Genomic DNA, 71213 nt, shown 5'->3' on the forward strand with positions numbered 1-71213 from the left:
CAAAATTTCAGCGGAAATAAAAAAAGACAAAGCCATCCTATAAAACCACTCGAGGGTTATTTGACCGGTTTTGAAAGTTCAGGGGGTAGAATATCTGATTTTATAGTTTGGGAGATAAAGTATTCCATTCTAGATAGTTTGGGGGTTATGTAGACATTTTATTTTAACTAAATGCGCTATATGCATATTGTATTCATGAAGACTACACGGGTTCGATGCCTAGTGGATCTTAAGATTGCACCCTAAATCCATATTGATAGCAGTGTGGAAGAATTTTTGTTATCTTTGTAGAAATTGCTAAAGGTCTTCAATATTATTTACTATCTCTTGGATGTCCTTATTGTCATGCTCAAGGACCTTTGCAAAATTCTGTACTTAAAAAATGCTTTCCACTTACAATTTGGTAGGTTGCACTTTCGATATAGTAATCCTGAACTTTGAGGTCGTATTACGTTTTTAAAATGAAATCTAATCCAACCTATACATTCTGCAGAGGAGTCATGGATACACCTATCTATTAGCCGGTTAATTTAAACAAATGCGATCACATAATATATCATATCTTCAGTTACTGCTTCGCGTATCAATGTCTAAACAAGTGGTTAAGTAACCCTATCAATTCATAGTACAAGTACGCGAGTATATAAGGATTAAATAAAATACTATTCAAAACAACACAAATGATGAAAGAGCACCAGTTTCTCGTTCTGATGACCCATGAGTCCATGACCTCGATTGGATAAAAATTAAAAATGTTTTCACAACACAAAAGGAGTAAAAATTACAGAATGACTATTTCACAAAAATAAGAAGATAACTATAGAAGACATAATTGAAATGCAAATTACATTTTATGAACTAACCAAAAAAAGAAAACACCGAAGGGTGAAATAAGCATGCTTCTTTATGACAACACTGATACTTAAATCTTTAATAGTTCAAAATGGTGCTACTGAATTCAGTTAAGAAATCGACACGGCATCTTAGCCTATTCGTTTAGTAGAGCTCTAGCTCATCGGAGCTATTTGTAGTTGTAGGAAATTTTAGATCTCGAGTTGAAGATATATTCATAGCATTTAGGATTATTTTTGTTTACAGTTTGGACAACATGTTAGATATTTAGGGAATTTTAGATATAAAATAAAATAAAAGCAATAAATTTGTGACAATAGATATGTGCTCCTATATATGTTCTACTCGCTGATACAGATATGATGACTAACATAGAACATGTATATTATACTGGATATAATATAAAAAATCAGTGAAGATAGAGGTATGCTATCTTGAGGCAGGACCTCTGATGGGAGCACGGTGGCGGGTCTACTACCTTGTTGCAATGGGAACACTCGGTAGCAGCCGGATCTAGTGACTTTTTATGAGCTTAATGGATCCTTTTTAACAACGTATATTCCTTGCTCATTATCAGACAATCACTTATTCTCAAACTTCTTATTGGGGTTGTCGTTTTCATTTACCACTTTAGGTTCCATTTAGTTCAATTGGATATTTTAGTGATAGATTCTATAGGAATTGGACAGTCTTTGGTCAAATAACTAACTTTTTCTTTTTCCATTTTGGTTTCTGGTTTAGGTTAGGGGGCTTCACACGCAAAAGTTTGGAACGAGAACACTCGATAGTAGCTATAGCAGGGTGCGTTTGTTTTCTGTTGTATATGCGCTTTACCATCTTATGCAAACACTTTTCGTTCCATTTAGTTCAATTGGGTATTTTAATGACAGATTCTATAGAAAATGGACGGTCCTATTTAGTCAAATAACTATTTTATTTTCTCTTTCGTTTTCATTAAGGTTAGGGGGCTTCACACGCAAAAGTTGAAAATTTTACGGCTTTGTGGAATCGAATCCGTGATCTTGTGCTAGACTATATCTCTATACCACTACACCACACATTGATTTGGGCTATACATAGGATTCTATTTATTTACTAACTTTTTTAATGTTCTATTGAGTATTTTTGCTACTAAATGAACTACAATAAAGAAGTTTCAACTACAAACTTTTAAATCTTGTCAAGTACTACTAACTTTGGTATAAAACGTGTGTCCATCGGAGATTGTTTGAAAAAATAAAATAAATAAATATCAAAATATGTGAATTTAAAATTAATATTTAAAATAATAAAAAATTTCAAATCATAATGTTATCAACTTAAAATGTAGATAAGATCGGTCACTACAACTTTGGTATCAATTACATGAACATTCAAGGTTCATTATAAATTCTAAATTTTAAACTTCAAATTCTATGAAAGTAGACATATTTAGGACTCTAGATAAATTCAAATAAAAAACTTTTTAGCTATAAAGTTGCAGATTGTATTGACTACCACAAATTTTATAGATCATATCAACATCCAAGATTGTTTGAAAATTTTAAAATCCGTGAACTTAAAATAATATATGTTGATATTTTGGGACTCTAAACAGTTTCATATAAAATTTTTCACCAATAAAGTTATAGATTGTGTCAATAGCTACAGTTTTGATATAAAATTTATCTTCATCCGAGTTTCATATGAAAAAGTTTCAAATTATTTTAAGTTGAAACTATTTTCAAAGACGGACATCTTTGGATGCCTGCCTCTAAAATCAATTTAGAGGCGGGCACTTAGACTGGTTGCCTTTGTTAACAACAATTGAAGAGACGTGCGCCTTAAGATGTCATCTTTTAAAAATAGATTTAGACAACCTTCAACGGTCTTCAAAACCTACTCTCAATCTAGATTCTTTGGCAAGATTGAAAAAACAGCTCTCCAACAACTCCCACACTTTTTGATCTATTGGATCAAAGACGGAAGTATTTTGTAACTTTTCCAAGGCTAGTACTGGATCTCTCCTTTACGTCAAGTTTCCTCAGCGATCGGTACATATGCACAAGAAATGCATCTTTATTTTTCCCAAATGGATTGTCAACCGGCCTAGATGGTCCTGATGCATGATTAATCAATTGAGAAGTACATACATAGGACAGAGTTGCAAGTTGCCCCGTGCTGTGCTCGAACATGGAGTGGACTAGAGCATTAGCGTGTGTGGAAGTGCGAGACAAACTCGACCAGAGATTATGGGTGACCGCCAACCTACGGTGTTGACCTAACACACAACATCAACTGGTCGAGGCCCTTCCTTTCCCCTAAATCATGAGTTCATGACAGACAAATCCTAGCATCATTTCCCACTACTCTCAATAATCCGGCCACCCTTTTGCTGTCGATGCATTATCCAACCATTCCACACAGTTTGTGACACCAAAAGCTGGATAGCCAGTCAGCATGATTTGCTCAGTTTGAGCACCGGAAGGCGGAAGTTGCCTAGACCAGCACTTGCACTGCACTGTTGCACATCTGCCACTACTACCTCGGCCTGCCTCCTCTAGTCTTTTAAAAATCCCTTTTTTAGCTTCAGAGTTGAAGGCAGCACTAGAGTTCAATCAGCAAGGCCATATCTTTTGGCTTTAGGAGCTGGCTTTGATATGAAAATGAAAAAGCCAGGAGTATACAGGACTAAACACACTAGTATACCGTTGAATAAACAAACAAGACCATATCTTTGTTTATACTTGTTTATACGTCAAATCTTCCGGAAGCAAAGCACTCCATCCCGGTTAGTGCGTGGGAATTGCTGGTGCGGTGGTGCTCATCCATGACCATGATCCAATAGGAATCTGAACAAGATAGAAAGCTGAATCAACTCTAGTTCCAGAAGCATGGCCCTGAAATTTTGCCACTTTTGCCTCCCTTCCAACATGGCATGTCGTCCTTTCACTTTTGTGTACTCGTAATCAGCAGTGGAAACTACTCCAGAAAGTGCAGCGGCTTGGCCTGGCCTGGAGAGCCTCTCTGCCTCCTGCAGTTTCATGTGAACTTGCACTAGGAAAACCGGACGTCGCGCCAATACCAGTCCAGTTTCCTTTGAGTTCCCCAACTGACCTCGCGGCAGTACTACTGCTGATGCTCCAAGGTTCCATCCAAAGGTTAGGTAAAGTCGTCGTGGAACAACAACGCTTTGCACGAACACGGTAGCAAGCAGCTCTCTGTCTGGCCGTGGTTGCCGGGGAATCACGCGGCGGCCGTGCCTTTAGCCATGTCACTGTCTCGGTCTGGTTCGCTTAAGTTTATTAGCCGAATATGTCAGCTATTCAGCAGTGTTTTTCTCTCATAATAAATCAGCCAATTGTTGTGGATCAGGACTAGGAGGAAGCTGAGATGAGATGCCGCCCGAGGCTGCACACACGTCTAGCAGCGCTTTGTTCCCGTGTGTGTGATGATGCTCGAGGAACTGGCCCCGGATCGCTTCTTTTTCTAGGTCCCCGCCTTTTTTTTTTCCTTTCTAGCCATATATTACTCGGCGGGGAACGTACTGCTTTGTTCATATTCTTTCTCTGCAGCATACGTGTTGATTTTTCTGCTACTTAGACAGGGACGGCAATGGCGAAAGGTATAGTGTATTTATTTACTCCATAGCCATATCCATGTAGAAAGGAAAAGTGAGAATCGAAATAAATGTGTTGTTCACCTTTTCCATTTATTTCTGAAAAAGCAGGTATACAGACAGACGTCGGAATCCTTTCAGGGACAGTTTTCTCTCATCTCATCGGTTCGTTCGTTCACGGGTGCTGCCTGTTTACATACGCCGTCTGAATACAACGCGAATCTGATCACGGCGATTTAGCGACAGTGAGACTTCACTTTGCAATCTTCTTTTCTAAAACTGAAAACTTATCTTGAAGAGAGCTATATACGAAATGCATCGACACCTACGCATCTGACACGCTGCATATCTTCAGTATATACAGGTGGTAGCTGTAAATAAAGCAGCGATGTTTCCTCAGCAGCTGCTATCAACGTCACGGTCAACAAGCTATCACTAGAGTAATTCATGGCACTAACCACAACCATCAATCTGGCTACAGTCTAGACTACTAGTACAGGTGTAGCACGCGCCAAGACTATGAATGAGTTGAGTCTTAGCGTGGCAGCATCAGCTATTCATCAGCTTGCATCGCCATCGCCCATCGGCCTGACATGAACTGAGCAGACTCCGGACGCTGCAGCCCAGCTCGCGTCCAGTTTCTTCTTCATCTTCAGAGAAAAAACAAGTATCCGTCGCAAAGCAAAGCGACCCATCGCGAAAATCAGGGTGGGGAAAAGAACCCAAAGCCAAATTTAGTTTGGTCTCTAGAGAAACCAAAATTAATTTGACAGGAGCTGGTAAACCAACCCTTCCTACTCCAATTCCCCTCCACACCCACCGTGCTCCTCCCTCCATCGATCTGTCCGTGTGTTTATCCTTTAGCAAGCAACTAAGCTAGTGCGTTGGCGTTGCTCCGTCACACTTAACACGCCCCTGCAACAAAGGGTTTATTTAGCAGCATCGTGTAGTATCTGTTTATTCATTACAGTATATTATAATTATTATTATTACATGCTCTATCTAATAAGAAAGAGAAAACAAAGTCCCTGTCATGCGCTCGCATCGTACGGCGAAACGATGCTCGGATTCAGACAAACACAAGTTGCGACGAAAAGCTGGAGCGGAGGAATCATCATCGTCGGCAAGGCGAACAAAGCTCCGAAACCTCCCTGTAGCCTGTAGGACACGGCCGGGGCGTGGGGAGGAATGTCGCGGGCACCAAAATCACATGACACTGTGACAGGGACACCGCAGATCATGCATGGCGCGGCAACTGCACTGCTACCTTGGATTGGAACAAGACGCCTTTGCCTCGTCGGCGTCCCCATCTTTCGCCTGTGCGTGCGTGTTGTGTTTTACTACATGGATCATGTATTTGCAGGCATCCATCTGCGTCGACGGATTTGATATTGTTCCCTAGTACTACTAGCATTGTGGCACGAGAAAGGCAGGCGTCATGGATACAATAATGCCACTACTTCGTGTCACTACGGTACTACTCCCTGTCTGTAGAATTGTACACTACTACTAGCAGTAAGGGCCTCCATCAGAGTCACGGACCGGCTGGGCACCCCACACACACACAAACAAACACACGTGTCGCCCTCTTGTCGAAACCAAAGATCTTTTTTTTTTTGGAGAAGATGGCCCGCTTTGTTCTTCACACACAGCGGCCCAATGGGTATCATTGATTATGGCTTTGCTAAAACGTCTATAATGGGCCTTATTCTTACTAATCAGGTGGGCTCCAAACCGTATGCGAGCGGCCTGGCCCAGATCCAGAGCACCTCCCCAGCGCTGTCGCCGGCGTGTATGTATGTGGTCGGCACCGGCATGAGCGGCAACCAATGATCAACGTCGGTGGCATGTTTAATCCCCTTTCCCCGGCAAGTGTACGATCAATGCGACGGGATCGCCGCCGCACGTGGACGGCTGGGTTGGCCATTATCCTGTCAAACTGGCCTGGTGCCGACCGCCGCACGCATCGGCACAACAGATCTCGGTGCGCACGGTCAGCGTCATTCGCGCCGGAACCGGAAGCCAATTGTGGCGGACAGCCTCGCGTGGGCGAGCACGACACGCGACGGAGACCCTTGTCGCGCGCGCTGCGCTGCGCCGGGGCCGCGACGATCGGGTTGGGCCGACAGAGGCTAGCGGGCGCCGGGGCAGCAGCGGCGCTCGGCCCGGCCGGCACCACCGGCAGGCACGAGCGAGCCAACAGCTTGCCCCGCATGTCAGAGCGGCAGGCTGGCTGAGGGGTCTCAGCCAGCCTGCCGAGCCGTGCGCCGCTGCATGCATACCTGCCACTTGTGAGTGAGGCCGGGTCTTGCAATTAATTCCGGGGTTTGCCGACATACGGCCACGCCCTGTCGGCCCTTAAATACGCCCCTAACCGTTTCCCTAATAGTAGGATATATGCCACCGACGACGCCTTCTTCACACTCGTACTCCAAGACCCGTGTACAGTGTACGAATACACCGATTCTTCGATCGATACCATGGTGCCCGTACGAAAGAGATTAAAATAAACACTTGCAGCCATTGAGTAGTACGTCCTCACATGCGGAGATTATACAGCACCAGCCAGCCTAGTACGTCGCACACATATATCATTCCGCGCCGACCTGGTTATGAGAGCCGGTGTGCGTCGACGTGCGAGTTGTTACGAGCGGTTCACGATGTCGGCGTGCGATCGGCGCGGGCGCGGGCGCACGCGATCCCCCACGCCCACCTTCCCCCAGTCGCCGGCGTTTCCACGTGATGGCACGCAGGAGGTGGCTGGGATCCAGACTGCCGCCCGCCCGCGCGGCCCCATGTTCCATGCTCTCCGCCCGTGGCTACGTGCACGCGCCGTGAGCTACCGAACGTCGTACTACTAGCATCACAAGCTTGTGCCTGCCCTGCGGAAACGTGGCACGCCGTGAGCTGTGCCCGCGGGCGAGCAAGATAACCACACACACTCTCACGACGGTCGTTCCTTGCAATTCGCAAAGGGTGGCGGTCACTAGTCGGCAGCTACAAACATCGTGTATAGAGTACTGGTGGCAAAATCATCCGACCGTAAAACTTGGCGCAGCAACAGGCCAACAGCGATGCGTGAGCGTGACAATGAGTTTTGGTTTTGGCCGTCGCATCCGTCCACACCAGTTTCCGTCACGATCCACGGACTCGCCCAGTCGGCCAGCAGCAGCCTAGGTGCGCTGCACATGAGATGAACACACGAGAAGAGAACTACAGAGGTCGCCGCACGGCGGCTGCGGCCTCTGGAGTCTGGATGCAATGCAAGTGCAACAGGCCACTTGCGTCGCCGCGCCGCGCTCCGTCCAGGCCACACCCTGGCACGAACCCGAGACCCCACCCGCCCCACTACTCCTACAAAAGGGCCGCGCGCCCAAACCCCTCGGAGCTCCACTCCCACCACGACACTCACTGTCTCACACACTCGCAGACTCACTCCACCTCGCCCGCGGCAGAGCACCCCGAAGGCCGAAGCAGAGGGCCGCGCGCCAGAGCCAGCCAGCCAGCCAGCCATGAAGCGAACGAGGGCGCAGCAGCCCAAGGTCGAGGAGCCACAGGACCTCACCACCGCCGCCACCACCCCCGCCAACCCGAAGCCGCAGCGCCGGGCGAAACAACCGAGGCAGCCCAAGGCGGCGGTCGCGGGCGGCGCCAAGACGAAGCCGGGCGCCGCGGGTGCGCGCGTCGTCCCTGCGGCGTCCGTCGCCGCCGTAGCAGCAGCAGCAGCAGCAAATGCCGCCTCGTCAGCCGCGTCTTCGCCCGGCGGGGCGGAGATGATGGCGCCGACCGTGCCGGACGTGGGCGCCGGCGGGGAAAGAGGAGACGCGGACGACGCGCCCGCCGTGGACTGGGACCTCGACGACGACGCCGGGCTGGACGCGGCGGCGGCGTGGTGGACGTGGGGCGTCGACGAGGAGAAGCTCCTCGGCTGGTTCCCCTTCGTCGAGGAGGACTTCCGGTGCGGCGGCGCCCGCGCCGGCGACGCCGAGGTTGCTGCCTTCGACCACGACATTTGGAGCATCTGGTGAACCGAAAGGGAGAGAGAGGGGAAGCGAGTTGCCGTGCCGGTGGCGATGCTTCTTTTGCTGATCCTGCTCTGCGGCTGTGCCCAGGGTAGTGTTGTTCTGGCACAGGAACGGGGAATGCGGCGGAGAATGTGTGTAGGCGTGGTAGCTAGACGACTCGTAGATGAAATGTTAATGTGCATGTCAGCAATGGTGCAATTCCAAACGCGCTCTTCGTTGCGCCATTTGATCGTGCACCGTGGCTAACGTCCAGACGTGCTTGATTCGATGCATGCGCGGCTTCTTGGGTTTGTGTACAGCAGTGCTCAACAGCGCAATGAATCCAGGCTGCAATTGGAATCCAGGCACATCAGCGCCGAGAACTCGTGCTTACTGTATGCGATTGGGAGTATGTGCATGCTGCAATTAGATTCTGTGCAGGCAATTGGCGCAACGGGATTCCAATCTGCTGATCAAGTCCTCGTTTGTGTGTTGTGTGTGTCCATGTTTGTTTCTTCACGGGTTCCTCGGTGGAATATGCAAGTGCCCAGATAATGGGAGTGCCCTCCGAGGCTTTGTGCACAGTGCACTGCTGGAATTCTGTTTCGATATTTTACTAGGCGTTCCACCCAAAAGCCAATTTTTTAAGATTTCTTGTAGATCTTGGAAAATAATTAATTATACAGTTTATATATAAATTTTTAAGTCTATTTAATTTATAGTTAAATAATAATGACCAAATATAGACAAAAGTAATACAATAACATTTTTTTTACTTCCTCAGCCAAACAAGGCCTTAGTATTTCCTCGGTTCTAAAAGATTCTGGATATCATTCTAGGTCTTGTTTAGATGTGAAAAAATTTTGAATTTCGCTACGGTAGCACTTTTATTTTTTTTAATAAATATTGTCCAATTATAGATTAACTATGGTCAAAAAATTCGTCTCGCGATTTATAGTTAAACCGTGTACTTAGTTTTTGTTTTCGTTTATATTTAATGCTTCATGCATTTGCCGTAAGATTCGATGTGACAGAGAATCTTTAAAACTTTTTAATTTTCGGGGTAAACTAAACAAGGCCTTAAAGGAGTTAGTTTTTTTTGCTTCACCTAAATAAATATATGTAAATATATTAATATTAATGCTCGTACCCCGTAAAAGAATACAAGATTGTAGAAACAATATATTTTTATAATAAATTTATTTAAAGCGATAAATTTGTGCATATATTAATAATACAAGCACAATTTCATCCAAATATATGTTTCACTCGAAAACAAACATTATATAATCGTAGGCGGTCAACAAATTCAGGTTGTCCGCACCCCCAATGAAAAAAGAGCAAATTTGGATTCTTTGTCGTCGAGCACCAAATCAGTTATTTTTTCTTTGAACGCCCAAGTTTTGGCAACTAATTGTCCCTTAGATGATGGGCCTAAAAGAATGGCCTCCCCTCCTTTACGTGTCCTGTCGTTTTTTGTCGTTTATAGCAAAAATATCGTCAAGTTTTCTGTAATATATAGGCAGAGTTTGTTTTGTGATACTAGGCATACCGAACAAGGCAGCGTTTGGATCCATACGGATTTAAAAAATCTGGATAGAAAAAATCATAAAAATCTAAGAATCTTATCAAACACCCTTGAATTTTACCGGATTCTAACATTTTTACACAAACATCTAAGTATCATCCGCGATTATTTTTATCCAGATTCTAGATACTCATCCAGAATTGCCCGCGCTCTGTCTATGGTTTTAGTGCTCCGCTGCTCACTCTCATCTAATTGGCCGTCTCTAATCCCCATCATCACCGGTAGTACTCAGGCCCTGTTTAGTTCCCCCCTCCACCCCCACAAAAATTTTTGTCCGTCACATCGAATCTTTGGACACATAAATGAAACATTAAATGTTGATAAAAAATAAAATAATTACACAGTTTGGTTGAAAATCGCGAGATAAATCTTTTAAGCCTAATTAGTCTATAATTAGCCTTAAGTGTTACAGTAACCCACATATACTAATGACAAATTAATTATGCTTAATAGATTTGTCTTGGAGTTTCTAGACTAGCTATGTAATTTGTTTTTTTATTAGTCTCTAAAAACTTATTCAGACGTATCCGATGTGACACTTAAAAAAATTTTCATCTCCAATCTAAACGTGACCTCACTATGGTTTCAGGACCAGAGCACGCACCGGCGGTATGGGCCGAAGGAGGCGCTGTGCTCGCGTCTTGCCGCAGTGCCGATCACCGGTACGTTCCGTGGTTGCAGAAAAGACGGTGCACGGTCGGATCGACGGGCGGCACGTAGCCATGGCGCAACGCTGTTGCAGCACGCGTGCATGTACGACTGCCGAAGCTTAGCGTGCTTTTCGACGGAGCACGTACGAGGGAACAGAGGCGGATTTCCTCGGATTCTCTTCTGGAGTGACGTGACGAGGAGTAGGAGTACTCCTATGAGCTACTACTAGCTGCCTGTTGCGACGCGCCCGCCCCGGCCCGGACGCCCGATCAATCACGGTCGGGTGCTGTAGCGTTCGTGGCAACGCACGCTGCCGCCGTGACGTGACACGAGCTCGTACTGCCAGCGGTTACTGTAGCTGTACCACGCGCACGCGGTCTTGTCGCCTTTGCAAACTCATGATCCCAAGCTCCACGGTAAGCCACTGCCTGTTCACCACGACGCAACGCTCCGTGTGTGTTTCCCTCGTAGCATTTCCAACAACTTAGTATTTCATTCAACCAAATTTGTTAAAAGCATAAAAATCCTCCTCCAACAACTCTTTATCTCAACTTGCTAAATTTTCCAAGTTGCTATCCAGAGGTTTCTACTGTCGAGATTTATCAAGTTGCTATCCCAAGTTGTTATCTCGAGCACAACTTGTTGGAGACACATATTCTTTTACCAAGTGAGCGGGTCACATCTGTGATCCTCTATTTTTACCAAGTGAGAATAGCAACTTATTGAAGACACATCTTTTTTTCTTTTGCTAAACAATTTAGCAACTTGCTGTAACTAAAGATTTGACAAGTGAACTTTAACAAGTTGTTGGAGATGCTCGGCCGTATTTAGTTAGAAAAATTTCGCGACACTATAGCATTTTCGTTTATTTGTGTTAATTATTATCTAACTATAGATTAATTAAATTAAAAGATTCGTCTCGTAAATTTTAATTAAACTTTGCAATTATTTTTTATTTTCATCTATATTTAATACTTTATGCATGCGTCTTAAAATTTGATATGATGAAGAATCTTGAAAAATTTTGGATTCTAAAATGAAAGTAAGCAAGGCCTTACACCTTAGTGTCGGAGCCAAGCAGTGTAAGCGGCTGCCATACAGGGCTGGGGAGAACACGGTGCGGCGAACGGCACTGGGAAAGGACGCCGCTACGCTACTGCACTTGATCTGCCCGAAGCCACGCACGCCGCACAGCATTATGGATGTCTCGGTTCCTAGCTCGTTCGCCGTCGCATGCTGGCTCGTTTATGGGCAGAGCCGCAGAGGCCGTAGGCGGCCGCACTCGCATGCGCAATCCATGAGACCATCGCGTGCCCCCCGCTTTCGCTTTTACGGACCCGCTAGGGCTGGCTCATGATCGTTTGACTTGCAATTCACTGAGGCCTTGTTTAGTTCCAAAAAAATTTTGTAAATTTTTTTTAAATTCTCCGTCACATCGAATCTTTAGACGCATGTATGGAGTATTATATATAGACGAAAATAAAAACTAATTATATAGTTTGGTCGGAATTGATGAGATAAATCTTTTGAGCCTAGTTAGTCCATGATTGGACAATATTTGTCACAAACAAACAAAAGTGCTACCGTACGTGTTTTGCAAAAATTTTAGGAACTAAACAAGACCTAAACAAAACGTACTCTACCACCAGATTGGCAGCTGGAGCTATGGTGGCCCGGTGGGGTGGGGTGAGGGGAGAGAGATGGAACGGTCGGTCGTTCGGTCGGTCACTGATGATTCGGTCGTTTGTTCGGTTCTTGTCCGAAGAGCTGTTGTTGCCAATCATTAGCAGCTGGAGATTGCGCAGCCTTTTTCCAGCTACTCCTAATTTCCATGCTTATATTCAGCAGCGAAAATAGGACCATAATACCATACCTACTGCCGGGGGCTGTAAGAAATCATGCTCGGGGGCAAAAAAAAGCCTGAAACAAACAACTAGCATATCAGAACAGCATGTCGATTTACTGGTATCACATCGGCTTCTCTTTCAAGGACCGATCCTTCTGATAAGAAAATTCAGCAAACGATAAAAATCCTAGGGCGGCACCGGAAACTGATCTTTCGAAGGTGTACGCATGACACGGTCGACATCCATCCATCCATCCTTGTCCATATCCCACTGCATCATATCCGCGAGACGCCGGGCACGCCCACTGCCGTGAGCCCAAAGATCGACTGCGGCTCCACGACGAATCCGCAGTGTCGGCAGGCTGGTAGTACGATACGGACGCCCGTTCGGCGCGCCGTGCCAGCGCAAGCCACCATAAACGGCGCTGTCCAGCTGCCTGCCACGGCCGTCCGGCTTCGAAAAGGAAATCCCCGGCACGTACCGCGCGCCCCACTGTCAGTCAGGTAGTACCTACTACTACTAGTGAGTGGTGACTGGTGAGCGCGCGCGCGCGCGGTCCATGCGATCCGCGACTGCCGGCCGCCGTGGGTGGGGTGGGGTGGGGTGGGGCTGGACTGTTGGTGGGCACGGACAGCCGGCGGGGCGGCCGGGCAGGCAGGCAGCCCACGGGCGCTCCAGCGCGGCGACGGACGACAGCCGCGGCCGGTTGGCGCGGTCGGGCGTGCGTGCACGCTAAAGTTTTCTCGGCTGGCACGGTGGACCATGGATCAGGGTCACGTGACGGGTGCGGGCGGATTGGATTGGATTGGATTGCGTCCTACGAGAAGCCAGCGTGCGCGCGGCCGCGGCAGTCGGCAAGGGCAGGGGACGTGGGCGGTGGGGAGCCATGCGATCGGTTGGGTTTGGCGCCATGCTTCTCGTGCGCCGGCCGCCGCCGGTACCCTCGGCGACACTGACCGCCACGGGACCACGGCCAGGCGACAACAGCCAGGGATTCTGAGATTTGAGATGGCGACGGGACGACCCGCCGGCACACACGCCACGATGCACGAGATTGCACGGACGGACAGGCCGACCGCCTCACCACATGTGAAGCCGGCTCTGCCAGGATCGAAAAGACGGATCACCATCGTTTACGCCCGGACATCGTCAGAAGGAAGAAAACTGCAGGCCCTAGTAATACGTCCACCGTCCAGTCTTTTGTTTTGCATGGGGTTGATTGACGAGGGATTTACTGTAGCCGTAAATCTTCTTGTTGCCCGTTCTCCCCGCGGTAAAAACAGGACGCCTCCTGCTGCGACAAATAAACAAGTACCGTACGTGCCACACCACGCCAATGCAACAGGCTGTAAAGATCGGTTTCCGCAGGCAGTTGCACCGCTTTTGAAGCAATGCGTTGATGGGTCTGGTCGTCGGCCTCGGATCTCGATCGCGGAGACGAAGGCTGTGCTGCTCTGTTGCTGGGTCAGGTGCGGCACGCGGACGCGGTGACGGCCAGCTCGCCGGAAGCAGCAGGCGGGCCCGCCTGACTCCGCTCGATTTCATGGCGGTACGGCGCCGTCCTTTCTTGTCAGAAGGGCCCTCGACGCGCGGGGCTCCCGTCGCCGCGCACTGCAGTCACCTCGTGTAGGGTCCCGGCCCACCTCACGCGACGTGACCGTGGGAAAGGAGGACGTTTCGCCGCAGAGGGAACGGCAGAGAACTGCACGGATTCTGCGCGTGATGATGGCTTTTCGGCGCGCTTCCCGCCGGCCGGCCCTGCGCTGCGCCGTAGCGGGGTGCACGCTCGCGCCCAGGGGGCAATCGTGGCCCTGGTAATCGTGTTCTGGCAACGAGCACGAAGAGCCCGGAGCGCGGGACGCCCGTAGCGGGAAGCGAAACGGGGCTGCCCACGTCGCGACGGGATGTGGCCAAGGCCGTGCCCGTGCTGCGTCGGCAAATGCCCGGGCCGTGCGCCTCGTGGGCGGAGTCGGCGCCTCGAGCGCCACGAAAAGGTTCGGACACACCGGGGTGGCCGCGATCTGGCCTGTCCCCGTCGCGTGGCGCTCGACGACTCTGACCCGCCCAGACCTCGGGGACCGTGCCCTTGCACCGCGAGGCTGAGCGCGACGTGACATGACGGAGCGGCGTTCTCGTTCGGCGCCGAACACCACGTCGTTTTCGGGCAGAGGCGGCAGTGAAGAGATGGAGCAGTTGGCTATGCAAGCAATCAGCATCCTCTCGTTGTCGTTGAACCTATCACCGGGAGATAAAGACAAAAATTTTAGTTTGTTGGACTAATAAGTCATGATTAAAAATAATGCTAGTTGATATTTTTAGAAGAAAAAAAAACACTACCAAAAGCAAGGTCAATTAAAGCTAAGTTCTAGACTATAAGGCAAGTGATTAAAGCCAAGTTATACATGAACTTATTAGAGGGTTTAAACATGAACTCATTATGGTCTAAGATAATTTTTTTTCCTATTTCTATTTACAACACTTGCATTTAAATCCACCACTAACTATGTATTTGTGCCTAGCTTTATGCTTGCATGAGAGCTAAGCTATCATGTCTCTTGTTTTCTCTTCTTAATATCCGCATTAGCTTAGCTAAAAGTCTATTATAGTACCGGCTTTAAATGGTGAATTAGAGCTACGCACAAGCCTTTGGTGAATTTTACGTTTGGGCACTAACCGACTTCTAGATCCACAGCCCATTGTATTCATGAATGGGCCCTGTGTTTGGCATGGGCCCTAAAATCGCATGAACCTTTTATTTATAGAAAAAATACGTATAAGGTTTGTATCTCCAAATAAATTTATTAAAAATATAAATTTAAAGATCTTTTCAAGAATATGTATCATACATATTAATTTTTTTAAATATATATTTAGTCAAATTTGGTTCTCTGGAATTGGGAACGATAATTATTTTTGGAGAAAGAAATGGCAGACTGAAAAGACTTGAGGAACGACAATGTGACAATAGGTAAACTTAAATGTCAAAAACATTTGTCGCGACAATGATCACTCCAGCTCAAGATTGTTCCATCTCATTTCGTACCGTGTTCATTCGTCATAAGGGCCTCCTTAGAAGTTTAGCCCGTCATTGAATAGTAGGCTAAATTTGTACTATTTTTTTTTAATAATATGTTCTATACTTATCAATTATTAGCATCTACTCCCTACATCCCAAATTGTAAGTCATTCCAAGATTTTTAGAGAGTCAAAGCATTTTCATGTTTGACCAAATTTATATAGAAAAATACTAAGATTTGTAACGTAAAGTGAATATATTATGAAAATATAATTAAGGAAGAATCTAATGATACTTAGTTGATATCATAATAATAATTATTATTTTATCCTATAAATTTGGTCAAACTTAGAAAAGTTTGACTTTCCAAGATTCTTAGAATGACTTACAATTTGGGATGGAGGGAGTATTAGTTTCTATTAGACCATAATGAGTTCATGTTTAAACCCTCTAATTGGCATCCAAAACATGAACTAAATTTTAGTTTAGTCCACCTAAAAAGGCCCAACTCCAACGCTAAAGACTCAATCTTTTATTGCAACAATGCTTAGGAAGATTCTCTGTGTACTCTGCTCCTTGCACAGAGCACTCCCGGATGACACAAATAGAACACGTCTTAAGCGAATTCATGGAGATGGAAGCACATCACCACTTGACCTATGCTTCGATCCGCATGTTCCAGGTCATGGTGAAGCTCTTCCCCAGCGGCAATGCCAGCCCGCCGACCTCCACCATGACGCTCTTGTTGCTATCCTCGACGCCTTCTTCCCCATGCAGCTTCGCGTTGCCACCTGCCGCGAAGTAAGGGCTCGACGTCGCGACGGCGGTGGTGGCGTCCGTGCCGTCCACCTGGATGGCGAGGTCCTTGCCGGTGCCCTCCAGACCCAGCACCGACAGCTTCTCGATGACCAGCCCCTTGTGCAGGCTGTAGCTTCCCATCAGCACCTCCGACCGCACCGTCACGGCCTTGCCGCGCACGCTCGCGTGGAAGCGCGCGTACGTCGCCTGCCCTTCCGCGAGCACCATCTCCGGCCGCTCGTCGTCGTCCACGTACACCGCGCCCTCCGCGTCCGCCTGCGTCGCCCCGAACGGGAACGCGACCACGAGCGTGAACGGCGTCGCCCGGGCGTCCTTGGAGACGAACCCGCCGCGCTGCATCGGCAGGATCGTGTTCTGGAACACGTGCACGTTGATCTCGTTCAGCGGCGCCTCCAGCGTCACGGGGGCGCTGCTCTTGGACACCACCACCTTCCTCATGTCGAACAGGTTGTACCAGGTGCCCGGTGGGAACATGGCGCTCACCGAAGTGGCGCCCTGCTCGAGGACTGGGGACACCATGACGCTGGCGCCGAGCAGGAACTGTGTGCTCAGCCCGTAGCACGGCGTGAAGTCGGGGAAGGAGAAGAACACCGGGCGCGCCACGGGTGCCCCGGTCAGGTGCGCCTGGTAGCTGAGCGTGTACAGGTAGGGGAGCAGCTTGTACCGCATGCCGAGCGCGTTCCGTGCCGACTTCGCCACGGACTCCCAGACGTAGAGCTCCTGCCTCGGTGACGCGAAGTTGGCATGGTCCCTGGAGAACGGGTAGAAGGCCCCGAGCTCAATCCACCTGTTGCAGAGCTCCTCAGTCGGCGCCGGGTAGAAGCCACAGATGTCAGAGCCAACCATTGGCATGCCGAAGATGCCAAAGTTGAGCATCGTTGAGATGGAATAGCGGAGATTTTCCCAAGTGCCCTTGTTGTCGCCGGTCCAGTGCGCGGCGTATGCCCCCGAGCCGACGAACGTGGAGCGGGTCAGAATGAACGGCCTCTTCCCCTGCAGCCCTTGCAGCGCCTTATGCGTGGCAATGGCCTGCGAGAAGCCATACAGACTGTGTGCGTTGTACTCCAGGATGCCATTGTAGTGTGTAGCACTGGTTGCAATGGTGTTGAAGCCGAGACGAGCAGTCTGCCCAGAGGCATTGATCTTGTATGGCGGCTCATCCCACCTTGTGTTTGTAAGGTTCTTGCAATCCAAACAGCAGACCCATGGTGTCTTGGAGTCAGGAATAGGGCACTGGTGTGTCTTTGGGATTGTGCACTTGCCCGTGCAGAAGTTGGAGGCCTCGTTCATGTCAATCCAGAGCCCATCCACCGGGACCAAATCATGAAACCTCCGCACCTCGTCGATCCACCATGACGCGCCGTTCGGGTTGAGAAAGTCTGGGAAGTAGACAGGACCAGGCCACACCTGGGCGAGGTATGGCTCCCCATCCAGTTTGATGAAGATGTCACGTTCCATGCCACGCTGGTAGACGCCATAGGAGCTGTTCACAGCAATGCCAGGGTCGATGAGGACAATGTACTTCATCCCTTGCGCATGGATCTTGTCAAGGAATGCCAGCAGTTTGGGGCGTGGGTAGTTGACCGGATCAAGTGTGAAGTCCTTAGCGGCATCCATGTGGTCATCATCATTCCAGATCACGTCCAGCGGTATCTGGGCATTCCGATAACCCTCCACAACGCCCTCTACCACTGAAAGGTTCTTGTACCCCCACCTACATTGGTGGAACCCTGAAAGACAAGCACATGGAGTATTCAGAGAGTTGACAAATTTCATGGTACAAGAATTTATGCATAGTAAGAACATGATGCAGGCAGCAAGTTTCAGTTTCTTGATAAAGCAGCTACATACTATTTCGTGCAGGAAATGGAAATCATGCATTGTCTAGTATTGGAATGAGAACAGCAAAAATGCTCATGAATTGCATATGTGAATCACATTCACTTTCACACTTGTACTATATTGTACTGACAAAATTAAGAAAATGGTAACTGTAACTGGTCACCTAGTACGGCAACAAATTCAATATGCGCATTTGCATGGGCTAAATTAACTGTAGTGCGACTTATTTCTCAGGGTTCTGATCATCAATTTTCTAGGTGGTCCATGAACTGGACAAGATCAGTACAGAGCACATGGAAGGCCTTACCCTTATTGGTCACATGGCATCCCTAGCGGGTGAAACTAACTGACACTATTTCGTAAAAAGGGAAGCTTCATTTGGGAAGTTATTACATGTTGGATGGTTGATACAGAGATCAACTTGCAATTTCATGAAGGATGATAATACAAGTAAATTCCAGTTCCCACTTCCCAGGCTTCCAGCAAGGCACATCACGATGCCAGATTTTGTTGATGTACAAGGCTACAAACACTGGTGAACAAAAGATTCAGTATTTTATTTGGCAGGAAGACCAAGCAAACTGCATTTTTTTTTCTGATGGAAGGAATTTCACACCTCAGTGGAATTCTAACCTACTGGGGAATAAGACATTATACGCTTATCGCTGTATCCTCCAAAGCTAAATCAGTGTGTGTAATAGGGTGACAATGCTTCACCCAATGCATTAGTCACTCTGGAGACTGGAAGCAATGAACATTTGTAGCAAAACAATTCATAATTTGTAGACTATGTTATTCACAGGAAAAAACAACATGCGCGTTTGATGTAGTTTCATGTACTGAAAGCAAATAATTGGTAAATAGCAATAGCACTGAACATGCTGTACGAAAAAAAAAAACAAGCACATGGAGTATTCAGAGAGTTTTAGGGTTTCACGGTACAAGAATTTATGCATAGTATTCAGGCAGCAAGTTTCAATTTCTTGATAAAGCAGCCACATACTATTTCATACAGGAAATGGAAATCATGCAGTGTCTAAAATTGGAATGAGAACAGCAAAATTGTTCATGAATTGCAACCGTGAATCACATTCACTTTCACACTTCACTCTATTGTACTGACAAAAGCAAGAAAATAGTAATAGTAACTGGTCAACAAGTACAGCAAGAAATTCAAGACAGGCATGTGCATTGGCAAAATTGATTGTAGTGTGAGTTATTTCTCAGGGTTCTGATCATCAATTTTCATGGTGGTCCATGAATTGGGAAAGTTCAGTACAGAGCACATGGAAGGCCTTATCCTTATAGGTAACATGGCCTCACTAGCCGGTGAAACTAACTGACACACTATCTTGTAATGGGAAGCTGCATTTGGGATTGGGAAGCTATATTGTTTGATAGTTGATAAAGAGGTCGACTTGCAATTTCCTAAAGAATGATAATACAAGTAAATTCCAGCTTCCAAGCTTCCAGCAAGGCACATCAAGATGCCAGATTTTGTAATTATCATGGTGTACAAGCCTACAAACACTAGTGAACAAAAGTTTCAGTATTTTGTTCGACAGGTAGATCAAGCAAACTGCATTTTTTCCCCCGGTGAAAGGAATTTCACACATCCGTAGAATACTAATCTACTGGGAATAAGACACATTGTATGCTTATCACTGTCAGCCCTGAAACTAAATCAGTGTGTGCCAGGGTGACAATGCTCATCCATTGCATTAATCACTCTGAGCGATGAATGTTTGTAGCAAAATAGTTAATAATTTGTATACTGTGTTATTCAGAACAAAGAACATGCCCATTTCATGTAGTTTCATGTACTGAAAGCAATTAATGAGCAAAAGCAACAGCACTGAACATGTTGTATGAAAAAAAACCCAAATGATGCATAACGCTTTTCTCAGAGTTCTGAACTTCTTCAGAACAAAGCTGCTCCATCTACTTGCAGTCTGCACACTGCATGCATATCCACAGCATTTACTTTGCACAGAACTTAACCAGTCGCACTTAGTTGTCTAATTTGCATGGTTACCGGAAGTGCTTCAAGGGGATATTTGCGATACTGATAAACTGAAAGGTACTATACTGGATTATGCCATGATGTCCACGACATGGGAAAAATTCTGATTTATACCAAAGAGACTCTACATGACTTTATTTTTTTAGCAAAGAATTCACATGATGCAATTGGGAACTAGTTATAATAGTACTGGCATGCTCAGCAAATAAACTGCCCTATCTGTCACCAAAGATCTACATTAGTGTGTGCCGGAGTATGGCATCCATGGAGTCAGAGAAGGCTACATCTCATTAGTCAACCTGAAAGGGCTAGCCATGGATCAGACAAAATATGACTGAATGGATCAAACTAATCAGGCAACAATTAAGGCCTTGTTTAGTTCCGAAATCTTTTCGGATTTTGGTACTGTAGCATTTTCGTTTGTTTGTGGCAAATATTGTCCAATCATAAACTAACTAGGCTCAAAAGATTTGTCTCGTAATTTACAGATAAACTGTGCAATTAGTTTTTGTTTTCTTCTATATTTAGTGTTTTATGCATGTGCCACAAGATTTGATGTGACGGGGAATCTTGAAAAGTTTTTGGATTTGGGAGTGAACTAAACAAGGCATAAGTATCCATCCATGGTATCAGATAAAACTATAAATTGTCAGTCAATCTCAATCATAGCTTAACCAAATGATTGTGCCAATCAGGAATTTAGCAAACCATAACTTAAGCAAATGATGTATCTGTCCAATTTGACAATGAGTAAAGGACAGCACAAAAATATACTCTGAAAAAGGCAGTCCTTACCAAATGCCCAGTATGGCATGGGCGCGGGACGGCCGATCATCGAAGTGTACTGATCCACGATGGCCAACGGCGTCGGCCCGGCGAAGAAGTAGAAGTCGAGAAGACCTCCGATGACCTTGTATGTCAGCGACGTCCCCCTGTAGAACACGTCCATGCCATTGCTGTTGAGCAGCAGCACGGCGTGCGCGACGCCGCGGCCGCCGAGGCTCCGGAGGTCCATGTACACCGGGTGCGAGCCGTAGAGGTCGGTGTTGAGGTTGATGGCGGAGATGTCCGTGGTGTAGATGGTGTAAGGGTCGTTGGGCCGCAGCCTGATACCCCCGGGCTGCGTGTTCTCGCCGAGCCCGTACAGGGCGGCGTCCTTGGGCAGCGCCGTGGACACCTCCAGGTACTGGTCCTTGAAGACCAGCACGCCGGCGCTGGTGTTGAACAGCGGCTGCCTCGTGGACCGGCGGTGCACCGCGAACCAGAACGGGTCGCGGCCATAGGTGAACACCAGCTCCTCGCCGGGGTACTCGGCGCCCGTGAAGGGCGCGCCCGTGACCTTGCTGCCGGTCACGGGTGGCGCTGGCTCCCTTGGGAGCAGGTTGTAGGGGACCTCCCACCTCTGCTTATCTGCAGCGGTGATCTGCACGCGCACCCTGTCCCTGGTCTCGTGCCTGCATAGCATTCCACCATTAGAAGATTACCTCAGGTAATTTTTTAAGCCATCATCGCAAAGTTGAGGCATACTCTACAAGCCTACATGATTGAAAGTCTTAGAATACTTGGGAAAAATCATGATTTGGAGTCTATGAAGGTGAACATTCTGTGTAAAAGCAGTAAAATATCGACCTCATGGTCATACTTGGGACCATATGCAGATGAACTCATTGTCAACTATTAAAACATGACCTCAGGGGAAGAATGGAACACTATTGATTGCAGTTCAATCTTAAAATGTTCTCAACAATTCCTTCTGCTCTACTAGCCGTAAATCTTAAATCGATTTGTCTTGAAGAATTTAACGAATTGATTATTACAGCAACTAACATTCTCCTCGAAAGTACTACAGGGATCGATGTGTGTCAACACTTCAGACTAGAACAACCGCGTGGGGAAAAAAGAACGAAGAACAGGAGCTACTGATTTGCTGCTTGGTGAGGAGAGGAGAAGCAAGTTCTTACTTAACAAAGAGCCTGAGGCGAGGGATGTCAGGACCGTAAGTGGAGGTGCACTGCTTCACCTGCAGGTAGCCCACAAGGCCTCCGCCGTTGGGCAGCTGAACAAGGGAGACCAGCTTGTACCCGTACCCAACCTTCGGCTTTGCTGTGGCGACCACGCCATTGCTGCTTGCCAAGGTGAGAAATAAAAGGCACCACAGTAGGTAGGAGAGGATGGCCGAGCGAGAAAATGACAGCATTTCCGTTGTGCTCCGTTGGTTTTTTCCTCACTCCCTCACGAGCTCACCCCTTTGTACAGCTCTACTCTCTATGGCCACTGCCCTGCAGCGTGAACTGTGTGAACTATGAAATGCAAGACAGTGAGGAGGAGATGCCTAGAGAGAGAGAGGTGCTGCTGCTGTGGTAGTAGTGAATACGAGTAATGGCGGGGAGTGAGCAGTGGCAGCTGTGAGCAGCTCTGCATGCATTGAGTGGCATGTCCAGTGCATACCCCCGATGACCGAACCTTTTCCTCCTTTATAGACTCTGTGCCCATACATCAATCACTGATAAGTGGACCCAGCTGATTTGCAGCGAACGGAATGTCAGCTGTTGCTTAAGGGCGTCCACATGTGTTTAGCAGATACTCTCGGTCTCAAAATAATAGCACATCTTATTCATGATGTATGATAACTAGTAATTAATCATGATACATATTTTATAATGAATTTATTTAGAGATATAAATTTGATGTTAATAAGAATACTAATATTTACAATGCACCATAAATATCATTAAACTGATCATGACATATTTTTTATAATAAATTTATTTAGAGGCATAAATATGATTATTATTTTCTATAGTAGTTATTTTGGGACGCAAGGAGTAGCAAGCTTGTTGCTAGGATATGGAGGTCCACAGGACGTCCCGGGCAAATATGAGGCTCAATTTAAAACAATAAGTGGAGGTCTAACATCTATTATCAAAATCTAAAAAAGATAATATCAAATATCAATATACTACAAAGACAATGTATAAAAGATTAACTAAATAAAATAGGGATTGTGCATGGAATTTACTAGGCAATGATCTCCGTCTCGCGTCCTAATCTGGGTCCAGCTGTCTAGGATTGCTACTAGGTCTCGACTCTTGAGCGACGAACAACACAGAGGGCAAGGAACAAGTCCAAAGGACGAAGCCACAAACTCACGAAGGGTTACAAACTTATGTGAAGAAGAATTACCGGTCATAGACTTTTCCAATTCACAATCATGAACTCAATGTGCTTTCTCTCGAAGAAAGTAGCAGGCCGCGTTTATTGAGTCTCTGTGACTAATTTACTAATTAAAATAAACCTAAAATTATTATATATACTTAGAATACTTAGCAAATTTTGGGGCCCATGAATTTTGGGGGCCTAGTTCGGTCGCACAGCCCGCACTGGCTCCGGGACGCCTCTAGAGGTCCATGTCAAACACCTTTGAGAATAACTTTGCTTCCAAATAGTTTTTGGGCTTCCTCGCAGCTACCTATTGCTAAGTCTCACAAGTATGTACCACACTTACTCACTAGCTCACATAAGTCAAGCTATAGGTCTTGTTCAGTTGGTGAAAATTTTTTGTTTTGAGTACTGTAGCATTTTTCATTTGTATTTGGTAAATATTATCCAATTATAGACTAACTAGGTTCAAAATATTCGCCTCACAAATTACAGGCAAACTATACAATTAGTTATTTTTAATCTATATTTAGTGCTCCATGCATGTGCCGCAAGATTCGATGTGACGGAGAAATCTAGAAATGTTTTGGGAACTAAACAAGGCCATAGTTCATACCCTCTTTGTAGTACGTCCAAATAAAAAACAAAATCCTAAATTACTCTAAGTGTCTCTTAATAACAAACGACACTTAGAACTAGTCTATTCTTAACTTGTCGATCATCCTTTGAAAACCAAAATGAAATCCATCAATAGAGGTATAAAAACTATTGATTGTCTGTTAATCAATCATCATTATGACCTAATTTATAATATTTGTTATACCCAATAGTTATGTCATTATTAAACACCAAAACTGAATCAGAGGTCTAGTTGCTTTCAAACACAATGTTGTTTACTTTTAAAACAATTACCTTTGTGCCAACAACTAAGAGGTACGACGTTTGAAGGTGTTGTCGCTGCAAACCAGAAATCAAGAGTTTTTGGATATGCAAGGCAATAGCTAGAAGGGCAAAAAGTGTTTATAATAATACCTCCAACAAGAACCCAATGCAAAAGGTGTTGTCCTTGCCAATATTTAACAGTGGTAAGACACGGAGTGCATGTAAAATGATCATAGATTAGTTGATTGGGTTTATTGTAGTGGAACATGTCACTCGGATTCAAGTCTTTGACTTGGCACGGGCACTACTACAGGGCAGGGATATAGTAACACCAATTTGTGTTACTATAGGTTGAAAAAAGTGTTACTAGCTCTCTTAGTAACACATTTTTGTTTGTGTTCCAATAGGCTATGTTACTATAGACTAGTTTATTGTAACACATTTAATTATCTATTAGAACACTTGTTCAGTGTTACAATAAAATTTATTGTAACACTTTTTTTCTTCTATAGTAACACTCACGCCATGGTAGAGCACATAGTATGTAACACATTTATTTAACTATTAGAACACTTGGTAATGTTACAATGATTGTCCACTGTAACACATTATTTATTTCTAGTAACACTTTTATATTATGGAAGAGTGTAGCATACAACAAAGTAACATATACTTTGTAACACTTTTTCATGTGTACTGTAACATATTTATAATGATTCACCTTTATGCAACACCCGAAAAGTGTTGCAATATGCCGGATATGGTTGCAATAGATAAAATTGTAACGTAAAAAAAATAATTGGAAGATGTTGTTGCAACACCACGTGACACATGGATTATATAGAATCACACAAATATGATACTTTGGAAAATGACATAGACCACATTTATCAATAACAAGATCCACATAACATAGGATGGTTTCAAACAAATGTGCTTGTTCAGAACAAATCATTGTATATGTACATAACGATATATTGTTGTAGGGAAAAAGACATAGTCCAGAAATAAAAAAAATCAAGAACTAGCTAGAATTCATAAAGGCCCTTCCTTCTTTTTCCTTTCTCTATACACATCGATGTGGGCATTCAACCATTAATCATTTGAACCTGCAAAGAAAATATAAGTTATAATAATACAAATGAGGCTATATACATAGATGTCAAGTTAAGAAAGGTTGTTCGAACATACAAACATGGAAGGCCAAGCAATTGAGACTCCTTTGGCATGTGCATCACCAATATTTTTGCATCCAGGCATGGGCCTTACTAATGGCTCATCTTTTGTTATAGGGTGATCAATACGCACTCTATAGAATTGACTTCCTATCTTAACTCCATCAACCATGGCTTCTGGATCGGTGCTGAGGAGAGTTGCATAAGCCACATGAGCCTTATTAGGATATTTTGAAGTCATTAGCAGCACCGTGGACCCAACCTACATTTATTTGACATAATCTTTAGTGACTAACAACCCTTAGTTGTATGTCATGATCATGCAACCAGAATAAGTGATATTATATTCGCCTACCTTCATTAGAGGAGGTTGTTTATGTGTTTGACGTTTGTAGCATGCAGCCTTGTCATGAGCCACCTCCTGATGGTCAGACCCTCGGTGATGACCCTTACACATGTGAAATGAAGAATTGAAATAATAAGACAAACATTTTACTATAATTATAGCAAAGTATTGTTCATAAATACCTTTTGTTTTTTTGTTAATCTACTTATGGTGGCTAAAAGTAGACCATCATTATCACTGTATTCAGATTCACATGCCTCTTTGCTCTAGTAAAGAGAAAACAAAAAGAAGGTAGCACGAGTTAATAAAAAAAATTCTTTGTAGATAAAATGAGTATTGAATTCACAAGAAAGTGACTTTACCAAATCATTCTTGTATTTAAGGAATCCATCATTCTGGTTGGGTGCAAAACCTTGAACTCTCTAAAAATTTTAGACGATATTAAAGCCAAAAAATCTAGATTAAGTGAAAACATGGAAAAATATCAAATACCTTTCTGTTAGAATTGACCGCATGATTCTGAGAATTGTTATGATCACTCATAGCACAATTTCCCTAGAAAAGATAAAATGTTTTAAGTAAAACAATTCAATATGGAGTTAAAAATAAAACTGTACATTGTTACCATTGTCGCTTCTTGGTTCTCATGGTGTCTTTGATTGTTTTTTAGTTCTTCGATAACTTTGTCTTGCATTCTAGAATGCTCTTTGAGTTGCCTTATCTCCTCCAGCATGTGAGTATCTACATCAGATGACGATCCTTCTAGTGAAACTATATTAATGTCCTTAAAGTGGTGTGTTCTTCGACCATAAACTTGTTTAGGAACCGGAAGCAATCCCATGCCATGCAATTGTCCAGCTTTCTCTTCTCCCAACACCTGATGCAATGCGTCAGCTTCCCATGCAACTCCTCCCTCACTATTTTGTGCTAACTCTGGTTGTGTGTCAAGGAGATTTTCCAATTGAACCTACCAGCAAGAAATCTACAGATTAAAATACACAAATAATTTTATATTTGCAGAAATTCTCATGTGCATATACCATACCACTGGATCATTTCTCCCTTTTGCCCTTTTCTTATGAGTTCGGAGGAAAACCTTTGCTCTATGTGGCTGTTTTTTTTCAGGATCAGCTTGCCTCTGAAAGAATAGAAATAAAGGAAAAGTAAGAATAACCATATAGACATTTTTTGAAGAGAAGATGACTCACCATTTCCTCAGACCAACGAGCATAACTCTTTGTACCCGCTGTATGTGTTGTCTTCTTCATTTCACGACTTATTTTGTTTTTCTCACTAAGGGCCTACAAGAATTAATAAATATTGAACTATTATACATACAGAATCGTCAATAGTATAGATAAGGATAGTAAAGATGCCAGATTGCATAAATATTGGTGCCTTACTTTTCCTTCTCTGGACTTCCAATAATTTACTAGGGCCTCCCATTCATCTTCTTCAATATCACTAGGACAACGCTTCTTCAAAACAGACTTCTTCTTCTTTGGATTAAATAGTGTCTTTTTTAATGTTGCCTTATATTTTCTCCAATCTCTTCCAATTGATTTAAATATCCATTTCTCACATGACCGAGGATACAAGAACTTTGTCTAAAAAAGAATGTCAGTAATGAATGAATTTGACTTCAAGACATGATAACAAGCATATATATACTTGAGTTGATAACAGTATGTGTTGCAGAATTCAGCTAACCTGTATGTATTGAATTATGGTTTTTGCATTTTTTTTCTTAACTTGTCTCCAATCTTTAGCACCAACTGGACAGTAACCACCATTTCTTGCTATTGTACCTAAAAATTGGCCTAAAAGGCCACCTTCTTTTCCAATGGGTTGTCCAAGCATATTACATCTTACTACTATTCGATCTCCATCAGGTAGATCCCAAACATGTGGTAAAACAGTCCCTTTTCGCTTATTAGGTACTTCATCGCCATCACCTATTCAAAACAGAATAATAGTGATAGTAAGTAGTTAACATGCAGTCTATATGAATGGGATTGATCTATCTAATTTGTACCTAATGTGTTCTGGTTCTCATCATTGGGTTGCTCAACCTCATTAGCATATATTGCTTCAGTATGCATTACATTTAATCCTTTCAATCCTTTCTTTTTCTTTGTACCTCCACTTCCTGCTAATCAAATGCTGAAGACATGAGCATGTGTTTGTAGTAAATATAGAAGAGTAAATGATATGTTCATTATAATACCTTTAGTTTTATTCGGTTTAGATATGGATGGTTTTTTGTTGGACTTGGTAGGGACTAAAGTGGCTAGTCTCTGCTTCGTCACAAACAAGCTAACCATCTTTTTGCTCTCACACTCATTAAGCATGTCCATCACTTCAGCATCTTGTTCTAGTAAAACCAAGCTATCTTTTTTCTTGTAGAATAGATAGTCGACAGCCCTGTACCCATGATGTTCGATCAAATCAATCAAGTTATGCTAGTGCAAGTGATGGCAAGCCAGTTTTAGGTGATGTGACTTACTATGGGAGGATAATTGATATTATTGAGCTAAACTACTCTGGAAAATTTTCTGTGGTACTTTTCAAATGTGAATGGGTTGATGTTATTTCCAAAAGAGGAATAATGAAGGACAAGTATGGATACACACTTGTGAATTTCTCACACCTGATACATACAGGAGAAAATATTGTTCATGAACCGTATATTTTTCCTAACCAAGCTGACCAGGTGTTTTATGCTGAAGATGAAGAACACCCTGGGTGGTATGTAGTCAATAAGATGAAACCAAGAGATATATATGACACAGGTTGTGATGAATGGCAAGATGATGTAGAAAATGAGCCATTCCATGTCACACACCTTGGAAATATGTTCAATAATTCAAATGTAAGATATCAATGGGCTAGGCCAGATATTGAGGGAACCACAGTGGATGCTAGTGAAGATGTTGATGCTAGTGATGATAGTGGAAATGGATTGAATGACCAATCTTAGTTCATGAAGTGTAGTACGTGACTCTTATTGTGCATGCTTATTTCTTCAATGGTTCAGGAAGGGTCACTGCAAGGTAACAAAATTAATAAATTTTCCAATGCAATAAATTTTATAATACTTCTAATTGTCGTACCAAACTTTTGTGCAGCCGGCTTTGCGTTCCTATTAGGAGAGAGCATCTCTTCAGAAACGGACACCACTAGTCCTGTAATGATGTCTACTGCATCAGCACCGACAAAGATGACACCAAAGAGATGGCTAAATATTGAATGAATGATTTTATCAGTGATGAGATGTATTCAGAATTTATTTGATATGTGATGCAACTTGTTTAGAACAAAATTATGGTTTCTTGAGATAAACTTGTTTAGGCTAATTTGTGAGATGAACTCATGATTATTGTGCTTATTACTTTGTCATATGCCAATGATTTTTTATGCCCAGAATTTTTATCGTGTTCAATATTCCCCAAAGCTTATTTGCTCCTTATTCCACAACTTTTATGACAACTGTGGCTGCCAGCTTGCTCACTGTGAGCCTAGGCAACGGAAACCAACTTGTTTGCCTGCTTGCCGCACACAAGCTACATAAATATGCAACTAAATGAATGGAACAAGCAGATGGATAGAAGTGTCAAAATACATAGAGAATACTACAAAGAGAAAATATAAATAATGGCAAGAAAATAAAGCGTCCAACATTTTGAGGCCTATTTTTTTATGAAAGCAATTTTCTCGTGGTAGGAAAGCAAGCGAGCGAGAGCGTGATTTGAGGACGTTTGGGTACACAGCGAGGGGACATGTGCACACTGAGCGTGGGGAAGTGAAGAGTGTAGGGGACAATTGCTCTAAAAATCGTGGTAACACTTGATTTGTAACATTAGTTTGTGTTACTACAGGTTATGTATTTGTAACATATTTTATATGTTCCATTTATGTGTTACAATAGTGTGCTCTTTTGTAACATTTTGCTAGTAACATTAATTTTGTGTTACTAAAATTATTGTCAGTAACACAATTTGTTTGTAACACTCTATTTTGTGTTACTATGAGAGTTTATTGTAACACATTGATGAATATGTTACAAGGAAGTGATACTATATCCCTGCCTTGTAGTAGTGGGGTATTCATATTTTTCTAGGTCTATTTTAGGTTTTAATGATGTAATGCTTTCAATGGTAGACGATGTCTCCATCGACAACAAGACGACTGTGGTGACTTCGTGAATCTCGTGACAGGGCCCTGAATTCTTGATTAGTAATATCATTTTATTCATTTTGGTCATTTATATCTATATCTATATCTATATCTATATCTATATCTATATCTATATCTATATCTATATCCAAACCTCACTAGCATTTTATCTTGTCATGCAAAGTGTCCACATCATTATTCGCTAGAACATCCTACCAACACATACAACTATCTCGTCATGTGTCTACATCAATATCCACTAAAACATGTCATTATATATCTTCATTCAAGCTATTCATATTACCAAACCATATTATTTACTAACATATATTTAGTTGTCCATATCATAATACTAAAAATCATCCACTAACTTGTATTGTGATATTTATTTATTTATATTAGTAAATATAAGTAGTATATTTTCACATGTGATTTTTGTGACAACACGCGGGCGTTCATCTAGCTACCTAGGGTTTCCAAGTTAAAAATAAGAAAAATGAACCCGATTTGCTTTGTTGTCACTCTCTAATTAACTGTAGCTGGTGTATTTGTAATTTGCTGTTGTCTTTGTTGATAAACTAAGAACAAACCATATATCCTAACAATCGGCATGTTGGTAAGGCAGTCACTTCTCTTCAACTGTTTGGATGACGTTGAGCCTTGGCAAAGCATTATACTATTGTGTTGAAAAAACTCTCCGCCTCAACACGCATGGCATCCAGAACATCAATAATATCTATATGATAAAATAGAATATAATTTGTATAAAAAAATGACATTTCAATATAGTTTTTATGAAAAATATGTTGTTCCAAACAAGAGGTAATTAACATTTTTAAAGTGCTCCCTTCACGTACCATTGTAAATTGTAATGTTATCTGTATATACTAGTTTTTTATATATATTGATATATGGTCAAGGTTAAAAAAAAGTTTGGCACGATATATAATTGTTAAAAGTATGTGCATTACCGAAAGACATCTATATCAGGACAGAAGTATCTACACCTAAAATTTCGTTCTCTTTTATCAGGGCGGAAGTACTATATGGTAGACAAAAAGACATGGTGCTTTGTGATTAGAGAGAAATAAGCTGCCGCGCACGCAACTCTCAACTAGATAATCACTGGAAAGCAGAGGGAGATAGGCGGGCCCTGCCACAAAGCGCGCCATTGTCGATGAGGCATGTTCGTTCTCGAGGTGCTGCAACCTTTCAATGATCACATCATCACACGCACCATTGTCTGGTCATTTGGTGCTTACTCATGCTTAGCGATTTGAAGAATGATTTACCTCCTATCCCAGGCACCATTGTCGGGTGATTATACTCGCAGTTGGGACTTGGGCCACTTGGGAGATTGAGAACATAACAGCTCCTCCGGCACAAATTGGATTATTGGAAGCAAGATGTTTACGTGCGAATCCGAAAACCTCTCAGATTAGCCTTGTTTGCTTGAGCTTATCACCTGAATCAGTCAGTCGTTCAACCAACAGTATTTTCTGCCATGACCGCATAGTCATCATCGACACATAAACCCTGGAACAATAACAAAGGCCGGCCGTGAAACATAAGCAAGAGGAGTAGCGTGTTCAAGTTACGGTCGTCCATGGACTTGTCACTTCAGCTGCTGCCACGCATGCCGTCCCTGATGATCGATCCAACACACACATATATGCATGCCGATCGATGGTCGCCGTCGCCGTCGCCCGCCGTCGTCGTCGGCGTCGTCGGCGTTGCCCGCGCAAGGTGCGCGCGTAGGTAACCTACCCTAATGGCTATGGGCATAGGCTTAGACTCTTGCGATCAAAACCACTTGAGCGGAAGGCAAGTGGAAAAGACGTTGTTGGTTTCATCCGATCCGTGCATGGGGGGATGGAAAAAGGAGCTGAAGAAAGATTCAATGGTGGCCAGAGACCCCTCTCTCCTGCTTTTATCATCATGCTGCTTGTTGCACCAGTGAAATGAGAATGAAATGGCGATCGCTTTCGGAGGGGACTGGAGGAAGCAAACCAGGAGTCCAAGTGCAAACCTGGCTGCCATGTGTCGACTCCGGAACGCAACCAAATGTTGGTTTCAGAGGTCTCCAGATCATGTCAAATCGACATAAAGATGTGTACGTTTAGGAGCAAGTTGCATCTTGTTAGAGCATGTGTGTATGGATCATTATTTAAGGCCTTGTTTAGTTTGCAAAAATTTTCAAGATTCCCCGTCACATCGAATCTTTGGTCGTATGCATGGAGCATTAAATATAGATGAAAATAAAAACTAATTGCACAGTTTACCTGTAATTTGTGAGATGAATCTTTTAAGCCTAGTTACTCTATGATTGGACAATGTTTGTCAAATAAAAACGAAAGTGCTGCAGTAGCCAAAAACCAAAAATTTTGCAAACTAAACAAGGCCTTAGGTCTTGTTTAGATGCAAAAAGTTTTTGGGTTTGACACTGTAGCATTTTCGTTTTTATTTGACAAACATTGTCTAATTATGGAGTAACTAGGCTTAAAAGATTCGTCTCATGATTTACAGGTAAACTGTACAATTAGTTATTTTTTTATCTATATTTAATACTTTATGCATGTGCCGCAAGATTCGATGTGACGAGAAATCATGTAAAGTTTTAGATTTTTGGGTGTATCTAAACCAGGCCCCCAAACGAACTGCTCCTCGCTTGGTGTGTTTGGCAAGCTCTCATCAGGGCGCTGAAGGCGGCAGCGGCAGCGGCACCGGCACCGGATCCGAATCTTATCTTGGCCACCGCGGGCATCGCGTGTCCGTTCCCAACATTTCCACGCGTGTGGTCACTCAATCCTTGCTCAACAATCGCGTGTGCAAAATCAGGCGGATTTGATTCCACTTCCACTGCGCGCTGCAAGGATTCGGGCCACCCCATGACCAGCCGTTACGGAAGCCATAGTTCAAGGCAAATGCGTACAGAAGCATTGCTGATGATATATATATATATATATAAAGGCACCAGAGTTGTCGGTTCAAAGAAAAAACAAGTCAGCACAGTCAGCAGGATCGCAAGCCAGTATCAAGATTGTTACTCCGTAATGCAAAACTTAGGCTTCGCTTTAGAGCAGAACAGGACCTAAGCTTTACATGTCTCTCTTAATCGAACTAGTTCTAAAATAAACAAGGATGAAAACCTGTGGTCTATATATACTATCACTACGTACTCTTGTTGGTGTATTTTAGGACAATTATTTTGGCCGTCTAAATAACTTCAATTAAAATAAACTAAATACAAAGTGCTGGATCACTTCATTAGATGCAATTTTTATGTATTTTTTCTAATATGTAGAGATCTACGTATCATTATATTAAGAAAAAAAAGAGTATACAACACAAACAACATGCGACAAGCGCGCTATGTGGTTAACAGCTAGATCGACCTAGCAAAAATTTCTATGAATCGATATTACATAAATGGGTTAACCAAAATACGTTCGACGTCGCGTCTTACGAGTTCTTCCAGAATTTTCATGGTCAACCAAATTTTTCATGTATTTATTTTTCATCCAACTAAACTCAGGCCTTGTTTAGTTTCCAAAATTTTTTAAAATTTCCCGTCACATTGAATCTTTTGACGCATGCATGAAGCATTAAATATAGATAAAAGAAATAACTAACTGCACAATTTGCCTATAATTTGCGAGACAAATCTTTTGAGTCTAGATAGTCTATGATTCGATAATAAATATAAAATACAAACGAAAATGCTACGGTAGGCAAAGCCAAAAAAAAAATCCCAACTAAACAATGCCACAACATGCATATGCTTATAACATTTTTTTAATGTCAAACTACAAAGTGTGCGGAAAATGAAACAGCTAACTGTCCTCGTGGCTTCATTCTAGGCCAACTTAATCATTGTTCATTGCATACTACTAAAATCAATGTATTATTATATACCGTTCCATCCAGTAATAATCAATATATTTATTCAGATTTGTTCTCTTATGTCATTATTATTATCATCTCTCACTACGATATTCATGAGGTTGATACTACTTATTCGACACATCATGAACCATCATCTTACTATATCTCACGTGTTTTTGTAACATTAGTCCTTGATGAAGATAACATAACTTTTAGACAGTCCTAATTAAAGAATCGGCGCAGAATAAGGCGTGCGATATGAGTAATCTTTTTTTAATACAGCAAATAGCGTGATAAATCGTTGATCTGATCAAAGACCCCCCCTCCTTTCTGATTCGGAATCGCATATTCTGAAGACCATGATCGTGACAGCAAGTCTTAAGGAAAGCTCGACAGCTTGACAGACTAACAGGAGGAGAACAGCAAAACACGGTACAAGGCGACACAACAAAACAACAAAAGGAAAAAAGTTATTAGCGGCACCCCGAGATTCCAGAGACCAGACACCGGGACCTGCCTCCGGATCAGTCGGCACGGCACGCGGCAGGTTCGCGTGATCTCGGCCGGCCGATGGGTAGGCCACGGCGCGCCAGGGAAACCGGCGTCCCGCCCGGCAAATCCAAGTCGTTTTCTCCCCCACCGCGCGCCGGCCGGACTCACGCCGGCCCGGCCCGGGCCTTGCCAATCCATCGATCTCGACAGCGCGCAAGGGAAGGGATGAGTGCCGCGTGGTTTGCGGGGAATCTGTCTGGGCCTCCTTCCGATGCACAAGCAAATGATTGAGGCCCAAGATGCCATGCTGCATGCTACTACATTCCGGAGTGAACAAGCGTTCGCGTGCACATGCACTGACACAGTTTGACGTAATCTCGTGACACGCCATACCCTAACATTTCAGCACGACGCAACCATTGCCTGTCGGATACGGCGAGTCGGCGACGGGATCTGATCAGTGACGACATCCCACGAGGGGTTCGCTTTCATGCTCTCACTAAGGCTTTCTAAATTTTTTTGAGTTAGGATATCGTAGTGTTTTTGTTTTTATTTAGTAATTTTCTAGGCTCAAAAGATTTATCTTGTAATTTACAGACAAGCTGTGTAATTAGTTTTTATTTTCAACTATATTTAATGCTCCATGCATGTGTCGTAAAATTTAATATGACAGAAAATCTTAAAAAGTTTTGTGTTTTTGAGGTCATTTGTAGTGTTTTTTTAATAAATTAACGAATAATACTTTTTAATTATGGCGTTTTAGTCAAACCAATAGGTTTATACGTAGACGGTTGCGATAGTAGTACGTACAAGCTCTAGCTCTGTCAGCCAACCGTTAAATATACGTGTTCGTCATCGAGGTCTTGTTTGGTTTCAAAATATTTTTATAAAATAAATACTGTAGCGTTTTTGTTTGTATTTGGTAAATATTATCTAATTATATATTAACTAGGTTTAAAAAAATTTATCTCATAAATTATAGATAAATTATATAATTAATTATTTATTTTATCTATATTTAATGTTACATACATGTATGTTTCGCAAGATTTAGATTTTACAAGAAATCTAAAAACAATTTGCAAAATTCTTTGGAACCAGTGTCCGCGGCAGGGTCCTTCCTCCCCGTGAGACACGGGCACGGCTGGGCTCGTGCAGGTGTGTAGCCCAGTAACTCACATGTTTGGCTTGTTTTTGGGTCGTTACATGACTATTATTGTCAGCAGCTGCTGCCATAGTTCTGATCGGTACTCCATATCTGATGCCTACTTTGTATTTTTGTTAATCTGATAATGAATTGATGATGATGATGGGCCCCGATTGAAACGAACTACTACGGCGCCTACTAGTACTAATCATTGGAGTGGAGCATGCATGACAGCCAAACTCCTGCTATCTCCATAATCCTTAGCTTGGATCGTCGTCATCCTCATCATCACCTGTCTCTCGGACGTATCTCCGGGATCCGTACATGTCGAATGCCAGTCTTGAGCACCAATAGTCTGTTCACTTGGCCAATAATTCATTAATAAAAATATTGTTTTCTGATTGGTTACAAAAGAAAAATACTATTAAATAGATGACATATTTGATATATAAGCTGAACATGCTAGATCAGGTACGCTGCACATGAGCCCTTTGATTGCCGTTCATACCGATACGTCGCAACGTCCTTTTCACGAACCATAACCAGCAGCAGCAAAGTTCCAGTTTGCTTGCGTTTTGTACTCATTTTGGATTTGTTTGGATCCGCTACTTTAAACTTTAGAACTCTATAATCCATATATATTTTTTTTTCTGTTAGTTAGTACGTAGTATTTTTCTCCCATAGTAAATCAGCGAATATTACTTTCAATCATAACTTTTCATATAAACGAATAGATTAAAGGGAATGCTCTAAAGGTTAACGGAGGAGATTATTATATAATGTATAGACGGTTTTCTTTTCCCGCGTCCGCCCAGTTGAAGGCATCTGTAGTGTGTGGGCGAGTGACGACACACGTACAGACGATGCGTAGCGTATGTAATAGGTGACGTAGCACGACCGGCCGCTTTGGGGCTCACCTACACGGCTACGTACACCGTATGCGTAGATCCATTTTGGACGGTGGTACTGGTAGTACGTGCGTCACCGCGTGGCTCCCTCCTTCCCGTCAGACACGGGCACACGGCAGCGGCTGTGATTTCCCTTCCCTTCACATGGTTAACCTCTGTTGAAGGGGGGCCCCGCCGGCGCTGCCTGCCCTGCCCTGCCCTCTGCCCATATGGGATACCGGCCGTGCTGTGCTGTGCTGTGCTGGGGACACTCACTGACAGCGCGTGCGGCCATCCACCATAGCCGCGGCCGCGCATGGAGGATAGAGAGCGACGACGGGACCGCCCTTTTTCTGCAACCGGACGCGCAAACCGAGGAACGGGGACCATTATCCTGGAGTAGGCTGTAGATGCCGTACGTGCCGCCCTCGGATCCGGTGCAGAATCTGACGGAGTCGTGGCCATGAGCGTTACTACACGCACAGGGCAGCTTTAGCTTCCGTGTTTATCGTGTACCGCTACCTGTTGGGCGTCTGTACTGTACCCATGCACGACAGCACGAGCCAAATTGTGATTTATGAGGGATTGGATTTCCTCGCAACAAGCATAATCGGATGCAAATGATGCATGCATGCATGCCTCGCTGGTCCGGACAAAAGCAAAACGAATTCCATCCTGTGTCGTCTTCCGTTCCGTTTCGTTCATGCCATTGCGGCTGTTGCGGCATTGCCATTGCCAATTGCCATGTGCCCGTGCTGAAATCTCAGAAGCTGTAGCGACTGGCGATCAAAAAATAAAAAAACTCAGAAGCAGTGGAGAGGGTCCAAGCCGGCCGCCGAGTTGTGTTAGCCCAGAAGTTCAGATGTCGGCTCCAGCACCGTCCAGCAGGCCGAGGGCGCGGCTGAACGGCGACGCCCATCAAGGGTGCAGTGCAGCCCAGCTGCCGGGCCGATGGTAGCCGTTCCAGCCTACTATGTACGAGGCGGGCCGTCGGCAGGTTACCAGGCTAAGCAACTTTTCCAGCTGTTGTGGTATATATACGGAGGAGTAATACGTAGTAAACAAACAAATAATATCAACATTTTATTTTCAAATAGCTTTAATTTTAAAAATATATACATGAAAAGTATAGTTAATCTAGTGATACTAATTAGATGTTATAAGCATTATATTAAATACTTGATAAGTGAGATTTTCTCTCTTTTTTAAACTCGTATATGCATCCTTCGACGATGACCATACGTTTTAACAACGGCAAGATAATGCAACTCGCTCACACACCACTCGACGCAGACAGCGGGCAGTCAAGTCCCGCCACAGATGTGCCGTGCCGTGGCAAATGGCATGGCTGGCTATACCCACTAGGACACTTGTGCCACTGCCACATTTGGTCATGCAAAAGGAGTACGTATTCTAACATTTCACCCTGTTGCCTTCAAACTACAAGGATGTTTACTTGTCTAAAAGTCATACCTAAAAGTATTTATTTATTGATTTGCTATAAGAGGAAAAAAAAACATTGTTAAATAACTGGCACTCAAACGAACTTCTCTAGACTAGACAAACTTACACCTCGTAAGTAATAAATGTTATATAAGGAAACAAACTTTCGAACCGCTTGTCTCCTCTAGACTCATCGTAAAGTAGAAAAAGTCCATATAAACCCGTCAACTATATAGGATACACTACTTCATCCCACAAATTATAAATTGGATATTTTACCCCTAAAATTTACAAAACCCATCGAATAACACCCTAAGAGGTTTTACACGATGGTTTAGCTATAGTGAATCGATTTTGTTTTTTTCTTTTTCTTTTATTTTTTACTAAAAAATTTAAAAATTATAACAAATCATAGGAAAGTCATAAAATAAAAAAAATCCAATTTATACACAATGAATATATAATGTAGTATACTTTAGTATAAAATTTTTCTATAAATTTAGATCTATGATTATCTGTAATTAATTGCAATAATTCATAACTACAACTTTTATTGTCCAATTATGATGAAATTTTTATGGTACGTTAATTATTGTATGCTTAACTGCAGTAAAAATTTCATACTCATTGGATCATGTATAACTTAGTTATAGATTTATTTTGGTTTATGTTGTTTAAATTTATGCTTTATTTATCACTAAGTTATACTTCATCGAATGAGTATGAAATTTTTAATATAGTTCAAGCACATAATAATTAGCCCACTATAAAAATTTCACCATAATTAGACCTTAGAAGCTATCGTTATGAATCATTTTAATTAATTACAAAAAACCATAAATCTAAAACTACAGTAAAAACTTTGTACTAAAGCATATCATATTTTATATTCATTATGTAAATCTACCCACGTGGATTCTAACAAAAATAGTTTTTTTTTATTTTATGTTTTTTTCTTTTATTGTTATTATTATTATTCAAAATAAATAAAAAAGGTAAAGATAAAACCACTTCGCTGTAGAAAAAACCACCATAAAAAAACGCTTAGGGTGTGTTATTTAGTCAGTTTTATAAAATTCAGGAGGGTAGAATATCTAATTTATAGTTTGGGGGTTTGGGTACTCCTACTCCGTAATAAAATGTCTCTATCGGCCTCACGGCCGCGTCACGACTGAAAAGAGTAGCTAGGTATTGACAGTTGTATATATTCCACCATCACTCTGCAGGTAAACTCAAAAAAAAAGGTGCCATTCAGCTCACGTCACTTTCTCAGTAAAAATAAAGAGTACATAGAGATAATATATTATATAAATGTAATTGCGGTCAGCAAATCTAGGAGAGCAGATCTTGTAGCTCGGAACGAACTAGTGCGGTCTATCCGCCTCACGGCCCACGTCATGGACGAAGAAACATCGCTACGACCACGACGATCATCGAGCAAATCCTCGGCGGGGACGGCGCATATATTTCAAGTCATTTAGATAGTACGTGTCAAAATCATACTTTGAACAGATGAGTTTCTCTTTAAATATGTCCTCTATCGTATTATCTACCTATCAAATCATTTTACATCTTGGTTTCAAGCCTTGTTCAATTCATCCAAAATATCATTTTTTTTCAAGATTCTCCGTCACATCAAATCTTGCGGTATATGCATAGAGCATTAAATATAGATGAAAATAAAATTATGAAAATAAAAATTAATTACACAGTTTGCCTGTAAATCGCGAGATGAATCTTTTGAATCTAGTTATTCTATGATTGGACAATGTTTATCAAATAAAAACGAAAGTGCTACGGTACCTGAAGCAAATTTTTTTACGAACTAAACAAGACCTCAATGTAAATATTTTTATATATAAAAAGGATTTTCTCTTATATCGTATTTAATTTCAGGGTCGTACACTTGCTATTTTACTTAGTTGGGACTTTAATCATAGAAATTATCTTAGTTTCTAGTTTGAAAAAAATGTCCTTACACAACGCCCCACCGCCAAAAAAGAAAAAGAAAAAGTGGGCAGTCAAGTCTGACCGCAGATGTGCATGCACCCACTTGTGCAACTGGTACAATTGGTGATGCAACATGTGTATTTGCATTCAGCAGTTGCCTTCAAGATAAGTGAGCAATCCAATGATGATGATGAAACGCTTTACCTTCAGACAGACACCTCGTTAACGTTGAAGCCGGATTAGGTCGGGTAAGAGAGAGGAAACGACCTTTGCACCTGCCCGTCTTGTCTCGACTCATCTGTGCAGCTAGGCCAAGTTTAACTCTTTATTATATTATAATATGCAAATGTACCGCGTCATGACTTGAAGAGAGTAGATGTCGCAATCGTGTATTTCAACGTCACTCGTTTGTTTTTGTGTGACTTATTTCATCGTCACTCACTCACTCTGCTGGTATAAAAAAAAAACCCTCCATTCACCGTCTCAGACTCTCAGTATAAGAGAATAGTACCAAAAGATCGACGGGGCAACTGACTAACTGAGGCATGCTCATAAATAAATAAATAAACAAACAATAAATAAATAAATAAATAAATAGAGAGATATAGTTACGGGCAGCAAATCTACGAGCCCAGCTTTTGGTTGTTCCCAAATTCGAATTCCATTTCATTGTAGGATCCGAACGAGTGCGGTCTATCCGCTTCACGGTCGCGTCATGGACGAAACATCATCGCCAATACCATCGAGCAAATCCTCGGCGGCCCCGGCCGGCATCGCCTCACTGTCCCATCGTCTCGTGGATGCAATGCTGCGAATGCAAAAGGCTTTGGCCGCATAGTCCCGGGCGTTTGTTCGTCGTGCTCGGCCATGGCGAACTCCACTCACTCGCTCACTCTCAGGCGAACTCTACTCACTCGCTCACTCTCAAGCCTTGTTTAGTTCACTTAAAAACAAAAAAAAAATCAAAATTTTTCGTCACATCGAACCTTGCGGTATATGCATGAAGCTCTAAATATAAATGAAAATAAAAAATAATTGAACAGTTTGTCTGTAAATCGCGAGACGAATCTTTTGATCTTAATTAGTTTATGATTTGATAATATTTTCCACAAACAAACGAAAATACTACAGTACCAAATCTAAAAATTTTTTACAAGTAAACAAGGCCTCACTGACTAGTTGGCTTGACTAGTAGTAAAATTTGAAGCACTTTGTGCGGCGACGCCTGATCGATCGTACTACCACCACCCCACGAATATACGGCGGCCATGAGGCCCCGATCGCATGACGCGCTCGATCGGCTCCATGATTTGTCCTCTCGTAGAGATAGATGCCCATCCCGTACACCGCTGACTCATCATGCCACGCGCGTGTCTGACTTGCTGGGCCAGTGGGGCCTGGATTGCTGGTGCTGGGTGGGTGTCGAGTGGGACCCGCGTCCCGGCGGTGGCAGTTGTTTAGGGAGACCTTGACCTACCGTGTTCTCTTCCCTGGTCAAGGTCACGGGGTGGAGGGCGAGAGAGCGCGCCAGGTCACCGTGGCTGGGGGCTGGTGATGCCCGTGCTACCAGCTGCATGTGACGCCAGCGGCATGATGTCACCGGACGGGGCCCGCTCCCGCCCTGGTTTCCGTGTCGCCGGAGAGACCATGACCAGAGGCCATCATTGTGCTTGCGGATTTTCTTCGCTCAAAAATCGTGTGGATTTGGGGGAGTCGACCTGCGGCTAATCGTGTTGTCCATGCCATCTGTTTTAAGAAAAAAAACTATTTTATAACTTAAAAATAATGGCTGATAAACTCAAGCGGATAAAGATATATTATAGAGAATTCTTATCTCTATGACTTTTCAGTGTGTGTGGTTGTGAATTAAGTCGATGCTCCATATATAGGGCCATCATATTATAAAATGAAAATTCATCAGTTTTAATCCTCTGAACAATAATTATTGATCCTTCTATATATACTCTGTCGATGGAGTCACATACTAATACTCTCTATCGTATATGGTATGGCACAGAGAGGATCTACATAAGAATCAAACAGCTTTACTGTATCTAATGTAGGATTAGCAACCTAACCTAGCACCTTTAGAAAAGCAGGGTGCTCTACTATGGAATTGCAAGGCACTAGAGTACTCGTACCATAGAAATTATGTGGAAATAAAGTGGAAACCCTGAGGGCATTTTGCTAGCCTTTCGCACCATTGGCGAATGGAATGGCGATGCCTTTGGAAATTTGCATTGAGTGATTCCCGACCATGCGCGTGCCAGCTTTACTCTACTATACTTTTCATTCCAATTTGTCCACAAAGTTGCATTCTCTTGGCTGGGGTACCGAACGTCCTACCAAGGAATCGATAAATCTTCAAAGGCAAAGGCGGGAATAATAAACAGCAAATAATAAGGCCTTGTTTGGTTCAAAATTTTTTTAGAAAATTGACACTGTAGTATTTTTGTTTGTATTTGATAAATATTATCCAATTATGCACTAACTAGGCTCAAAAGATTCGTCTCGTCAAATCCGACCAAACTGTGCAATTAGTTTTTATTTTCGTCTATATTTAATATTTCATACATGCGTCTAAAGATTCGATGTAATAAGAAATATAAAAAATTTTTGCAAAATTTTCTAGTAACTAAACAAGGCCTAAGATGACTAAGATGTACCCGCAGATTCGGAGTCTCGCATGAAAAAGTCCCAATGAGACGAATCACTAATCTGCAGTCCATCACTGAAGTTAGGCCTTGTTTAGTTCACAACAAAAACCAAATAAATTTCAAGATTTTCTGTCACATCGAATCTTGCAGCACATACATAAAGCACTAAATATATATAAAACCAAAAACTAATTGCACAGTTTACCTGTAAATCATGAGATGAATTTTTTGAATCTAATTAGTCCATGATTGGACAATAATTACTAAATAAAAACAAAAGTCCTACAGTATCCAAAACTAAAATTTTTTTGGAACTAAACAAGGCCTTAGCTTGTGGCCCTCCACGTCCACTACTTTATCTCCTCCACTAGAGCCTGTTCGTTCAATGTTTTTCTCTCATAACACAGTAATTTCACACTGAAGACTGAAGATAGAGGTAGCGATAATGAAAGGACAAATAGCATCACCATCTCGGTGACGAGAGATGAGATAATGAAAGGACAAATGGAAACAGAGTAGTACATACTCTAGCTAGGTAGAGTTTCCGTTAATCTTCCAACAAGTAATTAAACTACTATCCGCTTGTACTATAGTGTACTGTAACCACTGCCTTGTTCTTCAACTTTACAACAAGGACGTTCGCGGGCTGTAGCAACACACAGTTGCCGACGCCGAAAGCTACTTTTCTTGACTAATCGGAAAATAAGGAAGCAGCACCGCTCGCCGTCGTTGTCGCAGAGGAAGACGAGACGTGCCGATGTCGCCCCGTCGTGACGCACGACGGGCGTGCGGGAGCGCCGCTGCGTGACGTCACCGACGGGCAGCCCGGGCGCGCGCATGCTGCAAGGGCACGGACAGGCGGGAGCGGGACGGCTCGTCCGTTCGGTTCAGACGCGCGAGGGGGCAACCTGCAAGGTGCAAGCACAGGAACTGTACGAGGGGTTTTTTTTTTTTTGTTCTTGGCTGGCCATAGCATAGCACGGAAGCGCGTGATATAAAGAGGTGGCCCTCTGTTTGTTGGAATCAAAGCCCGCTTCCATCTATTGGTGACTGCCAAGTGCCAACGAGTTCTGCCCCCGCGTGAGTGTCGCGCACAAATGCGGCGGCTAGATGGTCCCATTTTCTAGTACGTAACACGGTGAATGACACGGGCTGCAGCAGCACCTTTTTTTTTTTTAGAATTAGGCAGTATAAAGGAAACACTCGTAACACACACATACTTGCCTCTATAAGCACACATACGCAACTCTAAAGAATTGAGCCGGCAGATCATAAGATTCACGAAGTCCCTATAGACATCTTGCTGTCAATAAAGACGTTGTCTTCTCCAACCTTTTCTGGTGGATCCAGGACTAGAGCTTAACATATCTTCCTACCAGGTCCCGGGCTTCTAGCATAGACCCGGTTGGCTAGGATCGCCCTAGAGCGACAACACAACCATTGCTCAAATTGACGCTCACAAAAGTCAAGCATTGTCCGAATAATGTACGTAGACATTCATATATAGACCCCTCCCCCCAAGATGCACACTACAACTTCTTCAATGGTTAGTCAAGGGCTTCGCTAGAGTGTGACGCAACTTACACCCCAACCAATGTCATAAATTTGTGAGATGCAAGAGATGGAGGATCAAAATTGTCATATAATGACAATGGAAATAACTCAACGGTGTGTCCATGAGATACTTTGATTCTGCTTACTTTACTTTCATCAAATAGTACTACTTTCTATGTGACATTGAACTATTGAGCACTTATCGCCTTGTTACAACTTTCGGTTAACTTTGAGTCTGCCATGCAATTCAACTTTTAAACCACGCTTCCATCAATGACATATAATCAAGTACAAATATCGATGTACGCTTCCATCAATGACATATAATCAAGTACAAATATCGATGTGTATATGTGGAGGCAATCGCCGATGCTGAGTGGAACAATATGGCCTAAACTTTACCGCTTTAATTTGCACATTAGGAAAACAAAATAGGTTGACAAATGTGTGTATGCCTCGAAGCCATCACCTGGCTAGGATAAACTTTTACACAATGCTTTATATGGTACTACACTACAATCAAGTGCCATTGTACCTGGTAGATCCGATGATTAATTCTCTTTCTTCTGTTTTTCTCAGCCTGATGTCTTTACTTGGTGTATATTAAAGCTTCTTTCTTTCAGTGAGATACGCTCAAGAACAAACAATGACGTGTAGCTTATGGACAATGCCAGCTTTGATGGGAAAACGCCTTTGCCACCAAGTTTTGCACACTACACGAACACCGAACTTTGTCGCTTTACTTAATATTATTGAAAATGGCACAAGATGACAATTAGAAACATGTCATTAAAGACATGGCCTCAGCTACCATACAACCACGGTTCGCGAACGACATTAACAAAATTTGGCACACCTCAACCACTATTGCCCCTCACGCAGTGCTGGCGTGTACTTTGTTGTTCGTCATAGCACCCTTAGTTAGATGCTTGAAATCATGTGATCTAAGCGGTGCCTTGAGCTTTGTTTGGGCTCCATTCAAGTGCTAGGTCTACTACTAACGTCACAAGGTTCTTAAGGTGGAAGATACGGAGGAGCAAAATTGTTGCATAGTGATACTAGAAATAATGTCATGATCTCTAAAGATACTATTATTTTTTATTACATTGTTTATAATTTAACTAACATTTTCTCACAACTAGAAGATGAAGAGATATAGGCAATTGCTTTAAAAAAAACTATACATGCAAATGTATGTTTATCAGACCAATAGTTAGTCTAACAGTATATGCATAAGTAATTGTCCCTGGCTTAGAAAAGGATATGTAGATGTTATATTTAAAAATTAGAAGTTCGTTTGTTGAGTTTTAGATCTACGACAAGTTGTGGTGCATTCAAATGGATAATTATGAAGCTGGCCATCATTGTACAGCAATATATGTGGTTGCAAACACATGGTTATAGGACCAATAATGCTTTATGTGGTACACTACAACCAAGTGTTGGTGTACCTAGTAGACCACATGATTAAATTCCTTTCTTTCATTTTGCTCAGTCTAGTGTCTTTACACGGTGTATATTAAAGCTTCTTTCTTTCAATGAGATACGCCCGAGGACAAACAATGACGTGTACCTTGTGGACGATGTCAGCTTTGATGGGGAAGCACCTTGCCACCAAGTTTTCCACACTACACGAAATCACTGAACTTTGTCGTTTTACTTAATATTATTAAAAATGGTACAAGATGACAACTAGAAACATGTCATTAAAACCATGGCCTTAGCTACCATACAACCAGCAAAGGGCGTTAACGAAATTTTGCCCCTCACACAGTGTTAGCGTGTGCTTTGCTCTTCGCCACTGCACCCTTAGTTAGATGCTTGAAATCATGTGATCTCAGTGGTGCCATGAGTTGAGTTTACTACTAACCTCACGAGATTCTTTAAGATGCTAGAGGTGGAGGATCAAAGTTGTTGTTTAGTGATAGTAGAAATAATGTCGTGGTCTCTTAATGATACTTTCAATTTCGATTTGCACTGTTAGTAATTTAACTAATATTTTCTCACAACTACAAAATGAAGAGATATAAGCAATTGTTTTTTTTAAAAAAAATATATATACAGAAATGTATATTTATGAGACCAATAGTTTTTTTTTGAAACTTATGAGACCAATAGTTAGTCTAACAGTATATGCATAAACAATTGGCCCCAGCTTAGAAAAAGAAGACCACCCCTCACAGGAGAAGTTTCAAAGGAAAAATATTCGCCTCCTTTCACTTGGCTTCACTTGGCTTGCTTATAATAAACCGGCAGCCCTTTTTCTTTTCTTCCAAAGCGCTCGTGAGCCACCAAACCATTCCTATGCTCGCTCCTCCCCGCGCACTCTGCTCATCACGCCGGGAGACGATGGACGCGACCACGGCCACCGCCAAGCGCAAGCGCCCCGACACCGACATCACCGGCGATGCCGCAGCGGCCGCCGCCGCCCCCGTCGCCGTCGACGAGGCCTCCGACGCCGAGGTCGAGGAGTTCTACGCCATCCTCCGACGCATACGCGACGCCTCCCGCCGGCTGTGCGGCGCCGGCGCCCGGCCTGCTGCCCCGCGCGCGCCGGCGTGGCGGCCCAGCTTCTCCTGGGAGGACTTCGCCGCCCCGCCGGCCCCTCCCGTGCCCGCGCAGGCGCCGCGGCCCGACGAGCCCGTCCTCGTCCCCGTCCCCGCCGCCGCTGCTGCTGCTGCCCCGTCGCCGCGTGCCGGCCTCGACCTGAACGCGGAGCCGGAGCCGGAGGCACCGTCGGCGCCGGCCACCCCGCGCGTCCCGGCGTAGCGAACGCCGCTTCATCGCCTGCTCTGCACCGCGCCAAGGAGGGCCGCTGGGGTGCGCGCGCCATCACGTGCGTCAGCTTCAATTCGCTGTTGGGTGGTGGTGGCCGGCCCGGTGAAAAGAGCGAGGTGATGTCAGCCGAGACCACCCGACGGTGGTCGGCGGTCGCCATCGTCCCCCGGGCGGGGCGGCGCAGTGCGCGCCTTTCCTGTCACTGAATCATCACTGATACGATACGCGAGAAGCCCGCATCATGTAAATCGTAACTAGTGGCTCACCCTTTGCTGCTCCGTGTGGACAGGTGAGACTGGTTAATCGCTTCATTTGTAGGAACGATTACCTTTTAATCGCAGCAGTTAATGTACCGTCCGAACGACGTGTTCGATTATTCGTTTGCGTTTTACTTTTACAGTATGTATCATTAACCTACGATTGTTTTTTTTTCCGGTAATAACCTATGACTGTTAACGATGGCGTGGGGGCTTTATTAGTTTTATTTTTTGAAAGCACGCCAGACGACGTGTATTTCATTAAGTAGAAAGAAAGTCCAACGAACTGGTAACAACAAGGTTACCAAAGGAACCCCAAACAGAGAAAACAACAAGCACGCTCACTAGAACAAGTCTAGCAGCAAACTAGAGAAACACACTAAGAACTCGCTAAGAACAATCGAAGTCTGCTGTTGCCCGCTAGACACCACTGGGAGGCCTCCGCTTCGGCCGCGTCAGTTAGCTGAACAACGTTCATCGCCACGCCATCGAACGTTCTCGCATTTCGTTCTTTCCAGAGTAGCCACCCCAACAGCATGAAGAAAGAGTCGAAACCTTGTCGCAGAGCCTTTGGGATCAGTTTCCTGGACGACAACCACCACTCGAACGCAGGTCCCTCTTCCGCTGGCGCGCGAACGCACAGATGCAGCCTAGTAACCCAGATGTGTCAGGCTTGCCTAGCGAAACAACAACCGCGCAGCAGGTGATCCAACGTCTCCGGCGCCTGGTCACAAATAATACAAGTGTTGGACTGTTGAAGGCCATGCCGGAACCGCCGATCCGCTGTCCAGCATCGCCCGTGGATGGCCAACCAGAAGAAGAACCGGACCTTCGGTGGCGCGGCCGTCTTCCAGATTATCTTGGCGCCAAGAATTGGTGTGGATCCGAAGAACATCGCCCCATAAGCGGATGCAGCCGAGTACTCTCTGTCAGCTGTTAAGTTCCACTGAAAGGTGTCCGGGCGTTGCTGCAGTATGATAATTCAGATTTTGGACTTGAAGGATTGTTTGTTCGTAGGTTTGCTTCATTTTCTCTGCTGTGATGAACAAACTGCAGTCCTTTTTAAAAGGATTTGGAAGGTTAGATACCAGTATTTCGTCTGGAGAAAGAAGAGTACGTCTAGCTAATTGTAGTATGTAGTTGGGTCAAACAAGGCTGGATTTAATTAAGGTAGTAGTACACCAGGGAAGACTTGTACACTACCCGGTATTTCTGAAAAGAAATGATCACATTTTTTCCCCCATTTTTCTTCATCATGAATTATAACCAGGTGCCCTCTTAACTCATGTGTACGGGGCTATGAGCTCTTGACTTTCTAGGCACACGTTGAGTGCGCCGCTGCCGCCATTCCATTTCCCTTCACAAACAGCAAGTTGCTATTGCTACTTGCTACCGATAGGCGAGTCTATCAGCCTACACAAGCTCAACTTTTATTCCTAACCATCGGACAGCGTCATGGAAGGAAAAAAAAATGTATTCCAACACCTTTTTCTCTAGCCAAAAAAAAAGGAACCATCACACTCTAAAAAGAAGGCTTAATTTTGTGAATCGTCACTGCTCTATTTTCGGCCGGTTATAAAGTTGTTGGCAAGAGCCAAAGAAAGAACCGAGCATCTTTGATTTGATTTCATTGCAGGCGGCCGCAACTAACGAGTTGTTTTCATACAAAAGCATTATATATGCAGCCGTACATTCATTTAAGTATAATTTCAGATCCAACCATTAAAATCACGTGATACAAAAGTGGAAGGATTTACAAAAGTAGTATGCGTGTACATTTTGTTATAAAAAACCCTATGACCAAAGCTTTTTTAGCAACACATGATTTTATTATAATATAAAATCCTAGTTATTGTTATACTGAAAGAAAACCTATGAAAGCAAATTGTGAATTAGTTATTTTTTATTTATATTTAATGTTCCATGCATATGGACTTGACGTGACAGAATTTTTTTTAAAAAAAATTCATTTTTGGATAGAACTAAACAAGGCCTTACTAATTCCAAAGGGATGAAGTACTCTTTTGCCTAATTTTTTAAAGCACGCTTACTTCATACCTTGGTTGCAGTCAAGTCAAGCAATTACATGACACATCCTCGCGCCCCAATTAGTTCTTTGACGAAGCGTGGAGTCTCGTCAAACTAAAACACATAGTACGTATCAGTTGCTTGCTCGAGTGAACTTCGTTAAGATTCGAGGCAAACTAAGGCTCTGTTTAGATTGGAGATGAAAATTTTCTTGATGTCACATCGGATGTGTCGGAAGGATGTCGTGAGGGGTTTTAGAAACTAATAAAAAAACTAATTACATAGCTCGTCAGGAAACTGCAAGACAAATCTATTAAGTATAATTAATCTGGCATTAGCACATGTGAGTTACTGTAGCACTTAAGACTAATCATAGAATAACTAGGCTTAAAAGATTCGTCTCGCGATTTTTAACCAAACTGTGTAATTAGTTTATTTTTTATGTACATTTAATGTTTCATGCATGTGTCCAAAGATTCGATGGGATGGATGAAAAAATTTTGGGTGGGAAACTAAATAGGGCCTGGCATTGTTTAGATCAAAATTTTTTTAGATTTTAACATTGTAGTATTTTTATTTTTATTTGATAAACATTGTTCAATGATAAAGTAACTAGGCTTAAAGGATTCGTCTAGCGATATACAGACAAATTGCGCCAGGAGTAAAAGGGGGCCTTTAGTTGCGGAAGCGTAGTCCCGGCTCGGAATCCGGGGTTAAAGCCCCTTCCCGACCGGGAGTAAAGCCGCTTTCTGTAGCAGTGTATCTATATTTAATGCTCTATGCATGTGCCGTAAAATTCGATGTGACGGAAAATTTTGAAAAAGTTTTTAATCTTTTGGGTAGCCTAAGTTTAGATTTCCGACCTTCTCGATTAGTCTACGAGCATCACAGATTGTGTCTAGATTCACAGCCAGGTTCCATGCATTTTAATACTAAGACGACGCTACTAGGCTTATTTTAGACCAGGAGACCGACGATGAATTAGACGACGGGCCGGGGAGGTAGCTAGCGCGAGTAGAGCTGCTAGGTTTTATGCACATTTTTTTTGAAGAAATAGGTTTTATGCACATGGCGTATCTTTAAACGCGCAGGAAGCAAAGCTTTAGGCCTTGTTTAGTTTCTAAAAAATATTTGTTTAGACGATGAATTAGACGACGGGCCGGGGAATTTTTCAGATTCCCCGTCACATCGAATCTTTAGACGCATGTATGAAGTATTAAATATAGACGAAAATAAAAACTAATTACACAGTTTGGTCGAAATTGACGAGACGAATCTTTTGAGTCTAATTAGTCTATGATTAAACAATATTTGTCAAATACAAACGAAAGTGCTACAGTGTCGATTTTGCAAAAAAAATTGGAACTAAACAAGGCCTTAATTTGCGCTACTCTTTGGTGTGTGGACCGCACAGTCGCACGCCGCAGGCAGCTAGCTGCATTTGTCAATGGCGGAGATGGAGCCCGTCGTCCGGTCGGCCTCGGCCGTCGCTGCCTGTGCCTGGCGTGCACGCGTTGCGCGGCTCGCACCGCCGCACGGCACCATGTGCTAGCTACTGCTAGCTGAGAAAGCTGCAGATATCGATCTTGGTCGTTTATCTTATAAATTATATTTTAGTAGTATTTTTTTTTCTCATAATAAATAGAGCCGTGTTTAGTTTTCGATGTAAAAAAATTCGTGACATTGTAGCACTTCGTTTGTTTGTGCTAATTATTGTCTAATCATAGACTAACTAGGCTCAAAAGATTCGTCTCGTAAATTTCGACTAAACTGTGCAATTAGTTTTATTTTTTTTATATTTAGTACTTTATGTATGCGTCTAAAGATTTGATGTGATGAAAAATTTTAAATTTTTAGATGGAAGTAAACAAGGCCTAGACTTGACAGTAGTAGCCGCGGCAAAGTCGTCGTCGGGCACGCAAGCACATGGCTCGGTGGCCCGGCGCCGGTACCGGCGGTCGCTATAGTGGTATGAAGTGTCGTGGCCGACGCCAGCAGACACACGTCGCCGCGTGACGCCAGCCGGGTGGCCGTATGCACAAGCACAGCTGCTGCGCCCCGTGTGCGTGGTGCCAAGCGGAGCCGAGACGACGTGATGCCTGAAGCGGGACGTGGGGTGGCTGTTGGGTCGCCGCCTCGTCGGGCGCCGGATATTTTTCTAATGCGACCTTGTGGGAGACGATCGACGACGACGACATGGACAGCAGAGCGGACAGCTCCTCCTCGAGTTCTCGTCTCGTTTCTTGGATTCTTGTCTCACTTTCTGGCTTCCACGCAGGAAACAGGAGGGGAGGGCGGTGTTGACAGAGACGGAGATTTGAGACAAAAAAAAACTTTTATGGCTCGCACACAACAATGGGAAATAATAATAATAAAATGCAGCTTTAATTTGGACTTGGACCCATCCGCGTCGCTGTCCGGGTCGTCGTTGCCAATCTCTTTCGATGTCCCCCAGGCCCCTCCCCATCCGGGCTCCTCCCCGAGACAAAGCATCATCTGCCTCGGTGAGGTTTAGGCCCACGAATGTTAGGCCTTGTTCAGTTCGTAAAAACTTGTGAAAAACGGCACTGTAGTACTTTTATTTTTATTTGACAAACATTGTTCAATTATAGAGTAACTAGGCTCAAAAGATTCATCTCGCGGTTTACAGATGAACTGTGCAAATAATTTTTGTTTTCATGTATATTTAATGCTCCATGCATGTGCTGCAAGATTCGATGTGACGGGGAATCTTGAAAATTTTTGCGAACTAAACAAGGCCTTAGTAGTAATGCAAAAAGGAGGTGGTAGGAACGGTTTGTGATCCAACTGGTGTAGAATTGCCGTAGCCGTGTTCTGACCCGGCCCAGCCCATGAAATCAGGAGACTAGTAGGTGGCTTTTCCTCCTGTCTAGCGGAGCGTGACACACGCCCGCGGCCCATAAATTAATCATCATCGATGCACCCATCGCGCCTTTCGCCGAACTGACAGCCCAACAGGCGATGAGCTATGGGCACACCGCACCCCTAAAACGGGCCTGCAGCTAGCTTTGGCAGTATCGATGCAACCGAGAAGCTGATGCACCGAGGCACGATAGCCCAACAGGTTATGATGGGCTATGACCACACCAAAGTTGATGGGCTACGACCTCACGTTTTCCGCTCCTCGGTCGCGAACGCGAACGCGCTTACGAGCGAAAACAAACACGCCCTCGAGTGGAGTGTTTCCTCCGTTTCTGTCGTCGTTGATTGAAAAATAGACTATGAGCCTGCCTATCGCTCTCTCTCTTTTTTTTTAAAGCCATTTGGCGTATTTTATTGATTATCAAATAAGATTACATCGTTTATAAGGTTTTCAAGAATAAAGTCTTGGGGCTTCATCAATCCAAATATATATATTTTTTGCCGGCAAAGCTACTTTAGCTAACTCATGGGCAACTTTATTGGCTTCCCGATCACAGTGCTCCAAAGATATTGATTCAAAACTCTGCCAAAGCTGGAAACATTCATAAAAATTTGGCGCCCCTGCTGTAGATGTGACACCACTTTTCATTGTGTCCACAAACTCCATACTATCTGAGTGTATAATAAAACCATTGCATCACATCTGTTGAGCTAAAAGCAGTTCTACCTTTAGTGACATTACTTCTGCCATAGGTGCATCTACAACATGCTCTCTGTAAGTATATATGCCTGCTATGAAGGCGGCAAGGCGCCACCTAAATCTCTTAGAACGACACTTGTTCCTCCATCACTTAATTATTATCTAAAACTTCATCAATATTTTTCCTAATGGAGGTGGTGGCCTGGTGACGCAGCGGCCCGGCTGCGACGCGACACGGCGTGATGACCTGGTGGCTTGGCGGCGTGGCAGCCTAGCGAGCTTGAGCTCGACGACCTCCCCATGGCCCTCGAGCGCCCTGGCGGCGTGTTCAGCCGAGATCCAGTGGTTAGGACCCCTCCGGCGACGCATCCAGTGGGGAGGAGAGGAGGGGCGCTAATGGCGTCCGGTGGGGAGGAGATGAAGGGCGCTCCAGTGGCGTCATTCGCGGTGGATCCGATGACTAGTTGCAGGCAGTGATGAATCGTGGATGGTCTTGACGGACCTGTGGATGGGCTCGGCAAGCCTGTATATGGTTTTTTTTTTGTTTTTCTGTTTGATTAACTATGGCGGGCAGTAAAACGCCTCCGAAAACACCTTATTTATAATGACCTTTCATTCGAGACTTTTTCCTTGACCGTCTCAATTAATCCAAAATACCCGTCTCGGAAAAGATTATACCTAGTAGTATGTGGACACGTATGAGCCCCTGAGTGAGAGGCCGGCCGGCAGCGCGTAGCCAACATCTATGCATGCATGCATAGTACGTCCACGACCCGCGTATAGAAGTACAAGGTCGTGTAGCTTCGATCCGTTCCGTAGACCGTACGGTGGATGGCAGACCGTACTATAGTGCGGTAGTGCACTAGTGCCCCCGGGTGTCCCCATGCCGGAACACACGATCGTTCGCGGGTTAGTCAGTCAGTCTGTCCAATCAAGGTTTAATTTCTAAAAGTTTTTTTAACATTCTTCGTTACATCAAATCTTTAGATATATGTATAAAACATTAAATGTTGATAAAAATAAAAATTAATTATACAGTTTATTTATAATTTGTAAAATAATAATTTTGAAACTTAATTAATTTATAATTAAATAATAATTAGATACCGCCGAGGTGGAAATGGGTGCCAGACAACGCAGCAGTCAGCAGCACTAGGACGGACTGACGTACGTGGCTATTTGCTCCCTCCGCATCAGCTCCCATTATATTTTGGCGCGTCCACTCCAACGTGCGTGTACCGCGCCGCTCTACCGCAGTGTCGTGTCTCAGTGTCCGCAGATTGACATGCAACAAATTAAATCGAGGGCTGCTAGCTTTAGGCCGGAGTCTGTGACCTGACCGGCTGATCGAGGCGGTACGGTGGTGGTGACCGGCCGGAGCCCCTGTCGCGACTCAACAAAAGGCGACTGGACGTGCGCTAGCGTACAACAAAGCGACGCACCAAATCCATCAAGCCGTCACGACCCCCCCAACCGCGCCACTTCACCCTGCCTGCCTGCCTGCCTCTGATCCGCTCCAAAGCTAGCACAAGGGTCGCGTGGTGGAAAAGCAGCAGCAGCAGCAACGGACGGGACGACGTATATGTAGGCGCGCGGCGCGCACCTCGCCGTCCCTGACGCCGCGTCGTTGCGCATGGCATGCTCGCTGATCTAGTCGTCTGATATCTGTGTGTTTGTGGGAGTGTGCGTAGCCACTGGCCACCACCACCACATAACTGCTCATCTATATATGTATATATATATATATATATTTATAAACCACCACCACCACCATCACACCACCACACAGTTCACCGACCCTCTTCTCCTGCCGTCTGTCGTCCTGTTCCTGTGGCTGCGCGCGCGGACGCTCTGCTTTAGTCCGTTTCCTTGCGCCTCCTTGATCGATCGGATCCTGTGTCCGTGTTGGCCGGCCGGTTAGCTAGGCTCGCGGCGGGGCGACGGACGGACGACGGCCGGCTGACGACGCGACGGGGCGGCATGGGCGACGACCACAAGGAGAAGGAGGGGCTGAAGGCGGGGGAAGGAATGGCGGGGCCGGCGGCGTCGTGGCGGCTCAACATCAGCGACTTCCACATGCCGGAGCGGCCCAAGGAGCCGCCCTTCGTCACCAGAGTCTTCCTCCGCAGCCACGGTACGTACGGCACCCCCCCTGAACTCGCTCCGGCCGATCCTCTGATCTGCCTGCATACACAACAACTATTCCATGGTTGCAGTATACATTCATTTCGATCGGCAGGCAGATCGATCAAATGGTCCGTAGTATCTCGTGTTCGCGTACGTTCCGTGTCTCATCCTCTCGTGGTAACTCTCGTAACTGATTGATCAACTGGCAGAAGAAGAAACTGACTGAAACTGCTAAGTCCAGAGGCACAATTCTTGCTTCAGTTAGTGTGATCTCGATTAGTTAACTCCAAGATAATACCACCGAAAAGATCATGACAAACAAGCTACATATGGCGATAACAACAAAACTAAAACGGTGCTTAGTGCAGTCCCATGTGGACCGTGTATAATTGTATATACCTTTTTTTTGTGTGATCTTTTCAATGCATGGCCCTGCTTCCACACTTCAAAAGTTCAAAGTATCAAAGTGGCGATAGTTACATACTTGTAGTGGGTTCAAATTGATGTCACGAAAAAGCTGTGGCCTGCATTTTAGTCTGTTCGAGGTCCTTATGTTGCACGTACGCTCCGGTAGCTCGGAGCCCCGGATGTGTTTTTCTTTTGAATCCGGATCCACAGGTAAAAACAAGTGTATTGAGAAGGATAATTTCTTCTGTCAAAACTAGGAGTGCCCCGAGTATCGATCCTGAACGTACACGAGATAAGACGTAGCGGTTTGCTACATATATATTTATACGTACATATATACTTGAGAAAGTAGTCGTAGTCAGAGTTGGACAGTAGTAAAAACAAACCCCGGCCGGTCCAGTAACTGCACTAATAATCTGATAGTTATGTGAAAGTGAAACTAGTGAACGTCTCCTGAGTTCGACTCATTACTGATGAATTGATGAAGAGGGGAAATGGAAATATATATGGAACAAAAATGTGGTGGGGTCGACCTCCAGCTGCATGCAAGCTATCCTAGTACACTTTTCTTGTTGTTCCTGATCGGAAGGCGTTCCAATTGAAGCTCGTTGTTTGTCATGGACACGGTCGAGAGGGGCATCTATGTGACAACGTTCCTTTTGAGCTTGACAATCACAAGACGCTTAGGACGACGTAATCTCTTAGAGAAGTCCAATCACGCTTGTTTTTGGCAAATACTCCTGATATAAAAACGAAATCTCTGTCGGCGAACCGCATGGGTACTACAACGAAGCGAGAATTGTTTTGGCCTTCGTTTCAGTAAAAAAATATATGATGATTTTTTGGCCTGCTCTATCTGTGTTGCACGTAAGTACGTACGCAGCATGCGCATTGAGTGCTTCATTGCATGCACGCAACTCGGCAGCTTCGCCGGATTTGGAGTCGCACGCGTCATATATTTCGTGCGAGTAAAGGATGCTAGATGCCAGGAGTCAAAGAATGTTCCGTGTAAAATACTGAAAGGTTTCGTGCAGATGTTATGGCTGCGTTTGGATACCCATGGATCGTAGAAAAGCTAGCTTGAAAAAGTTGGATTGTTAAAAGCTAGCTGGATCATAAACTCGGATCCATGCTTTGTAAAAGCTGAGCAAGACTGAGCCGTGGAAGACTGGCTTGTAGAGCAAAATTACTATAACGCGCCCTCGATCTTTATCATTGATGTCCAAGAAACTAGAGGCAGATTGGTCAAATTAGATCCAAAAGCTTATTGGATATATTATGGAATCTAGAGGCTTCGGACTGTACAAGTCGGCTACAAGTTATTAGAACTGAAGCCATAATTTGCTGTAATCCAATTTAGCCATGGAAACATACATATTACTGGGTACAAAGTCCTAATCCAACGCGATGTGTCGTATCACTTTGTGCAATTTTTGCAGTATAGTATAGTTAAATGTGACTTTAGCAAAATCTTTACTTGCGCTCGTATTCCCTCTAATTAATCCCACGCAGTACTACTGATCTCACTTTACAAGGCGCTCATGTAAACTCAAATTCAAATTTTATTAACCCATAATTTAGTTAATATTTTTTTTACCATTGAACTATAAACGTAGTGATAAGTACTTCTGAGTAATTATAAGTTTCTAATTATAAACAAACAAGTAAATAAATGGTTATATAAAGTATAACTTGTTAACCATGCCATGCTAAGGCCTTGTTTAGATGCGGAATTTTTTTTTGGATTTCGCTACTGTAGCACTTTCGTTTGTTTCTGACAAATATTATTCGATTATGGACTAACTAGGATCAACAAATTCGTTTCGTGTTTTACAGCTAAACTGTATAATTAGTTTTTGTTTTCGTCTATATTTAATGCTTCATGCATGTGCCAAAAGATTCGATATGACAGATAATTTTGAGAACTTTTTGGGTTTTTTGGATGAACTAAACGAGGCCTAAATTGCACTGGTCAAGATGTAGCCGAAAGACAAGAATGCACGACAAACTAAGCCAAGTTGAATGACGAGCTCCATGGTAGAAGCTTGAAGCCCCAGCTTCCAAATCCGCTGGTGATGGCTTCGCCGCTGAGGGTCAAAAAGTGTCTCCAGAAGTGCCTAGGCTGAACAAAACGCTAAAGAACCTACTGAAACTGATGCCTCATCTCACGGAATGGTAAAAAAGGTTTGGCAAATATATGCATGGTTCGTGTTGCTGGATATACGTCCCCGCGTCTCCTTTGCATGCGTGGCCTGTAGCGTCTTCTTTGCATGCGTGGCCTGTAGAAATTTATCCGGTGGCCGTAGAATTTATTCGTGACCCGTAGAATGTCCGGGGCGTACCCGTACGACTGCGTTATCTTGTAGTATTGGAGGCGGCAAACCTTTAGTGATCCTTTTTAAGTACTGCCAAGACGCAACAATCTGCTTTCGGAAAGGTGGAAAGCTATATGAAACCACTGGTACTATTACGTCGGTCGATGTCGGTTTCAGTAGCGAAACCTCAAACAAAGTCTCGACGGATTCCGTCCGTGGCTGTGTAGCAGTCCCTGTACAACTTGACAACCTCTCGTCGAATCGATGATGCCCTGGTAGTACAGGTGAGAAATAATCCTTGCCTTGGGACACTGCAACCAAACCACCATCTTCTTTCGGAGAATGCTCGCTCTAGGCAAAAAGCATAGAGATAAGCATTCACCGTCGCGCGCCTGACGACTGTTGCTCTGGACTCCCCGTGCCGTACGTCGCCTTCGGCAGCAGCGGCCACTTGCCACTTGGGCAGCAGGGCAGGTGTGGGCTTACAGCGCGGCGGTGCCGTCTTCAACTCTGTCTCGTTCTCCCCCCGTGGTCCTGCTCATGGCGGTGGCCGGAGGCCGGAGGGTCGCGTTCCCTTTATTTCCGTCCTTCCTGGGGAAGAAAAAGGATTCCCGTCCGGGTCGCATTCCCTTTCCGACGGTGGCTGGCCGACGCAGCCCCAGGTCCAGATTCCCGAACCAAACCCCCCCGAACTGGGTGTGGGGGAAGCAGCCAGACACCTCGGCCCGGGTTGCCGCTAAGACGTTTCGTGATTGGTCACAACACGCGGGCGTTTCCCGTTTCGCCCTGCGCGTGGCGCACGCACGATTGAGCCACGACGCACGCGGCCCGAGGTTTAGGGAGGCCGGCCAGCAAGCCGATCCGAAACGTTGCGTTGCGTCCCGCACCTTTCCCGTTCTGGGGCACGCGTGCCAACGCCGGTGCGGTGAGGGGCTTGGACTTGGAGTCGAGTCGTCGTCGGCGGCGCGGAGAGCTGATCGAATTCCACGCACTAGCTTGCGGAGTTGCAGGTGGCCACTAACTAGCCAGCCTGCCGCGGGCGGCGGGCGCGGAGACAGACCATGGGGAGCCCGAACCAACGACACGGCGGTGGCGGTGGCAGCGACGAGGAGGGCGACGCCGGATCGTGGCGTCTGCGCATGGACAGCGGAGGCTTCAGCGTCCCGGACCGGTTCCACCGCCAGCCGCCGCCCTTCTACGCCAGGATCTTCGTCGGCGGCTCGCACGGTGCGCAGCACGCCCCCCCCCCTGACCTTTCATTTTGTTTGTCTCTTCCCCCAATTCTCCCGTCTGCTTTCGGTTTCGCCGCCCAGTTTCTGTCTTTTTTCATATATAATATACAATCTCGTTACTAGTGTAGTAGCACAACGACAAAAACAAAATCCTCCCCACAAGAAAATTCGCAGCTGTGGAACTGAGCTCACAACTCGTCGCTATTGATGATTTGGGGGCTCTATAAATTATGGCATTCATTGTGAAGTTAGAGCTGTTCTTTTACGTGCCTGTAACGCTCGACGCCATTGTCGAGTGTGAGCACCTACACCGAATTTTAAATGACAAAGTTCAGGTTTAGCCACCACAAAAAAAAAAAAAAACAGTAGCTGGCAATATATGCTACAGACTGCTTACAGCTTTTCTTGTATCTTTGTAGTGGAAGCAAACAATCTAACTGCACAAAGGTGATTAGAACAAGTATTAGTCTTATAGTATATACTGGTCGTGACAGGGCAGATGCTCCGAATTCGACTGCAGGAAACAATGCGCTTATTGTGTTACAGCGGGAAAATATGACAACGACAAGTCTTTGTTTTCAATTCCCACCACACATAACATTATGTCTAGCTTGTCCAACAAAAATAATAATATTATGTCTATCCAAACGGCACTTTGTCATGCACAGTACTATTTCCCATGGTTGCCTTAATCTAATCTTTGATTTGGTGGACAAGACTGTTCTTGTCTCCATGATCATACCGATGTCCTGAATCCTGCCTGTAAGTGTAGACGATGATGTGCATTTGACTTTTTTTTTTACGAAATGCATTTGACTTTGATCTTAACTGACTGGTGTGGTAAGACTGGATCATCATTCATCTGGTGCGTAAAAATCAGTTAATAAAATACTATATATACCATATAGGAAGCTTAACCTTTGGTTGGACAAGATGTTTTCCAAGTTACCTTTGGTTAATCGATCATTGTTTTCCCTTTTGTTCTGTTTTTCCTGCACCACCTCTCTTACAGTTCAGTTCCTCAACTCAGGAAAGCAGAGGAAGATCGCAAAGTACTACAAGAAACAAGAAAATCTACTCAAGGATTTCAGCGAAATGGAGACCATGAACGAACTTGGTGGCTTAGATCCGAATGCTGCTCCTTCCGAGGTGCAAAGCCAACTACAGATTTTTACCGTTATGTACAGTTTATGCGATTATGGAATATGCACACCTACACCATCGATGTTGATATGCTGTGAACTATACCTGCTTCTTATGTTCTCAGGAAGAGCAGAAGCAGTTGGCAAAGAGCGAGAGGTTTGCTATTAACCTGTCCAACGTAATCAATCTGATCCTCTTTGTCACAAAAGTCGTCGCTTCAATCCAAAGTTTATCCATGGCGGTTATAGCGTCGACGCTGGATTCTCTATTGGACCTCCTGTCAGGGTTCATACTTTGGTATACGGCGTACAAAATGAAAAAGCCCAACAAGTACAACTATCCAATTGGAAAGAGGCGCATGCAACCAGTGGTAAGGACAATTTTCGTCAAACTGAAGTATTTTGGTTGTTTTTTTTATCATCATCATATAAACTAAAGATGGTACCTACTCAGAAAGCCTTTTCCATTCGTCAGAATCAGTTTACCTCAGAAAGCATAGCTAGAATGAGTTACACAGTGGCATATTTCTGAGTTCCACAATACCAAGATCATTCGTAGTGTCCACTTTTGTTGCCGGCAAACTGAATAATTTGGCATTTGTTTCAGGGAATAATAGTTTTCGCATCAGTAATGGGCACACTTGGCTTCCAAGTGCTGATCGAATCAGGGCGCCAGCTCATAACTCAGGTACACGATCTGTGGTTCACATTTGTCATAACATCAAATCTTTTTTTTATTTCTGACTTGGTTGCCGATGCGATGACCCAATCAGGAGCACGCGAATTTCGAGCTCAAGCAAGAGCTCTGGATGGTCGGCAGCATGTCCTCTGTTGCGGTCGTGAAGTTCTTCCTCATGCTCTACTGCCGAACCTTCAAGAACGAGATCGTGAGGGCCTACGCCCAGGACCATTTCTTCGACGTGATCACAAACTCGGTCGGCCTGGTCGCGGCGCTGCTCGCCGTCCGGTACAAATGGTGGATGGACCCAGTTGGCGCCATACTGGTAAGCAGAGCTGCAATGCAATCATATGAACTTTTGTGAGCTACTGTAGAACAGTGCCGTCAGTATATGTATAACTCTACTAACTATAATGAACCCTGAAAAATGCAGATCGCCTTGTACACGATCACGACGTGGGCGCGGACGGTGCTGGAGAACGTGGGCACGCTGATCGGCAAGTCGGCGCCGGCGGAGTACCTGACGAAGCTGACGTACCTGATCTGGAACCACCACGAGGAGATCCAGCACATCGACACGGTGCGAGCCTACACCTTCGGCACGCACTACTTCGTGGAGGTGGACATCGTGCTCCCGGGCGACATGCCGCTCAGCCAGGCGCACGACATCGGCGAGTCGCTGCAGGAGAAGCTGGAGCAGCTGCCCGAGGTCGAGCGCGCCTTCGTCCATGTCGACTTCGAGTTCACGCACCGGCCCGAGCACAAGGCCGAGGTCTGAGTGCGTCGTCACTTCAGACTCCAGAGCTCAGACCAGCTGTAATGCTGCTGCAGATTTGAGTTCATATGTTTTTAGTTCGTAAGACGAATGCAAACATCATTTCATGAGCCCACAACTCTTTTTATATGGGCATCTAGATGTTTTTTTTTGTCGTGTGATAGATCGTTACTTTGTATGTAGACTGTTATTTTTCTTATATATAAAGAAAAGAAAAATCCAACTACAGTTTCTGAATTCCAGCAATACAGCATCTCAATCTCAGAGCAGCTACACCAGCTCACACTTACCGACCTACGGATGCAAATCTACCATACATACATGGTAGCCATAAATGCTAATCAAATGATGACATAACATAACACTTCGTGGCGGTTGTATATATCATGCAAAAGTATCTTACAGGAGCTGCCAGGATTATTATAAGGACAAGAAATTTGGATAGGTCTTGGTAGATTAACACCAATTTTCGACTATGCTATTCGGCCTTTAGTTCAGGTTTGTCAAAGGCAGCTATGTTTTGAGGTTCACACTCTGGGCTAAAGAGCCGCACAAGCAAGGCTGATGTCGCGCTCATAGAGACTGCTCCGCATGACGCCCACCTGAGACTCCTTGGAACAGTTATTCTTGGACCTACAGAATAGACACAGTCTCAGCAAAGTGGTATGAGTTCTGACCCCAAGGAGAAACAAAACTACTGCTGGAGTTAAACAAAAAGCGGTTAGGAGATAGCAGGATGGGTAGGAACATTGACCATAGTGCAGGCGGCAAAGCACCCAGAAAGCCAGACCACCACCAACAGAGAAGATGCCAGCAGTGTGCCGCATCAACCGGGAGCAGGGCTTTGACTCTGGTCGCATAACTTCCCCTTCCGACCATCCTAGTGCCCGCCGCAGTGCCATCTTGATCCTTGGTTTCTTTGCTGATGGATATATTCCACTGATGTGCTGAAGTTGGTAAGAGGTCCAGCTGTTCAGAGATAACTGTAACTTGCTTTGAGTGCCTCCTTCCTGGTTTCTGAAATGAGAAAAATTAGGCACACCATTCCTTTCATTTCCAAATTAAGGATATGCTTAAAGTAAAGCTAACCCTAAAAAACCATTGATAGGTGTGAATTAGTTTATAGCCTGAGCATTCTGGCAGTATTAACATACATGAACTTATGCATTGATTTACTGTTCAGTGTCCATCTGCTGAACACTGAAATTGAAAAAAAAAGAAGATCCCACAACATATAACCAATTGACAGTTTGATATGCAAATCACCTTTCTGATCCAGAACAAAATTTGCATACAAAGACAGAAAATTCTAGTATTCTATCATCCATGGTCCTAGTGTACATATGTTGACTCAAATGAGAAAATATGAACAAGAACCGCCCATTCTGTTCTAGATTAGGGAAAAGGAACATGCCAGCACCTAACTGCACCAGATATCAGACTGCAACATCAGGATACATCGCAGTGAGATAAACAGGCTACCCAATGAGTACAAATATACTATGAGCAGTATGTTGGGGACTCAGGGGAAAGGGGTAGGCATTAGTGGAATGTCTATTACTCTCTTTGCAAAACTGCAGATAAGAGATGTAAATTTGTTCCTGGTTTGCACTAAAAATGTGCAAGGACGACATCGGATATACAGATGAAACATGAAAGCACATGTTATGATGCTAAACAAGGCATCTTTATGGTAATACACCTATTCATAATTCTATGAGCAGACGTGGGTTAAAAATCAATGTATATCTTTCACACCAGGCAACAACCTTCTCCAATTCAAAATGGCGAGAAACAACCCTCTGCTTCCTGCAAATTTACAGCACAAGGAGTCCAGGAACCCAATACCCAAAAAGGCCGGGACAAATACTCATAGGCTCCTCCCCAGAGCAGCACACCAGGTGCTCGACGATATGCCCCAGAAACCAATCAGCACAATAATACCAATAGCTTGCTCCACGAATTTCACCCAAGCCATACCAGGATAAAACCGACACTAATAAACAAACACGGCGCGAAGACTGTAGAAAGCTGCTACTAGGGGAGAGCAGGAGAAGAGCATGGCTTCAGGTGCAGGACTGCAGGGGCTAGGTTACGTACCGCGGGTGGCGTTGTTTCCTTGCGCGCTGTGTAGTCCTGCCTGAACTGGAAATCGATAGACTGAGTCTCTGACCGGCGGAGAGGAAGGCTCCTTGCTTCACGCGCGGGCGGCGCCGGCGACTACGCGGATGCCGGTGTTGGAGGAGGAGCGCACTGCGGACCGGAGAGGGGAATGACCACGAGTGGGTCGGAGGTCTTCTTGTCAGGGAACAAGCGCTGCGTGGGACTTGCTAGGAGGAGGAGGGCCTAGTGAGGCTACTGGGCTGATTTCTGAGAGGCGCTGTAGGCAAGTTACAGGCCCGAAACTGCAGGGCGGCCCGTCAGTTAACAAGGCGGGCCACTATGTAAACGTTGCAAGAAATAAGAAAAAACAAAACAAAACACCTACCGAAGTTAACAAAAATCAAGGAATTCTAAAAAAAGGATAAATGCATAATTTATGTAATGCATATTTCATTGATCCTCTTAATCGTCATATAGGTCTTCTACAAAATTAGAGACCAAACCAAGTAAATAAAGTATGTTAAAAATATGACCATCATTGCCAGTAATTGCACTTCAGAGCCTCTGCACTTGGATAGTTGGATAGAAGTTGTGGCACACGGCAATGTCACAATCCAGCAACAGAACGGGCGCATGTATAGCAGATCCGCCGGATGGTTCGTTCCCCTCTCTCCACATGCACACGTACCTCTATTCTTTAACGCTTTCAAAACAATCTGTTGTGCTGATGTACCCCACAAACAATTAAAGAACGAAGTCATGAATGAATAATATGGGGTATTATAAATTTCGAGCAACCTGACGTATCTGCAGTGCTACGTGGCTCGTGCCATGTGGTTGCAGGTCACCAGGCACTACTAAAGGTCGTTCGTAGTGTTTTAGTCTCTCACAGTAAATTAATCAACGAACAATATTTTCAGCCATGACTTCAGATCAACGGATAGGCTCGCGACTACTAGGGCATTTCGTTTTGGGCTAAAATTTTAATGAGGATACACAAAAACGCACACACAAGCCCAACCGTTCATGCCTCCTGATCAGTTGCCTCTCACCTTGAGCATCTATGATTTATCACCATCTGATAGGACACCAAGAGTTAGATCCAGCCTTCAAGTGGTTATGGAAATCCTTTTGTCAACCCAAACACAAGGTTTTTTTCTGGCTACTCATGAAGGACAGATTAAGCACAAGAAATATTTTGAGAAGAAAGCAAATGCAAATACCAAGTTACAATTGTGCAGTATGCCTGCAAGACACTGAAGAGACAGTCCATCATCTGTTTTGGGAATGCCCCTTTGCACAGCAATGCTGGGGGATGCTAAATATGCAAGTACTTCAGTTTGATTCAACCTTTGACAACATCAGGGCTATCAAGGATCAGGCAAACAATCAGTTCTTCATGGTAATGATAATTCTGATGACTTAGACAATTTGGAAAGTCAGAAATGAGGCAATTTTCCAAAACAATCAAATCAGTATCAGTGAATCAAAAGCCCTATTCCTCAAGGAAGCAAAGATGGTTTCATACAGAGTCAAGACAAGGCTCAAACAGCAGTTTGATCAATGGATACACTCCTTAAATTAGCTTTGTTGTCTCGCCTTATTTTCTTTGTCTCCTTTTTTGTTTCCTGAATCGTCTTGATTCTGCCCTCTCTGCCCTTTTGTAATCTAAAAACCGTTGTTGTTTTAATAAGTTTACTGCAGGGGCTACGGCCCTTCCAGTTTCGTCAAAAAAAAAAGTTGCCTCTCACCTTGCCGAGTGACCACATTTATCAAATTTTTTTTTACTTCAGCTTTCCTGGCGACCCAATTAAGATGGCTGCTAGCTAAATGACACTGATTTGGTGCCGGCCGCACCGGCCATTCCCAGTCCCATGCATGACTGTCAGCATGTGTTCATGTGCAGCAACTTGCAATGCGGCTCCAAATAGCGCCACCAATAGTTTAACTGCATGACGGTCCTACGTCGTACACCTAGGTACGAACGACAAGATTGGACAAATCGATCTGCTGGATAGTCAGCATGTGCGTCAAGGTTTCACCAAAAAAAGTCTAACCAGCTCAGCGAAGTTTAATCTGCGAAAAATATAGGAGTACTTACGTACGAAACTGTTCTTCAAGGAAATTTCTACCATTCACACTTGACATATATATAAAAAGTGTAATGTATGACGATCAAAGTTCAAAATGATTGACTTCATATATAATAGTTCATCTGTCCTAAAATATAAATTATCAAATGTATTAAATTCATCTTAAATTATAAGATATTCTGCACTGTTTGACTGTTTTAATACGTGCCTATCTTTTAAACCCATCTATGTATGTCTTTTAAACACCATCTTGCGCAAAATGACTTCTATAAATAGGTAGTCCGAACAATGACGTGCATGCATGCTTTTTGAACTATACGTTCCTAGAAAAAATCAAGCAAAAGTTGACGACCAAACTAAATAATCAGTGAAGAATCTTTAGCTAGTTTTTATTTGGTTCTAAAATTACTTGGATGTTTTGTATTTTAAGACAGCGGGAGTAGTTCATACAACCAAATTAAAAAAAAAACATCGTTACTTATTCGAGACTAGAAGGAGCATTGGACTAAAGCTGGTGGGACAATAGTAATGTACTCGCTCCCCTTAATTCCTAAATAAATCAATTTCTATAGTTATCTTAAGTTATTTTTTTTAATTTAACCAAATTTATAGAAAATACCCACAAAATTTATGACATCAAATTAGTATAATTATATACGTGCACCATAATTATATTTCTATAATAAGTTTATCTATTATCTGTATTTTTCATTATAAATTTGATCAAACATATATATTATTTATATAAGACAACTCTAAAAATTAATTTTATCTCCGGAAGAGTAGTATTATTTATAGTCACATTTATAGTAACATAGAGTAGTTTCACCAAAGGGAGGTGGTCCTGGAGAGTCTGGAGACCTTTGACTGTGGTACTTACTATATGGTTCGTGTATCTTTATTAAGATGCAGTCAGGCATGCAATGGCCTATAACCAGATACATTACTACAGTACTTACTATGTGTAGGAAACTACCGTGATTTTTAAGTTGGGCGTGATCAGGATCAGCCGGCCGGCCGGTCTTTCCTTACGCCCTCTGTTCTGAACTTGAAATCAAAGCAGTAGAAACAGGAGAGAGAGACCACCACGTCACCTTCCTACTCGCGTTTTCATACAACTAGTGGCTTGAGGCGGCATTACTCCTTGATTCCCGCTGCTCACGCACATTATTTTGTTTCGATGCGGAGAAACTGATGAATGGCCATCACTGGCCTCCAGGTGCAGCTGCCTGTTTAGCTAATCCCTCTTCTTCTTCTTCTTCTTCCTCCTCCTGCTCCTCCTCCTTTTCTATCTCTCTACCTCTCTCCCTCGCAGAGCTGTCGTGAGAAGAGCTAGCGCAAACGTCGATGCAAGCGACGAAAAAGCGACCGCCGAGAAGATACCCTGCGGCACCCATAGTCATGTGCCTCGTCCTGGCGTGGGCGTGCCTCCATGGCGACACTAAATTATTAGCGGCGGCCGCGGTTCCATTGCCGCGGCGGCGTCCAACAACAAGCAGCGTGGCTGCAGGGACGACGACGATACCCGTCGTGGGGTCCCGGCCAAAACCTCAAGGCGTCGCCGCCGGACGACGCTCGTCATCGCCTTCCAGTTCCACCGCCGGGATCGGAGTCGGAGACGACAAGCGCCAGATTCCAAGCTGCCCCGATGCTCTCCACAACAGGTAGGATCCGTGCGTGGAAACCACAGCTTAAGTAGTGTGTGTGTGTGTGTGTGCGCGCGCGTCGCTATGTGTTTGTTGGTTAATTAGTTCAAAAGTATTGTCATCTTACAAGCTACTGCAACACTGAAGATCGATCGATCGATCGGTGAGCAAAACCACACGTACGGTGGCTTTTGTGCGTCTCGATCGCATTATATGAAAAAGTGTCTGCCGTCCATGACGAAGTTGCACTAATACTCTGCTTGTTTGCTTCTATTTGTACATGTTCTGAGAGATGATTTCGTTCACTTGATCATCACTTCTAGTTCTAGTGTCCAAATATTTACATGAGTGAGCTCGGTTTATGCATTTCCACTGGTGTTTATTAGTTCAGTTGACTGCATGCATGTCCCCAGACAAAGCTTTTGCGCATGATGCCATAATATCTGTCGTTTTGTGTTTGTCTAGCTCTGACGGTATCATCAATGGTTAAAAAGCGTACGGATCACACAAAACTTTGTTAATGTATAGTTTTTTATCACACAAAACTCTTGTCATCAGTAGTTCCTTTTTTTTATATTATGCTTAGAAATTTGTATCATATCGCTAGGTCAAATATCAGTGGAGCCAAAGAAAAAAAATCTCAAAGCCTTGTCCTGTGAGGCTGTGAGACGAAACGAAGCACGCCTTGTGAAAAAAAAAAATTAAGGAGGGAGTAGTAATTTATTCACGAGGAGAGGATTCTGGAGATATTTCTTGATGAGAGGATCTGGTCACTGACTCCAAAACTTCCTTGGAGTGCTATTAGCTCATTAGCTGCCACACAGATAATGACGCTCTCGGAACTGAAGCAGATTGCTGCAAATTGTGTTGTGGACTTGGTGGCCATGCATCGATTTGGCAGGGCCTTCAGTTTTTGTGGAGTTTTTGGGTTCATACAAACTAAGAGATCATCTGCATCTTTGGAAGATCCCTTTGTGCAATTCGGTTTTGTTTACTCTCCTTTTCTGATTCTGATCGAAAGCAGGCGCGCGGGATCCACCATGTTATGGTTGGTTTCTAGCGCTAGCAGCTTGTGTGCATGTTATTCCTACTGTGCTCACATGTAGAAGAACACCGCATATTTTGGATGACGCTCTTAAATTGAGCGTCACTCAACTGAGGCCACTGTCTTGTTATACGGGAGCAATCATGGACAGAACGATGTGAACTTTCAGTGCGACCTGTAGATGGGCGTACGTGGATGGTCGGGCCTTGATCGAAATTCTACTACTACACTCGTGCTGGTAGCAGAGATTACCCTTTATTTTCCGCGGTAGCAGCAGTGTCTTCGTCATGCAGCGACAGACTATCGCATCTTGCATTGGACCACCATGTTTCTTATAGATATAGCTTGCGTGCTGATTGATTGATTAGTAGTGCGTGCTGTCTCTGAGCTGATGAGGACTCTCTGAAAATAGAAACAGACACGGTGCCGTTTGCGCCTTTGCGGCTAGTGTCGCACATGTTTTCCTAGTACTAGTAATAAGTATGATATAAATAAATACGTTGCTAAAAACATTCAGGCTCCACCTGCAAGTGCGTCTTTTCTATCCTATATATCATATTTTATATCTATCAATAAATAAATAAATAAACTGCTGAAAACACTCACGCTCCACCGGTGTGCCTACGTGTTCAGTGTTCAGAGTTCAATCTTCCGTTTCGAAAGCTCATGGACACATCCTGCCGCTTGGACTCTGATAATGTCACAACTTTGGTCTTTTGGATTAAGATTAAGAGGCGTCCTGCCAAACTGTGGTGCAGTGCAGGAAGCGGCCAAGCCGGGATCCATCTCTCAACGACGACTCAACGTGAAACGGGCTGCAAGATGGTCATTCGACTTGTTGACAACCTCGGGCCACACAACCTGACGTTTTGTGCGCAACGACGTAGTATAAGCGGCCCAGCTCCACTCCTTGATGGGCTGCACTCAGGGCTTCTCGCAGCATATGCATGCATCCAAGTCCTGGTTCTGATGAATTTGGGCCGGACTTCCACAAAGTGACCTGGCCCATTACCTCCTAGGCCTTTTTGATTCCTTTGAGGCATTTCTTCCTTGACTTTTTTCCCTCAAAAAATAAAAAAAAAATCCTTGACTTGATGACAAGCTGACCTTGAGTGTTGGTTCAGGAGATGCCCGGGATGGAACAATACTGTTAAGTAACGACGTTATTCCGGATCTCTGATCCGAATCCCTTCCCTCCCGCAGCAGATGAGACGTGAGGAAGTTGTAGATGATCTCCCATATCCCTTCCCAATAGCACACCAGATTGAACACAAAGGAGAGCAAATATTGTGGAACTCGTATCTCTTATTCATTATAGATAGGTACAAGTTCCTTTATATAGTCTTAACCCTTCAGGGGTATATTTGGTATGAGCCCACAATTATGTTAGGGTTATTGTTTCCTAACAAATACGACCCTTCAATCATGGATTGGCTCAAGCCTTTGTGAGTAGCTGCTGTTAGCTCTTGGCTAACCTGTTGTAACTCTTTTGGCCTTCTTCTAACAAATTCCTGGGAAGCTTTGCACACTGTTTCAGTTAAAAAAAACATGGGCATCAGGAAAACATACAACAAAATGAAGGAAAATCACCATGCACGGGTAGGTTGAGTGTTTCGGTGGCCTCTTTAGAAACAAACTGACCCTGACCCTGTGACCCACATAAATGGGCACCTTAGCTAAATAGAAAATTCTTATACTTTTTTTACAAAAAAAAAGGTTCTAGATGTGACAAAACCAAGGACTAATAATATGCTTTCGAGAGAATCTATTTTTAGAGTAAGGCAGCTCTCGGTCATAGCTAGCCTCGTAGCTAGTCATAGCAAGGTTGAAGTTTCTTGGACTTGATTTTCTATTTAGGGCCCGGTTTAGATATATACACCATGCTAATTTTGTAACCTGCTAAAAAAATAGCCCCAGGGGATCTAAACAAGTGGGATAATCATAGGCGGATCCACCACTAGGGCGAGCCAGGGCGGCCGCCCTAGGTCTTTTTGGGGTGATCTGACACTCTATAGAAATTTTAGACATTAGTGCAAAATAAAAAGAGGCTTCTAGAGTATTCGACGGAGGTTGAAGACAACTTAGACATCTTGGACCATCATGTGTGGTTCAGCCCATACGATCGGCCTTTCTCACGTTTCTCGTTAAACGATCGGCCTTTCTCACGTTTCTCGTTATTCTTGACTTCTGACTTTATGGTCGTCTCTCTCGCTAATTCACAAACTTGCGGAACCTAAGAACCTGCGCCGGGCTGCATGTATCTTTATTTTTTATTTTCCCTTTTCACATAGTTAATTGTTTAAAATTTGATTAAGGATGAATCATCCAATGATTTGGTGAAGTCAGTTTAGAACTATTAGTATTAGTATGTATGACTTCTCTTAATTTAAGGAACAAACTTCTCTAATTTTGATGTGGAAAATATATGCTAAAAACTTTAATATTGATCAAATTATTTGTTGCCAAAGCAATTTATGGAATTTGTTAGCTTATATTGTCATCGGTTTGCCAAAATTTTATAGTATAAGTCCGCCCTAGGTCATTTCTCGAGCTGGATTCGCCATTGGGATAATTGTTAGCCAACATCAAACTGGTTGTTAGCCCATTAGCTAATTGAAAGGGACTAAAAGGAGTTGATTGATTGAGAAAAGACCATAGTTTCCAACGACCTTCCCCTTCCATGCCTCATGCACGTACTATATCAAATGTAGAAGAATTCATCTTTTTTTCTCCAAAGCGTACACTGCCTCAATTTTCAATGGCAGTCGCATCTAAAATGGATTTCTAAAGGTAAATGGCGTGTACATCTATAGATAACTCCAGAAATTTCTTGAATATGGCGTGGGCCATTGACGGCATCCTTTTGAAAAACAAATGGCATCTTGAAAACCGGTTTTTGGTAGATTATCATTAATATAATACTTTTTAGCAGATCGGCATCAAATAGATAAAGTCACTGCACATTTGAGAATGCCATTCTCAAGAACATCACTGTATTGTTTTCTGAAA

The 71213-nt window shown here is 43.9% G+C and overlaps 6 protein-coding genes and 1 long non-coding RNA gene across 8 annotated transcripts; 4 read left to right on the plus strand and 3 right to left on the minus strand.

Annotated features, from left to right (window-relative positions):
• On the plus strand, positions 7844–8931 carry LOC8065872. Its single transcript, XM_002455207.2, has one exon. The coding sequence runs from the start codon at positions 7963–7965 to the stop codon at positions 8476–8478; it is 516 nt and encodes a 171-aa protein (XP_002455252.1). The 5' UTR covers positions 7844–7962; the 3' UTR covers positions 8479–8931.
• On the minus strand, positions 15955–22697 carry LOC8073357 (alpha-xylosidase 1). Its single transcript, XM_002457389.2, has 3 exons — positions 22202–22697; positions 21036–21694; positions 15955–18105 (listed from the first exon to the last, which is right to left on the minus strand). Exons 1-3 carry the CDS (start codon positions 22435–22437, stop codon positions 16214–16216), a joined length of 2787 nt encoding a protein of 928 aa, XP_002457434.1. The 5' UTR covers positions 22438–22697; the 3' UTR covers positions 15955–16213.
• LOC110433398 lies at positions 25169–25931 on the minus strand. Its single transcript, XM_021455416.1, has 3 exons — positions 25812–25931; positions 25473–25718; positions 25169–25390 (listed from the first exon to the last, which is right to left on the minus strand). The coding sequence occupies exons 1-3, from the start codon at positions 25911–25913 to the stop codon at positions 25370–25372; spliced, it is 369 nt and encodes a 122-aa protein (XP_021311091.1). The 5' UTR covers positions 25914–25931; the 3' UTR covers positions 25169–25369.
• On the plus strand, positions 28746–29190 carry LOC110434193. Its single transcript, XR_002451669.1, has 2 exons — positions 28746–28855; positions 28931–29190. It is a non-coding gene; the product is annotated as an uncharacterized LOC110434193 (long non-coding RNA).
• On the plus strand, positions 46059–47227 carry LOC8065874 (protein NEGATIVE REGULATOR OF RESISTANCE). Its single transcript, XM_002455208.2, has one exon. It carries the CDS (start codon positions 46298–46300, stop codon positions 46760–46762), a length of 465 nt encoding a protein of 154 aa, XP_002455253.2. The 5' UTR covers positions 46059–46297; the 3' UTR covers positions 46763–47227.
• Positions 54186–61545, plus strand: LOC110433939 (metal tolerance protein 7-like). Of its 2 annotated transcripts, none has more exons than XM_021457130.1 (6): positions 54186–54773; positions 59752–59870; positions 59989–60234; positions 60471–60551; positions 60637–60867; positions 60976–61545. In XM_021457130.1, the coding sequence occupies exons 1-6, from the start codon at positions 54620–54622 to the stop codon at positions 61318–61320; spliced, it is 1176 nt and encodes a 391-aa protein (XP_021312805.1). In that variant the 5' UTR covers positions 54186–54619; the 3' UTR covers positions 61321–61545. The 2 variants fall into 2 exon arrangements, with proteins under 2 accessions (XP_021312805.1, XP_021312804.1); XM_021457129.1 differs by lacking the exon at positions 54186–54773 and adding an exon at positions 58074–58716.
• LOC110433940 lies at positions 61664–63627 on the minus strand. The gene is made up of 3 exons (XM_021457132.1): positions 63418–63627; positions 62072–62334; positions 61664–61950 (listed from the first exon to the last, which is right to left on the minus strand). Exons 2-3 carry the CDS (start codon positions 62217–62219, stop codon positions 61796–61798), a joined length of 303 nt encoding a protein of 100 aa, XP_021312807.1. The 5' UTR covers positions 62220–62334; positions 63418–63627; the 3' UTR covers positions 61664–61795.

Source organism: Sorghum bicolor, chromosome 3 (genome assembly GCF_000003195.3).
Source record: "Sorghum bicolor cultivar BTx623 chromosome 3, Sorghum_bicolor_NCBIv3, whole genome shotgun sequence".
NCBI classification, from domain to species: Eukaryota; Viridiplantae; Streptophyta; class Magnoliopsida; order Poales; family Poaceae; genus Sorghum; species Sorghum bicolor.

What these genes read in the sequence shown, in the direction of transcription:
- LOC8065872 (XM_002455207.2), top strand. Translation starts at nt 7,963, where the DNA reads ATGAAGCGAACGAGGGCGCAGCAGCCCAAGGTCGAGGAGCCACAGGAC.
- LOC8073357 (XM_002457389.2), bottom strand. Translation starts at nt 22,437, where the DNA reads ATGCTGTCATTTTCTCGCTCGGCCATCCTCTCCTACCTACTGTGGTGC. An exon ending in CGCCTCAGGCTCTTTGTTAA is followed by an intron (nt 21,695 to 22,201) that starts GTAAGAACTTGC and finishes AATGCTATGCAG; the next exon opens with GCACGAGACCAGGGACAGGG. An exon ending in CATGCCATACTGGGCATTTG is followed by an intron (nt 18,106 to 21,035) that starts GTAAGGACTGCC and finishes CTTGTCTTTCAG; the next exon opens with GGTTCCACCAATGTAGGTGG.
- LOC110433398 (XM_021455416.1), bottom strand. Translation starts at nt 25,913, where the DNA reads ATGTGTAAGGGTCATCACCGAGGGTCTGACCATCAGGAGGTGGCTCAT. An exon ending in AACAACCTCCTCTAATGAAG is followed by an intron (nt 25,719 to 25,811) that starts GTAGGCGAATAT and finishes AAATAAATGTAG; the next exon opens with GTTGGGTCCACGGTGCTGCT. An exon ending in TTGCTTGGCCTTCCATGTTT is followed by an intron (nt 25,391 to 25,472) that starts GTATGTTCGAAC and finishes TTTTCTTTGCAG; the next exon opens with GTTCAAATGATTAATGGTTG.
- LOC8065874 (XM_002455208.2), top strand. Translation starts at nt 46,298, where the DNA reads ATGCTCGCTCCTCCCCGCGCACTCTGCTCATCACGCCGGGAGACGATG.
- LOC110433939 (XM_021457129.1), top strand. Translation starts at nt 58,551, where the DNA reads ATGGGGAGCCCGAACCAACGACACGGCGGTGGCGGTGGCAGCGACGAG. An exon ending in CGAATGCTGCTCCTTCCGAG is followed by an intron (nt 59,871 to 59,988) that starts GTGCAAAGCCAA and finishes TTATGTTCTCAG; the next exon opens with GAAGAGCAGAAGCAGTTGGC. An exon ending in AGAGGCGCATGCAACCAGTG is followed by an intron (nt 60,235 to 60,470) that starts GTAAGGACAATT and finishes CATTTGTTTCAG; the next exon opens with GGAATAATAGTTTTCGCATC.
- LOC110433940 (XM_021457132.1), bottom strand. Translation starts at nt 62,219, where the DNA reads ATGGCACTGCGGCGGGCACTAGGATGGTCGGAAGGGGAAGTTATGCGA. An exon ending in GCTTTGCCGCCTGCACTATG is followed by an intron (nt 61,951 to 62,071) that starts GTCAATGTTCCT and finishes TCTATTCTGTAG; the next exon opens with GTCCAAGAATAACTGTTCCA.